The sequence below is a fragment of the Petaurus breviceps genome, unplaced genomic scaffold, assembly GCF_028583685.1.
Source record: "Petaurus breviceps papuanus isolate PSGF00001 unplaced genomic scaffold, PetGlider_PUasm1.0 551, whole genome shotgun sequence".
In the NCBI taxonomy this organism is placed as follows: domain Eukaryota; kingdom Metazoa; phylum Chordata; class Mammalia; order Diprotodontia; family Petauridae; genus Petaurus; species Petaurus breviceps.
In genome coordinates this window covers 3,027,176-3,088,375 of record NW_027186372.1, presented here as the reverse complement: position 1 = coordinate 3,088,375, position 61,200 = coordinate 3,027,176, and the positions used below count along the sequence as shown (strand labels likewise).

The 61,200-nt window shown below is 41.9% G+C and overlaps 2 protein-coding genes across 2 annotated transcripts; one reads left to right on the top strand and one right to left on the bottom strand.

Annotated features, from left to right (window-relative positions):
• Positions 1 to 27,660: 27,660 nt before the first annotated feature.
• Positions 27,661 to 42,797, top strand: IL17B (interleukin 17B). Its single transcript, XM_069102271.1, has 3 exons — positions 27,661 to 27,744; positions 39,705 to 40,033; positions 42,253 to 42,797. Exons 1-3 carry the CDS (start codon positions 27,724 to 27,726, stop codon positions 42,497 to 42,499), a joined length of 597 nt encoding a protein of 198 aa, XP_068958372.1. The 5' UTR covers positions 27,661 to 27,723; the 3' UTR covers positions 42,500 to 42,797.
• Positions 42,798 to 45,792: 2,995 nt separating this feature from the next.
• Positions 45,793 to 60,452, bottom strand: PCYOX1L (prenylcysteine oxidase 1 like). The gene is made up of 5 exons (XM_069102337.1): positions 59,493 to 60,452; positions 57,540 to 57,714; positions 52,583 to 52,794; positions 52,234 to 52,374; positions 45,793 to 50,996 (listed from the first exon to the last, which is right to left on the bottom strand). The coding sequence occupies exons 1-5, from the start codon at positions 59,515 to 59,517 to the stop codon at positions 50,335 to 50,337; spliced, it is 1,215 nt and encodes a 404-aa protein (XP_068958438.1). The 5' UTR covers positions 59,518 to 60,452; the 3' UTR covers positions 45,793 to 50,334.
• Positions 60,453 to 61,200: the final 748 nt, after the last annotated feature.

Below are 61,200 nucleotides of genomic sequence, written 5' to 3'. Positions count from 1 at the left end.
TACCATCTCTAAAGAATAACTACTGGTTACCTCAAAGACAATGGAGAGACACATGGTGAAAGTAAAAAGCCAAAGCATCTTACCATAAATGAATTTTACTCCTGAGATTAAAATTGTTATCCAAGAAATATGCAATCATAAAAAGAGGGTGAGCCAGTCATGCTTTGAAAATGAAGTATAAATTAGAAAGAAAACAGATAACTGGGGGAGCAAATTTTACAGTAAGTTTCTCTGATAAAGGTCTCATTTGTCAAATACATAGCCAAATTTGTAAAAATAAGAGCCATTCCCCAATTGATAAGTAGTCAAAGCATATGAATAGGCAATTTTCAGAAGAAGAAATCAAAGCTATCAATAGTCATATGAAAATAAACTTATGTCACTATTGATTATAAAAATGTAAATTAAAACAACTCTGAGATACCACCTCACACATATCAGGTTGGCTAACATGACAGAAAAGGAAAATTATAAATGTTGGAGAGGATGTGGAAAAATAGGGACACTAATACATACTTGGTGGAGTTGTGAACTGATCCAACCATTCTGGAAAACAATTTGGAACTATGACCAAAGGGCTATAAAACTGTGCAAAAACTTTGATCCAGCAATACTACTACTAGGTTGTATCCCAAAGAGATCACAAAAAAAGGGGAAAAGACCCACATGTACAAAAATATATATGGCAGCTCTTTTTGGAGTGGCAAAGAATTGGAAATTGAGGGGATGCCCATCAGCTGGGGAATGTCTGAATAAGTTGTGGTATATGAATGTAATAGAATACTATTGTTCTGTAAGAAATGATAAGCAGAAAGATTTCAGAAAAACCTGGAAAGATTTACATGAGCTGATGCTAAGTGAAGTGAACAGAACCGGAAGAACATTGTACATAGTAACAGCAACATTGTGTGATGACTAGCTTTGATAGACTTAGCTCTTCTCAGCAATACAATGATCTAAGACAATTCCAAAAACCTCATAAAGGAAAATGCTCACCATACTCAGAGACAGAGCTATGGAGTCTGAATACAGATCAAAACATACTATTTTCTCTTTTTATTTCCTTTCTCATGGTTTTTCTCTTCTGATTCTTCTTTCATGGTATGACTAATGTCAAAATATGCTTAATATTAATTAAGCACATATATAGCCTATATCAGATTGTGTGGTGTCTTGGGGAGGGGCAGGGAAGGGAGGGGAGAAATTTTGGAACTCAAAATCGTATAAAAGTCAATATTGAAAACTAAAAATAAACAAATAAATGTTTAAAATGTATCATTTGACCCAACAATACTAGTAGTAGGTCTGTACCCTAAAGAAATCAAAGAAAGAAGAAAAGGACTTATATGTACAAAAGTATTTATTGCAGCTCTTTTGTGGTAGCAAAGAATTGAAAACTAGTTCCCATTAATCAGGGAATAGCTAAACAAGTTGTATATGATTATGATGGCATACTATGGTACCATAAGAAATTAAGAAGGAAATTATTTCAGAAAAATCTGGAAAGACTTAGATGAATAGATGCAAAGTGAAGTGAACAGAACCAGGAGAATGCTGTGCACAGTAATAGCAATACTGTAGCACTGATCCACTGTGAAAGACAGCTACTTTTATCAATACAATACAATCAATATAATGTAATAATACAAAATAATTCAAAAGAATGATATCCACCTCCAGAGACAGAATTGATGAACTCTGAATGCAAATTGAAGCGTATTTTATTCACTTTATTTTTCTTGCTTTTTTTCCCCCACAACATGGCTAATGCAAAAATACATCTTGCATGACTTCATATATGTAATGGGTATTGTATTTCTTGCTTTCTAAATTAGTGGGGTAGGGGATAAAGGAACGGCGAGAATTTGGAACTAAAAATAAAAATAAAACAAAATAGTTAAATGAGGGGAAAAAGAAAGAATGAAGTAAGTTCTCAAATATCACACAAACAATGAGGATACATTTTAGGGGATTTCTCATGGCCCATTGCCCTCACTTAGGAAATCTGGGAATTTCATTACAAACACATAGGTCATAAGTTCAAGGAAGAAAAAGATTTCTCACAGTTCAACAAAGCACTTGGATTCAGGTAGACCCAAGTTCAAATTCTACCTTAGATGCTTCCTGGAGTGCCTGAAACTCAAAGAAAGGACATCATTTCTTTGAGTTTCAGGCACTCATTGGTAAAATGAAGGAGTTGGACCAGATGACCTCTAAAGTTCCTTCCACCTCAAAATCTATGATCCTGTGACCTATTATCTCAGAGATTATGGAAAATTTTTGCACCTGCCAGTAAACAACCTTTCCCTAGGGACCTGTAGAGCTCAGTTGCTTATAGATGTGTACCAAGTAGAATGCCTAACAAGCATCATATCTCAAAGTCTCTTAGCACCTGGAATGCTGCCATGGTACTGCAAGAGCTCCCTGCAAAGACTGACCTCTATCATTCTACCCCAAGTTTTCCTTAGCCCCCAAAAGATGGTATGAACAACTATTTTTTCCAAAGGAAAGGCTTCTCTGCTCCCAGGGCCCCACCTCCAACGTGAGGGGAAGCCTTTGTTTCCCTGTTATGGTGGGAGACTACAGCTCTGATGCCATGCCAGACCCTAGTGCCTCCACACTGAAGCCTTTCCCTACCCCTAGGGTTCATTTTAGTCTGGGAATAGTTCACCAAGAGGTCAGGAACTCACCTCCTCTGCCACTCACCTCTGATCTAGTCTCCCTGTCTTAGACTCTGATTCCAAACTATTTGAATTCATGTTCTGATAAGCTTTTATCTACAACTTTGGAGCTGGATATTTCTCACTTGTGGCAATATTTCCCATGTATCCATAGGTCTGAAAAAATATATTTTTTAATCCCCTCCCAGCAATTATCCTTCAAAGTCTTTTAGAGTTCAACCAGAAAATGTAATTCAGATTACTTAGGTCTACTGCCCAAAATATCTTAGGATATGCTTTGGGGAGTAGTATGGTTATTCTCACAACATTACTATGTGACAGATACTTATGTGTGTATATGTTTCTATACAAACATGCATGCATACATATATAGATATAGCTAGATAGATATGCACACATATATTTAAGTAATAATATATCATACTATATATTATAGTAATAATAATATATGATGCTTTTTATTATTATATAGTAGTAATGATAATATTATAGATAGATATAAATAGTAACCACCACAAAGGAATGGATACTGTTCACCAAAATATTCCTGATAGTTTTAGACAAAGAAATCAAAGCTATCTATAGTCATATGAAAAAATGCTCTAAATCACTATTGATCAGAGAAACACAAATTAAAACAACTCTGAGGTACCACCTCATACCTATCAGAGTGGTTAATATGACAAAAAAGGAAAATGTTGGATGTTGGAGGGGATGTGGGAAAACTGGGACACCAATGCATTGTTGGTAGACTTGTGAATTGATCCAACCACTCCGAAGAGCAATTTGGAACTATAAAACTATTTGTACAAAAAATATTTATAACAGCTTCTTTTGTGGTGGCTAAGAATTGGAAATCAAAGGGATGTCCATCAATTGGGGAATGGCTAAACAAGCTGTGGAATATGATTGTAATGGAATATTATTGTGCTATAAGAAAAGATAAGCAGGATGACTTCAGAAAAGCCTGGAAAGACTTACATGAATTGATGCAGAGTGAAGTGAACAGAACCAGAACTTTGCACGCAGTAACAGCAATATTATTCAATGGAGAATTGTGAATGTCCTAGCTCTTCTCAGCAATACAATGATGTAAGACAATCGCAAAGAACTAATGATGAATCTTACTCTCTGCCTCCAGAGGAAGAATTGATATTGATTGAATACAGACTGAAGCATGCTATTTTTCACCTTCTTTCACATTTTTCTTTTATTAGAGCCTTCTTGTACAAAATGTCTAATATGGAAATGTTTTATGTAATTGCACATGTATAACCTATATCTGCCTGTTTACTGGCTCAGAAAGGGAGGAAGGGAGGGAGGGAAGGAAGGATAGAATTTGGACCTCAAAATTTTAAATAAAATTTTTTTAATTGGAGGTAAAAACCAATACACAGACTGAGTGAAATACCAGAACCTACAGAATGCTAAAGCACCTTGAGGAAAGCCTCCAGTCCAAGAGGCAGATCCTCTATGGTGTATTTATGGAATGATGTAGACAAAAATAACACAGGATGACATGTCCTCAGTTTTCCCATCTGTAAAATAAGGAGTTGGACTAATTAAGTCTCTAACATTTCTTTCCCCTAAACCAAGCCATCCTCATTCATTCTCTTTGCTTAAAAAAAGAAAAATCTCGGACTGGCACTGGCTCCAGATATTTAGGTAAGCTATAATGAGCAGCAACGACAGGGGCGAAAATGAAACATTTCAGGACACCCATCCCTCCTTTCTTCACCTCCCTCTTCTGTCCTGGCTGAACAGGCTTCGCCAAGGCTTTCTTAGTTCTGAATTCTAGTTCACCGAGACCAATAATGTTCTGTGTGATCTTGGGCAAATTCCCCTCTCTGGGCCTCAGATTCCCCCTTTGTGGGGGAAATCTCTGCAAGGTTTTATGATCCTGATGGTCCTCATTGAATCCCCTCCTCTGAGCCTCTCCCACAGCATATACCAGGACAGGCAGCCCTCTTTGGGCTGTGTGAGCACCAGCTCCCCATGCTTGGGAGACCAGCCCTGCCCTTTAACAGGCCCTATAATTAGAAACTACGTTTCTAAATGAGTGAAAAATGTAATGTTAGCCTCTGTTTGTTCGCTGGATGCTAAACTCTTGTTCCATGACCCAGAGGGGCTGCGACCTCTGGTTTCCAAGAAGACTTAATAAGGTAATGTTTATGAGGTTACTATCTTTATAACTATGGTCTATTACAACTCTGTAAAAAAATATTTGGGACAAACCATAATTCCAAAGAGACTTTTTTTCGTGCTTAATCCTACTCTAATGCAGGCAAGGCAGTAGAGGGTGCAGAGAACTGTCCTCCTGGTCATCGGAGACCTGGGTTCTAATCCTGCTTGTATCACTAACTCAGTATGGTTGTTTGACAAGTTTCTGTCATCTGAGTCTCAGCTTGCTCTTCTTTAAAAGAAAGCGTTGGGCTAATAATCTCTAAAATCCCATAATTATATGATGATATGGTCTGATATTCCTAGGCATAGAAGAATGGAAAAAGTTTAAGAGGAAGGCAAGCAGGCAGGAAGGAAGGGAGGAAGGAAAGAAAGAAGGAAGGAAAGAAGGGAGGAAGGAAAGAAAGAAGGAAAGAAGGAAGGAAGGAAGGAAAGAAGGGAGGAAGGAGGGAGGGAAGAATGAAGAATAGAAGTGAGGGAGAGGAGGAAGGAGGGATGGAAGGAAGGAAGAAGAAAAGGAAGAAAAGATGAAGGGGAGAAGGAAGGTAGAAGGAAGAAGGAAAGGAGGGAGGGAAAGAAGAAAAAGATGAAAGGGAGGGAGGGAGAGAGAAGGAAAGAAGGAAGGGTAGAAGGTAGAAGGAAAAAGGAAAGGATAGAGGGAAAGGAGAAAAAAGATGGAAGGGAGGGAGGAGAGGGAGGAAAGGAGGGGCAGAAGGAAGGAAGAAGGAAGGGAGGGAAAGAAATTGGGAAATACTTAATAAAATACAGTTTAATATAGATAACACTGAATTAAAACTTCAGTCAGTATGCAACCTACACAGCCTTGTGCATGGAGCAGTGGCCCCCATTTCTATGAGTCTGACACCACTGCTCTAGATGACCTTAGGCAACTCTGTTCCTCTCTCTCTAGTTCAGTTCCTTCCTTTGTAAAAGGGGGAAGCTGAGCTAGGTAAGTCTCAGTGGTGCCTCTTAGCTCTGAAATTCTGTGACTTTTCGACTTGGTGTCACCATCTCTGCTCAACATCCTGGGTCACTCCCCTTTGCCCTTGGCTTGGCATCTCCCTATCTAGACATGGAGGATACTATACCAGCCCTGGGAATCTGAATTTATACCAGATGAAATCATCCCAGGCTTTTTTATGATTTTTGGTTTTGATACATCAGTCACTTTGTAATAAACACCACCAATCTCCACAGGACCCTCCTGTAGTCATTCAACAATTAATTATTAAATAATTGCTATATGTCAGGTCATGGAGACACAACCTCTCCACAACCTCTGCCCTCTAGGAGCTTATGTTCTGTTTCTGCCCCCATTTTAAAAACAAAACTTAAGGGGCGGCTAGGTGGCACAGGGTGCCTTGGAGTCAGGAGGACCTTAGTTCAAATCCCACCTCAGACACTTAGCACGTACTAGCCATATGACCTTGGGCAAGTCACTTAACCCCAATTACTCTCCTTTCTCCCCTCCAAAAAAAGCAAAAACTTAAGCAAAATCCCAGTAGAGTGATTGCTACTAACAGTTCTTTCTCTCTTCCTTAGTGCTAAAGCATGGAGTGGGAAAGGAAGGAGTCTAGACTTGGCAGGGCATCAAGGGTAGTTCTCCGGAGTATGACAAGCTATAGTCCTTCCTGGAGAGAGTGGGGCCTTTGCTGAGGTTAGAGGTCTTGGCAATGGGAGGGATTTTGCTGAGGAAGGGACCATTGCTGGGGTGGGGTCAGGTGAGGTGAGACCTTTGCTGAGGGGAATAAAGAGAAGAGACTTTAGCTAGGGAAGTGGGGGGAGGAGAGATCTTTGCTGAGGAGTGATGTGAAATGTTTGGCAGAAGAAGGCTTCCAAAAGAGAGTTTACAATCTGTCTTTAAGCTCCCTGCCTGACAACTTAATGGCTTGTAGTGAATGCCAGGTACAGACACAGCAGTAAATGTCCAGATGCGTGTCTTCTAGAGAAGGTCCTTCTGCAGTCAGACTTTGCTCTCAAGTCTGTGGCCCTCCTCCTCCAGCACCCTCTCAAGACTACTCCATTATCTATTAGGACATTACCGGGAAGCCAGACTTATGAAGGCATCCCAACCCACACCAGGGAAAACAGGATTCATTCCCCAATAGCACTAGGCTGAGCCCCAACATGTCAGCCCTTACATTCCAAGCCACGGAGAAGCCTCTTGACACAGCTTGGACCCTTGTCAGATGCCTCCTGGGCCTTCCTTGCAAGCTGGCATCCCAGTTACCCTCCCTCCATCCAGGGCCCTATACCTCATCTCTCAGTGCTTAACCCCTTTAACACAATCTCTTAGCCAGTGGATCCAGAGATTCACTTGGTAGGAATCACCTGGGCTCCAGGTAAGAGCAGAGGGATTGTGGGACTGACAGAGACAGCCAATAGGAAGGACTTGCTCTCCTCCTTGTCATTCTTACTGTTGTTCTCTGGGCATTCTTACAAAACAACATTGAGACTTCTAACTAGCAAATGGAACAGCTAGAGGCACCCTGAGAAGGTAACCATTTTTGGTCCAATGTCTCTGGCCTGTTCCTGGACTTGTGCTGTGGTAGGCTCTGAGCCAATGAGTTACCTATTTTTGATAGCATCTTAGCTGAAAGGGATCTTTAAGATAATTTAGTTTTTCCTTATTTTACAGATAAGGAAACTGAGGCTCAGAGAGATTAGGTGATTTACTACACTTCTATTTGCAGAGTGGGTATGTAAGTCAAGGATTCCAGAACCAGCGTTTCTTTGATAGCAGTAAATGGCCTCTCTTTCTCTTCCGTCTCCAGCTGAATCTCTTTCTACCTAAGCAGCTCAAATAAGCAGATAAGGCTTTTCTTGCCTTGAATGCTTCCACTGGATGCTTGGATTCCCAAAATAGGTACAACTAAGGCCAGGCCAAGACCAATGTGCAAAGAGATGACAGCTTTGGGGAGAAAGCTGTGAGTCTGGAACTCATAACCCCAGACATCCTGTAAACTGTGATGGAAGGATAAACATCCCAGGAGGCTGTAAGGCAGGATGTGCTGGGTGAGCCGGCGCCACTGGCCTGCTCTGGGGAGCAGACTGTTTATTCCCTGTCAGCCTTGGGGCTCCCTCTAACTCCCAGGAAACCAATCTGAATGGGAGTCAGAGCTCTGGGGAGGCCCAAGTCAGGGAGGAAGGGTTTCCCCAAGCCAATTGAACTCATTGCCATCCTTGGACAAGTTACTTCCCTTGGCTAACTTCTTATTCATACCTCTGTAAAATTAAGAGTCCTACTAAGTGATCTGTGAGGTCCCTTCCAACTTTAAAATCCTGATTCCAAAATCCCATCCAGTCACCCACCAGAAAGCATAGGCCTACCCCGAGTCATCTTGTCCTTTGCCCTGCTACCATACACATAATACCCACCCTCCCAGTTTCTCTCCCCCCACCCCCTACCAATTTCCACCACTTACCCTGGGAACAATAATCAAATAAATACTCCCATTGCTGCTGGACATTAGACAATCTTTTGGTTCTATTTGCAGTCCTTGGGATGGACCTAGAGTCTAGGTCCTAGCCCCAAACCATTTTTTCCTAGCCACTATTTTCCTTTATTTGCTGTTCTCATCCCTCCCCTACACCCAATTATAATGCAATCTTCTTAACGACAAGGATTCTTCTGAATTTGTATTCCCAGCATCTAGCACAGTACATGACTTAATAAATGTCTTAAGCTCAAGTGTCTAATACTTTTTTCTGTTCATAATAACAACAATGATAATAACTTACATTACTTTAGAATTTGACAATTTATGAAATACTTTTCTCAAAACAATTTCATGAGGTCAGAAGGACAAATATCATTCCCATATCATAGATTAGGAAGCTAATTCTTGGGTAGACTGACATGACTTCCTCAAGGTTCACAGTTAGTGAACATCAAGAGTTAGGATTTGAATTCACACATCTTGATGCTAACTCTTTTGTGCACCTCCATGTTTCTTCTCTTTGGGATGCTCTGAGATGATTTCTTCTGAGAGTGGAGAGCATTACCCAGGTGTTGCTTGGTGCTATGTACTGCCCCTTTTTCAATTGGAGAAATGAAATCACAAATCAAAATATGTCCTAATGAATCAGGGCAGTGGTGACACAGGAATATATCTATCCTTACTTATTCTCTAAAACAGATGCAGGGGACCTAGAAGAAATCTGGCTTTCCTACAGTCCAGATGAAAAATCAAGGGGGAGGGGGGAAGGGTCTTAGTCAACTAAGAATTTAGTACAGCCAACAGTGCAGTATGGCAGCTACAAGAACTAAAGCTGTCTTAGGCTAAAGTAATCGTTTTTGGTTCCATCATTCATTCAACAAGTGGTCATTAAGTTAAATTCATTTCAACAAATATTTATTAAATAACTACTAAGTGCAGAGCATTGTGCTAAGTGATACAAATTTCAAATAAGGTATAGCCCCAGAGCTTTTCCCAAGATCGAGAAAGTGTATTGTTCCCTGGGCATCAGAAAAGGCTTTCTGGAGGAGATGACATTTGACTTGGGTTTTTAAAAACAGGTAGGGGAGCAGCTAGGTGGTGCAGTGGATAGAGCACAGGCCCTGGAATCAGGTGGACCTGAGTTCAAATCTGGCCTCAGACACTTACTAGCTGTGTGACCTAGGCAAGTCCCTTAATCCCAATTGCCTCCCATAAAATAAACTAAAAAACAGGAATTCGGGGGGGGGGGGGATTTCCTTTTTTTTATTTGGGGGGAGGGGGGCATTTAGGGAAGAGATATTCCAAGCAATAAAAGTAAGAATGCATAGTTAAGGAGGGCATGTGGGGATGGGGAGGGTAACAAGCAGTGTAATTAAACTGAAAGGTAACATATTTACAGGGAAATAATGTGAAATAATCTATAGAGAGAAACTGGGTAACATAGTGGATACAGAAATGACCTCAGAATAAGGGATACTCTGGTTCAAGTCCAGACTTTGTCATGAGTGAGTCATTTAACCCTCATTGCCCCCAGGCAGGTGGATGTTTCTCAATGGGAAACTTCATACACTGATGAAACTCCATATCCAATCCAAAAAGAAATAAGGCTATAAAGATAGATTTGGAACTACCAATTTTTCAGGGTTGGGGAACCTGTGGCCTCAAGGCCCCATGTGGCCTTCTAGGTCCTTGGATGAGACCTTTTGACTGAGTCCACGTTTTACAGAACAAATCCTTTTATTAAGGGGATTTGTTATATAAAGTTTGGATTCAGTCAAAGGGCCACACTTGAGGACATAGAGGGTCACATGTAACCTTGAGGCCAAAGGTTCTCCACCCCTGTAACCAATGAATGGCCTTAAGTACCATGTAAGGGAAATAGAACTTTACTTAGAAGATAGTAGAAAGCCATCAAAGTTATCTCCACAGAGCAGTGACATGATGAGATCAATGCAAAAAGATCAATCTGGAAATGGTATGAAGGTTGGACTAAATAAGGGAGACCAAAGGTAGGAAGACTTTTTAGGAGGTAGCAGGTAATAATAGAGGTCTCGATGATGATAGTGATGATTTTAATAGAGAGTTAGGATCATAGTTTTAGATTTAGAGCTGGAAAGTACTTCAGAGATAATCTAAATCCTTTCATTTTATAGATGATGGAAATGAGGCCTAGATAAGTTAGTTGACTTGCCCAACCTCATATAGCTGGACCAGTATTCATACCCAAGTTCTGTAAAAGAAATGAAAGTAAGTAACTGATCAGTGAATAAAGAAGAGAGAAGAATCAAAGCTAACATGAAAGTTTCAAAATTGGAAGATTAAGTGAATGGTCCTCCCTTGGATAGAAATAGTGAAGTCAGGAAAAAGAAAATGTCTTGAAATTTTGAGTTTGCAGTGCTGATGAAAGAAAACTTGTAGACAACTAGAAATTCAGGTATAAAGATTAGAGAGACAATGGGCTGAAGATACAAGTTTGAGCGTCTTTTGTACGGAGTTCATAGTCAAAGCTTAGGAATGAAGGAAATTGTCAAGGGACAGAGTATAAAGATAGAAGTGAGGAAGACTGAGGACTGAATCTTGGGTTTAAGAACCTAGTCAGTCAACAATCATTTATTAAGCATTTACTATGTTCCCGGAATGCAGCTAAAGGCTGGAAATACAAAGGGAAGCGAAAGACCAGTCCCTGTCCTCAAGGAGATCACCTACTAATATACATGCAAGATAAATACAGGATAAATTTGATGTAATCTCAGAGAAGGCACAAGCGATATGAGGACCAGCAAAGACTTATTGCAAAAGGTTGGATTTTAATTGAGACTTGAATAAAATCAGGGAATCCAGGAGTCAGAGACAAGGAAAGAGAATTTCAGGGGTGGGGGCCAGTCAGCAAAAATACATTGAGTCATTCCCCAATTGATAAATGGTCAAAGCATATGAACAGGTAGTTTTCAGAGGAAGAAATCAAAGCTATCAATAGTCATAAAAATGCTCTAAATCACTAATAAATCAAGAAATTAAAATTAAAACAACTCTGACATACCACCTCACACTTACCAGATTAACTAACATGACAGAAATGGAAAATGACAAATGTTGGAGAGGCTATGGAAAAATAGGGGCATTATTGCATTGTTGATAGAGAGAGAATAATTTGGAATTATGCTCAAATAACTATAAAATTCTGCATAGTCTTTAACCAAGCCATACCACTACTAAGTTTGTATCCCAAACAAAACAAACAAAAAGGAAAAGGACCCATATGTACAAAAATATTTACAGCAGTTATTCTTGTAGTGGCAAAGAATCAGAAACTGGGGGAATACCTATCAATTGGGGAATGGTTAAACAAGTTATGCTATATGATTACGATGGAATACTACAATACTATTAAAAAATGAAGAAGGGTGTGGTTTCAGAAAACTGGGAAAACTTATATGAACTGATGCAAAGTGAAGTGAGCAGAACCAAGAGAACAATCTACATAGTAACAGCAATATTGTAAAGATAATCAACTGTGAAAGACCTACATACTCAGCTTAATATGATCAATGATCCAACACAACTCCAAAATACTCATCCCTTCAAAATCATTCTACATTCACTCCCTTTCTTTAGTCTCGTTACCAACATCATTTCAACTTGTCACTTTGATACCACAAGATTTTGCTTCTTTGATAAATCATTGGCCTCATTTCATCCAATGGTTCCTTCCCTGAAACCTGTAAGTATGACCAGAGTTCCCACTTCCCTTTACCTTGCCATTCCCTCAAGCTATTGTCTATATCTGCCCCCCCCTTCATAGCAAAATTCCTAGAAAAATATTTCTACACTTCTAACCTCCGTTTCCTCACTTGTCATTTTCTTTAACATTTCTTTAATTCTAAATCCTATTACCCTATTCATATTGGAGGAAGAGTTTGAAGATTTAGTGGAGTTAGCTGAAAATAGGTCTAGCTGGGCAAAGCCAAGATGGCAGAATAACTAAAGCATTGTAGCTCAGCTCTCCCGATATTCCCTTTCAAACAACTTTAAAATCAGACCTAAATTGAATTCTGGAGTGGCACCGCAAACAAAAGATTGGGGTGAGACATTTTTTTCCAGCCCAAGACAACTTACAAAGTCAGAAGAAGTGGTCTGTGACACTTACGGGACCTGGAAGTGGCAACAGCAACAGCTTCGGAAATTCTCAGCCCAAAGACGTTAAAGGGATTGAACAAATGATCAGAAAGACATCGTAGGGGACGCCTGTGCTAGCACAGGGTGACGGACCAGCAGCTGTTTGGCAATTCTGTTGCCTAAGTGTAGTTCCAGGTCACAGTTCCAGGGTAGAGAGGAGAGCTAGCATTTGCGGCTACAAGAGAGCAGCAGTCCTTCTTGGGTAAGGACCACAGCACAGACCAAGAGAGCAGTGACCATACTTCTCCCTAGATCACATGACCTTGGAAGTATTGGAAATGTGTTTTTCATGATTTCACATGTATAATTGATGATATCATCTTGCTTGCCTTTTCATTGGGTGAGAAAAAGAATTTGGAGCTCCTTTTAAAAAATTGAATGTTAAAATAAAGAAAATTATAAAAAGAAAAAAGTAGTAATCAAGAAATTAAGGCAATAAAAGAACTGGCTTGCTACAAAAAAAAAGAAAGGAAAGAAAAAAAAGAAAGAAAATAGGTCTAGTCACAGTGGAATAGGCTAAGAAAAGAGAAAAACCCATTCAGAATGCAGCTGAGGAAGAGTAGATTTGGTCTGAATAGGCCTAAGAATTGAAAAAGCAGTGGTAGGGATATGCAGTTCACATCTAAAACGATGAGAATAGATCAGGATGAGGAAATAGTATGATAGAAAATAATAATAGGAAATAGTATGATTTAAAAACAGTTCATGTTTCTGTAGTTCTTGCAAATTGACAATGTTTTTTCTGTGAGATAAGAGGTGCAATGATTATCTTAGCCATGGTTTCCACTCGGCTTTCTAAACAGGATTTTCTGAGACCAAGCCTGGAAAGAGCTGAGATACTCAGGTCCCCAGGACCATGTAACCTCTATCTTCTTCCAGCCATTTTCAGCATTCCTACCACCTGAGTGCTTCCACCCTTCTTTCTACCTCTTATTCTGAAAGCTATAAAAAGATCAACACCACCAAGGACTCTGAAAAGGGCACATCAGGGGATTGGCCTCATCATCTTTGTGATTTTCTGGGCCATTCCTCCCTTCTCTGAACATCACTCTCCTATATTTGTGGTCTCCCCATTAGAAAGTAACAATCCTGAAGAAAAATAACTATCTCTTGTACCCGTAGAGTTTAGCAAAATGTTTGGCCAGAGTAAGCACTTAAATGATTAAGCAATAAATGGTTTTCAGAGAAAGCAATAAATTATATTCATTATGAATGAGTTAACAGAATGAAGAGCTAGTAATTGGAAGAGTTGGAACCTGAATCAAGGTTCAAGTATCCTGATGCCAAGTCTGACTCACATGTAGTGGTATGCAGGCAGTTGAAACTTAAAGAATTGACAGGTCCTAAAGTCCTATAAGGAATGTTGGAATGTTGACATTTCAAAGTGTTTACATTCCCATCACTAAGCATCAGGATCACTTTGCCCAAAAGTAGATAATTCATAAATGATGAATAAATGAATGTAGAAATTCTGAAAATCAAAGGAGAATAGTTTTTGAAGAAATTTGTTTACTGGATTTTTCAATGGACTGATCATGTAGGAGAATTGTTAAGCAATTTGAAAAAATGGGGAGACAGAGCAACACAGAGAAAGAAAGGAAAACTGAATTATAACAAAATGAAAAATATTATTTCAAAATAAATGAAGAGAAAAAGTAAATTATTAGAAATAATTACATAAAATTATACACCACCAACTAAAAATGGAAATGGATTAATTTTTTGAAATATGTAAAATACTCAGATTGACAGATAAGCAAAAAATGTAAGCAAACCTAACCTGAAAAACACAAATTATTTAACAAACTATTAATGAATTCCAAAAGATTTTTGTTTAAAAAGACCCCACTGCAGGCCCCAGTGGATTTACAAGTGAATTCAAACATTCAAAGCATGATGGGGGCGGGGGTTGGGGACACTATAATCTATAAGCATAATAACAAAGCATAATAAACTTCCAAAAATACGTAATTTAAATATAAAATCCTCTATTTGGTATTCAAAGCCCACCTTACTCCCCAACATGAAGTCTTAAATCCAGCAATACTAACCTACTAGCTGTTCCATAAGCAAGTCACTCCATCTAGGCATTTCCTCTGACCGACCCCCATGCCCAGGATGTTCTCCCTCCCTCCTCATCTCTGCCTACTGGCTTCCCTGGCTTACTTTAAATCCCAACTAAAATCCCGCCTTCTACAGGAAGCCTTTACCAGCTCCTAATTCTATTGTCTCTCTCTCTTTGTTATTGTTCAGTTGTTTCAATCACATCTGGCTCTTTGTGACCCCATTGGGGATTTTCTTGACAAAGATACTAAAGTAGCTTGCATTTCCTTCTCTGAGTCATTTTATAGATGAGGAAACTGAGGCAAACAGGGTTAAGTGACTTACCTGGGGGTCACAGAGCTAGTGAGTGTCTGAGGCCATATTTGAACTCATGAAGATGAGTCTTCCTGTTTCCAGGCCTGGCATTCTATCTACCACACCACCAAACTGCCCAAAATGTTTATGTATTGACTGACTAAAGATTTCCTTTTTTTTTTAATTTAGAAGTGTATGGAAGCGGGTATCTTACACAAATGTGACTAGGGGAATAAGTCATAGCTAAACAAAGATGGAGAAATAGAAGGTAAAATGAGTAATTTGGATTTTATAAAATTGAAGCACTTTTGAATGGCCAAAATCAGCACTACTAGCATTAAAAGCTAGACAGTTAAAAAAAAAACTCTTTGTGGAAAATGTCTGTCATCAAATATTTGCCAGAAATGAATACAAACATATATAAGAACAAGGTAAGTGATCAAAGGTTACAAACAGGCAACTTTCAAAAGAGAAAATGTGAGCTCTGAATGATCATATGGTGAAAAGTCCTCCAGATTAAATATGAATTAAAACAACTCTGAGGTTTTACCTCTCACCTATCATACTGGCAAAAACGTAAAAAGACCAAAATGATCAAAGTTAGAATGGTTGTGGGAAAAATAGGTATGATTTCACTGTTGGTGAAACTATGAATTAGTCCAATCATTTTAAAAAACAATTTGAAATTATACTTTAAAAGTCATTAAACTGTATGTGTCCTTTTATCTATTGCTAAGGGATACATCCAAAATATGGGAAAAGGCTCCGTGTATACAAAAGCATTCATAACAGTATTTTTGTAATAATAAAGTACTGGAAGGGAAGTGGGTGCCCATAAATTCAGAAATAATTCGAGAAATTATGATTTCCTGAATGTCAGTGAATAAAATTGTACCATAAGAAATCATGTATAATTAAAAGAAGATTTGTTTGAACCAATAAAGAGCAAAATAAGCAGAACTAGGAGAACAATTTACCATATGATCAAAACAATATAAAGAAAACAACAATAAATAACTTCAATAATTTTGATCAATACAGTAATCACTGTTTATTGACTTCAGAGACCTTGATGTCCAGACATGTCTCCCATCTATCAGAAAAGAAATGGTGGTCAATAGATGTAAAACAAGATATGCCTTTTCAGACATGGCAACATGTTGATTTGGTTTGCTTGAATGTATTCATTTGTTACCAAGAAGATTTCTATTGGTGGGGTTGGGGTAGACATTGGGAAATGACAGTGATGATAGAAAAAAAGATTAGAACATCAATCAAAAATACTTGAGAATAGTGTTTGACACAGGGCAGAGAGATGGCAAGGTCTTGTATTTAGAGAAGAGAGATCTTCTGAAGAGAATGCTATTTCCCTAGAGGTATATGGCAATATATCCTAGGGGATGAGGCTAAAGAATTAATATAAAGAGGATGACAGGATTCAAAATTGGAAGAATTCCTATACATCATTTAGCCAAGACTCTTTATTTTGCGTGTGAAGTAGATTTGGGACCAGTTTGTGGATGCCTTGACTTCATAAAGGACAATGGACTTTATCCTCTAGAAAGTAGAGACCCAACCAAAGTTCGTTTTTGAGCACAGCAGTGACAACACCAGAATTGTATTTGATATGTGCAGGATATATTGGGAGGGAAGAGAAATAGAAGGCAATATTTCAAGGAAGAATTGATAAGGAAATGGACAAGAAAAGTCTGTAGTAGAGCATGTGAGAAAATTAACGTGACAAATATTTCCAAGGGAGACAGCTTGGTTCATAGGGTAGACAACAAGACTTGGAGTCAAATCTGGATTCAAATTCCAGTTCTATTACTTACAATTTGTGTGATGATGTACAAGTTCATATGAACTCTCCAAGCCTCAGTTTCCCTATTTACAAAATAAATAGGAAATAAGGTGACTTTTAAGGTCCTTTCCAGATCTGAGTCTGTGATCCTTTGAGATGATTTGGTGAAGGATGAAGGCAAAGACAACATAGGTTTTCACCCTGAGTGACAAGAATTGGACTGCTATTAACAGAAATAGGGAAATCAGGAGGAAAAGCTGGTTGGGAGGGTTCTGTTTGGGACAGAAATATAGTGCTCATGCTCTTTGACCCAGAAATACTAAAAAGAATATGCCCCAAGGAAGTCAAAGCAGAAAGGTCCCATATATTCCAAAATACCCATTGCAGGGCTTTTATGGTAGCTAAAAAGCAGAAACAACATGGGTGTCCATCAGTTAAGGCATGGCTAAATAAACTGCGCTATAAGAATGTGATGAAATATTACTGTTCTATAAGAAATAATGAATGTTATAAATTCAGAGAAACATGGGGATAATTTTATGATCTGATGCCAAGTGAAGTAATCAGAACCCCTACCAAAAAAATACACAAAACTACAATATAAGTGGAAGAGAATGATGTGTGTTTATAATGACCAAGCTTGGAGCTGTTGCTCATCAACCACTTACCAAAAACCCATGTAGGCATAGCACATTTTTAAAGTTTAATCTGTATTATTAACATTTTCTCCAACACTTTTTAAAATCTATACAATCAACCAAACAAGAAATCTAGCCCTGATTTGTGGTGTTTGCAGATTTCTGAGGTGTCAGTAGTCCCAATGAAAAAATTATCAGTCCTCACAAGCTGATTACAGGCACTCTTGCTTCCAGGTCAAAAACTAATTCCATGAATGGAGCCGTGGTGATCAAATATGGCATTTACCATCTCTGTGACCATGGACAAATCACCTAACTTCCCTGGGCCTCAGCTTCTTCATCTTAAAAATGAGTAGGGTTAGTGCCAATGGGCTTAAGTTGGGGACCTAGTCCCCAAACCACCTACCTACCCTTCTCCTGGTTGATTTCTCACCAACAGGTATGAATATGGAACTCTCAGAAGTGGCCGGTATGTGAGCTCCCAGGGCTGTGTGCCTAGGCAGAGTGGGCATGGAGCAGATGGGCAAGCCAGCCAGGCCTCCTTCCGTGTTTATATTACCCAGAGGCACTGGCCCGGAGGTTTTCCCTTTTTTGAGAATGGGGAGCTCACAGGCCTGTCTCACTCCCACCAAACAATGTTCCTTTCCAGGGAGCTTAAAATAGCTCCTTTTGGCCAGGACTCCAGAGAGAGCAGTGAGCAGGCATTTGTGCAAATATGGGCCTGGGCAAGGAGCCCCCAAGTGGAGCTGATCTACAGGGGGGCTGGTGGCAAGAATCCTTGGCCAGGAGCCTACCTCTGAACTCCTGCGTGCAGTGCTACCTTCTGACTCCCCAACCTGGTCACCTCTAGGCCTTCTGCCTGGGACTCAGATTTCTCCCCTCCCTCACCATTGTCCCCCTGCCCCTCATATTTAAAAAGCATTAGCTCTGCAGATACAAAGCCTGCCGCTAGCACTTATTTCTTGTGCGATGTTGGGCTAGTCACTAAACTTTTCCATGCTTTATTATCCTCATCTGGAAACAGAGAGTTGGACTAGATGGCCTCTGGACTCCCTTCCAGCTCCAAACTATGATCGCCCTGACATTGTTCTGTCCATCCGCACCCCCACTTTGTCCCCTCACTTCCTCACTCAGCTGGAACATGCCATCCTCTTTCCTTTCCCTTGCCTGTTCTCTGCTCCCACATCCACTCTGTCCCCCTCCTCCTCACCTTTGCTGTTTGCCCCATCCTCTCTGTGAATCAGTCTATCTATTTCCCACATTCTGGCCCTTTGCAGTCCCCTCTGACAATTTTTTCCCTCTTCTCCTTCCCCCTGTCACTTTCCATTCAGCACTGGCTATGGCCTTACCTTGGTCTCATGCCCCCAAAACTGCTGTCCCCACTTTCTCCCTCAGGCTTGTCTGTCCTCTTTCTCTCACCTTGCCCCTACCCTTCCTGCCCAATCCATCACGTCCTTGCTACCCTAGACTTTGTTTTTGTGCCTTCCTCTTAAATCATTCAGTCAGACTCTCCATATTCTGTTCCTTTGCCTCCTCACACAGCCACCTCTCTGACAAATTCTGTCCTTTCCCCCTCCACACAGAGGCTCCAAATCCCCTATCCCTGACTGCCCCACCCCCAAAACATGGCTGTTCCCCTCCTCCCTCCTGCTCATTCTACCCCCCCACATAGTTTTTAGGATGGTCTAAGGAGGTAGAAACTTCATTTCATCCCCCCACCAACCCACCTCCCCAGACCAAGGGTCTTAGTCCTTGTGATTTTCTCCTCCAAGACCTGCTCTGCCTTTTTCCAAGCACTAGGAGAGAGCTGAAGTCATCTGAGGATAACTTGTATGTGTGTACACAGGCATTGCAGCCAGGCTCACTCATTCCTGGGGTCACCGAGTTTAGAGTTGGAAGGAACCTTAGAGATAATCTAGCTTAATTTTACTTTACAAAAGAAGAAATTAAGGTCTGAGTAAAGGTAGCAACTTACCCAAGATAAGACACATAAAAAGCAGTAAAATTGCAGATCCATGTCCAAATACCTAATACAGGGCATTAAGGTCTGCAAAGCACTTTACAAATATTATTTCATTTGATCCTCGTAGCCACTATGAGAAGAAGGTGGTGTTATTATGCCCATTTAACAAATAAGAAACTGAGACAGGCAGAGCTTAAAGGTCACCCAGCAAGTAAGTGTCTGAGGCTTTCTGCAGACTCAGGCCTTCCTGACTCTAGGTCCAGCACTCCGTCCACTGTACCTCCAGCTGTCCCTTATAAAACAACTGCTTTGTTCAGAGTCCTAAGAAAGACACCGGGCCTCAAGCACAAATATACGGTGACTCTAGGACAGGACAGAGAATCAGCATTGAGTAGTCAAAAGCAATGGCCTGGCAGTGGGAAAACTTGAACTGAAATCCAAAGTCAGCTGTTTACCAGTTGTGCGGCCTCAGGAAGGTCATAGCTCTCAGGCTGAGTTTCTTTAGAGATGGCATTCATGTCACGCCTTAAGGGTTACAAAGCCCTTTTTACTAGTACTATCTCCGCAGACTATCCCAGTAACCTGGGAGGTAAGGCCTGAGGATACAAAATAAGACAAAAATACGACCGCTATCCCCAGGGAGCTTATACTCTAATGGGGAGGTAACATGCAAATGTGTATACCAGAACCATATCCTGTAGGTTCCCAGACTGGGTGATACTGCCCCTTAGGGGCTTCTGGAACAATGGGGGTGGTGGTAACCTTGGGTGCAATGGGGGGTATTGAATAAAAATAAGGGATGGAAGCATTAAAAAAAGAGAAGAAATATCTGAAGAACTGCTCCTTTGTGTTTCATCTGTTATGTAACAGAGTTAAAGCCATAGCGAACCTATTATTTTCCAAATAAACACACAAAATGCAACTTTTAACCAAGCAGTAGTCAAGTTCACAGACAGGTCTTAACAAGCAAGTGTCGGCAGGTGAGCGTGTCTACCCATTGTCGAGAAGTCCAACATGTTGGAGCGGCTAGGTGGCACAGTGAATAGAGCGCCAGCCCTGGAGTCAGGAGGACCTGAGTTCAAATCCGGCCTCAGACACTTAACACAAAAACTAGCCATGTGACCTTGGGCAAGTCACTTAACCCCAATTGCCCTCCAAAAAGCAAACAAATAAAAATTAAAAAAAAAGAAGTCCAACATGCACTGGCAGGAATATGTTCACGTAATGACTTGTTTACAATAAAATACTATATGGTTACATAATGCAATATTCTGTCATCAAAATTTCAATGCAGGAAAAAACCACAAATTTATAATAAATTATTAAATTAAAAATGTATCATTTTTAAAAAATATATATTTTATATTATTTTTTAAATGATTCAAATTTTAAAAAAATTAACAGGTTAAAGAAAGTAGATTTCCAGGGGGTTACTGAGTAATTTTTCTTTTTTTGAAAAGGGTAGGCCAAATAAGTTTGGTAGCCTCTGACATGGAAGATAATTTCAGAGGGAAGGAACTAGTAGCTGGGGAAGGAGGGCAATAGAAAAGCCCTCCTATAGAAATTGAAACTTGAGCTGAGTTTTAAAGGAAGTCAAGGAAGCTGAAGAAATCAGAAGTGATGAAGGAGAGCATTTCCAAGGCATGGGGGGAGAGCCAGCACAAAAGTACTGAGTCTGGAGATTGAAGATCCTGTGTGATCATCACAACAGATATGCCAGTAGGATTAAAGAGCAAATTGGAGTAAAGTATGAGATAACTGGGAAGGTACAATAAAAAGGGGGAAGAGGGGCAGGTTGTGAAGGGCTTTAAATGACAATTAGCGTGTATTAAGCACCTACTATGGGCTAGGTACTGTGCTAAGCACTTGGGATACAAAAAGAGGTGAAAGACAGTCTCTGTCCTCAAGGAGCTTACATTTATATCTGATGCTGGAGGCAAAAGGGAGCCATTAGAGGTTATTGGGGGAGGGAGGGGTGACATATTCAGATCTGCACTTTGGGGAGATCACTTTGTGCCGTAGATGATGGATTGGAGATTATAATACTTGGCTATTTATGCCATGGGAATATTGTGAGGTTTATTTGAAATAATGAATATAAAATATCATGTAAATATTTACCACTATTATTATTATTAAATATGCTAAGACAAACTATTCTACAATTTTGTTAAAAAAAGAAGAATCGATGCTGCCTATGAGGACCTCCATTGGAAGAGCCTTGCTTTTGAATTGAGGCCTTGAAGACTAGATAGACTCTCTAAAGGTGAACTGATGCAGCCTACGACAGCAGAAAACATCACAGTCTCTGGGATCGGAGGACCTCTCATTAAATTCTGCCTTTGAACTTACAACCCAGATGATCCTTGGCCAAATCCATGAACCTCCCTGGATCACATCCATAAAATGAGATTAGATTAGACAGTGTTGAAGGCCCCTTCCAGCTGCAGGCTCTGAACTTATGATTCTGAGTGTTGGGTTGGGAGGTGAGGGTGGGGGGCTGTGGAAGCAGACGTCCAGCAGCAGAAAATGAGGTCTGGAGTCAGGAATCTGACTTTATAGCATCGCCACCTGGTGGACAAATAAGGCCTCCCACCATCATCATCACCCTTCGGTCCCTGATTCTTCAACAGGCTGCTGATCTTATTCATTCAATCATTACTGATGGCTTCTGTGTTTGTTTAAGGACTTTGCAGAGAAGATAAAGCCGCATAAGACCTAGCTCCTGTTTGAGGGTGGTCCTTTAGTTTGTGGGTGTTGGTCAGTTGTGTCCAACTCTTTGTGACCCCATTTGGGGATTTCTTGGATATTGGAGTGATTTGACATTTCCTTCTCCAGCTCATTTTACAGATGAAGAAAGTGAGGCAAACAGGGTGAAGTGACTTCCCCAGGGTCACACAGCTAGGAAGTGTCTGAGGCCAGACTTGAACTCAGGAAGATAAGTCTTCCTTATTCCAAACCGAGTGTTCTCTCCACTTTGCCACCTAAATATCCCCCACCCCACCCCCACTGCTGTCCTTTAATAGAAGAGATAAGAAATAAACCCAGTCTCAGACTGAGAAGAGACATATCTGTAGTAATGGAAAAAATATCAAAACAGGGTCAGAAGATCAGGATTGGGGGCCAGGCTCTGTGATGAACTGGCCATGTAATCTGAGGCAAAGTCACATTGACTTTTCTAAAATGTGAATAGAGGTTTTGGGGGAGTAAAAGAGGAGTTAGATGACCTCTAGGCCTCCCCAGCTGGAACAAGATCGGGATAACAGGAAAGGTGACAACAAAGTGCCATTGGGCTCAAAGATGGGAGACGTCACTCCCAGAGATTCCTGGATGGGTAAACTTGAAGGCTGACTGACATCTCAGAGGATGCTGACTCTAGGACTGGACAGAACCCCAGGGGCTCTCTTGTCCTATCCACTCATTTTTCAGATGAGAAAACTAAGGCCCAAAGAGGGCCTTGGATTTATTTACTCAAGGTAACAGGCAGTAATAATAATCAGGAACAAAATTTGATTAATCCTCTAATTCCAGAGTCAATGCTTTTTCTCCTTTACCAGATGTAAGGAAAGGCATAGATGAAGAAAAGCACTTGGTATCCCTCTGATGCTTGCTACCTGTATAATCTTGGCATGGTCATTTAGATTCCTTGAGTCTCAGTTTCCTCATCCATAAAATGAGAAGATTGGAGAAGATGACCTCTCAAGTCCTTTCCAGCTCTATACCTGTGGTCCTGTGTTTCATGGATAAAGTGGGCTGTCCAGAAGCAAGGGTTTGTGTTGGAGAATAAAAGGGGAAAAATGCTAGAAATGGAGATGAGGACCAAGCTGAGAGGAAAGGATGTTATCTCAGAGGCAACAGACAGAAACCACTGAAAACTTCTGAGAAAAGGAGTGATGTGATCTGAGAAGCAATTCAGGTATGATTATCCAGGCAGAATGTGGATTGACCCAAGAAGAGACTAAAGGTAGGAAGATGATTTATAGGATATTACATTAGTTCAGATGAGAGGTGATGGGAGTCTGTATAGAGTGGTTGTAGTGAAAGTATAAGGGATAGAAAAATGTGAGACAGCTTGTTTGGAGGTAGACCTAAGTGGATTTGGCAATAGATTGCTATGTGACACACTTTGGGAAAGATATTGATTAACTGCAGAACCTCCAGAGTAGAGTGAGTAGAATGGGGAAGGGCCTCCAAATAAAACCATATGAGGATTAGTTGAAGAAATGATGATGTTTCACCTGTAGAGGAGAAGGCATTGTGGGAGGAAGAGGGGGAACATGGACTGTGTTTTTAAATACTTGAAAAATTATCATGTGGAAAAGGGTTTAGACTTGATCTTATTCAATTCAGTCATTTTTCAATCGTGTTTGACTCTTCATGATCCCTTTTGGGGTTTTCTTGGCAAAGATACTGGAATGGTTTGCCATTTCCTTCTCTAGCTCATTTTACAGATGAGGAGACTGGAGTAAACAGGGTGAAGTGACTTGCCCAGGGTCACACAGCTAGTAAATGTCTACAGTCAGATTTGAACTAAGGAAGAGGAATCTCCTTGACTCCAGACCTGGCCCTCTACCCAAACTCGTTCTGCGAATCCCCAAAGGGAAGACGTACACACAATGCTGAAAGGTCTAGAGGTAGATTTCAACTTGATTTGAGGAAAAACTTCCTAACATGTAAGAATGCTCTACTTTAGCCAATGGTGAATCTCCTATAACTAGAGGTCTGTGGAGGGAGATGGAGAGGAGATTCTCAGTATGTGTGGGAGCAGGTGGTCCCTGAGGTTCCTCTCTGACCTCTCTGATTCTACTGTGCAGCAACAGAAGGGTTGGAGCAAAGAAAGCTTACAAAGAGAAGCCAGAAGCACCTAAGCAAGCCTCATCTGTGTCAAACTTTCTGCAAGACCAGCCTCATCTTCGTGGTGTGGGAAGATAAGTAATCCCATAGAAAGAGCCCTGAGTGGGCTCCAGAGACAAAGTTCCACTTCCTGCTTCAGCTATCTTCCTTGCTCTACAGTCTTTTCTAGCTTTGGTATTCTATCTTTTGTCTTTTAAGGTCTCTTACAAATTTTATGTTCCGTGTACTAAATCCCCTTTCAGCTTTGACATTCCATGTTCTATGTTCTAAAGTCACCTTCAGTTCTGACACTCTGTTCTAAGGCTCCTTCCTGTTCTAAGGCATCTGACAGACTATATTCTAAGTTCTAAGGCCACTTCTATGTTCTAAAGCACCTTCCTGCTCTGAAATCCTTTCTTCTATGGTCTAAGGTCTGGGGAACATAGGATCCATCTGGTACATAATTCTGACATCCTATGTTCTAAGGCTCCTTCCTGCTTTGACCATCTGTTCTAAGGCATCTTCCAGCTCTGACTGTATGTTCTATGGTCCAGGACCCCTTCCACCTCTGACATTCCATGTCCAATGGTCCAGGTCAATTTCAGAGCTAATATTCTCTATTCTAAGACCTCTTCCAGATCCGGCAGTCTACATTCTAACTCCTAAGGCTATTCCGACTCCGATGGTCTATGCTTCATATCCCAAGTCTCCTTCGTGTTCTAAAGCCCCTTCTACTTTATGAACTTCATGAGGTTTTTGGTTGCTTGTTGCCCTTCGTTCTCAAAGACACCAAAATGACATCACTCTATTGGAGTTGTGTCGAACTGTAGATCTGACCAATCCCAGCCCAGAAGGTTCTACCACAATTCAGGCGCAAGTCCATATGAATATTTGGGATGGAGATGTCTCTAAATTTGTACACCTCACTTTTCTGTTGAGCTACTGCAATTCTACTCTGCTCATAGAGCACAGTGCTTTCTTTGATGTGGGCACACCATGCTGGGCAGTCCTGTGCCAGTGTCTCCCATGTCACACGATCCATCCCAAATTTGGAATTGGAATTGGAATGAGGTCTTTCATAGTGAGTAGAATAGAAAGTCACCTGTTTATCACTGTGAATGAGTTGATCATGAGGATCATACAGGATCAGACACCTAGAGGGAAAAGGTTCTCAGACTCCTTAGTGACAGGAGGGACCAGAGAGATCCCTGTGCTCCTGTTCAATAATAAAGAATGGAGAGAGGGATGAAAAGGCAGGAGGCTGAGGACAAAGTCCCACAGCTCTCTGGTCCTGCCAACCCCCGCCCAGGGTTATTTATAGGAAAGGGAAGAAGGCAGGAAAGTGAAGCTCATTTGTAGGATGAGAGCCACTTTGGAATGTCACAAGATGGATGGGTCCAGAGGAGGTTTGTACTACATGACTGAGGAGCTGGCAAGGGCAGGAGAATATGGGGAAATACCACCATATTTGGTCAAATACCAAGCAAGGCTCAGCTCTATCACTGGAAACTTTGTAAGGAAGATGCCTCTGGACACATGTGTTGAGGCACAACCTCCTTACCCCTCCCCTTGCTCTCCCACAGATTGTCACCCACTTGGGGGAGGGCATGAAAAGCTGCCCCCCCAGATCTATTTCCTGCCTTCCTTCTGCCAGACCCCCAGGCCGGGAGGCTGGTGCAGTAGGAAGAGACCTAGCCTAGCAGGCAGAAGATCTGGGTTCAGGGCTCTCCTCTGCCGGTGGTCAACGGATGGGGTCCAGAATGAGGCATTTTGCTTTTTCCTGACCTTCGGTTTCCCAGTATGTAAAATGGAGGCAATAAGATTTGCATCATCTTCCTCAGAAGAGTACAATAAGGAGAGTGTTTTGTAAATTCTTACCAAAATAAGAGGTAGATAAGTGGTGTAGTGAGTAGAGTGCTGGACTTGGTGTCAGAAGACCTGAGTTCAAATGTAGCATACAACACTTACTAGTTATGTGACTCTGGACAAATCACTCTCTCTGCCTCAGTTTCCTCCATCATAAATGGGGATAACATGGGGCGGCCAGGTGGCTCAGCGAGTAAGAGCACCTGCTCCAGTGTCGGGATAACCTGGATCAAATCCGGGCTCAGATACTCAGCACCACACCCAGAAATAACTGGCCGTGTGACCTTGAGCAAGTTACTTAACCCCGATTGCTTTAAAAAAAAATAAAATAAAATAATAAATGGGGATAACAATGGCACCAACCTTCAAACACTAAATCTGTGGCCTATGGAGTCAAATCAGTACCTGACCAAGAATCCTCTCTATAATGTCCCTGACACATGGTTTGCTTTGAAGATTTCCTTCCGGTGAGGGGAAAACTTACCTCCTGAAGTTACACATTCCACTTTTGGATGATTCTAATTATTAGGAATTTTTTTCTTACCTAAAGCTTAAATCTGCTTCTCTGTGACTTTTACCCCTTGTTACTAATTCTTTCTTCCAGGGCCTAAGAGAACAAGTTTAATACCTCTGCCATATGAATATGTTAAGGGAGCTATCCTCATCTCGTCTCCATTGCCACCCCACCCTGCCCCAGACTTTGTAGCCTGAAAGAGTTCCTTCAAGCAGTCATCACTGAGCTCCCCCTCACAGTGCTGGTGGCTCTCCTCTCGGCATGCTTCCATCTCACAGGTTAGGAATTTTCTTCTAAACAAAGTCTAGGACAATCGTGCTACTTCCATATCTCTCCAATTTTAAGAAATACCTCATATTTTCTCTGAATTAAAGGATACACTCAATCCCACCTAGAATGCCACAGCTGAGACAGGCCTTGAAACACAGAACACAGTATGTCAGGGCTGAGATGAGCCTTAGAATACAGAAAATAGAATGTCAGAGCTAATATTGACTTTAGAACACAGAATGCAGAATGTCAGAGTTGAAATAGATACACGAATGTGGAATGTAGAATGTCAGGGGTGAAGGCATCTTCAAACACAGAAGACCAGAGGTGAAGGCATTTTAGAACGTGGAGCATTGAGTGCTAGAGATATCAGGAACTGCCCCTTCCAGACCTTTCATTTTACATTCAGATAGATTAAGGTTAAGAAATGGGAAGTGACTTGCCCAAGGTCACAGAATAGGTTAGTGGCAGAGCAGGAATTAGAGCACAACCCCCCTGATTCTTGTTGAAAGCATGGCTTCTTTGCAGAGCTCAGGAGCTGTTTCCCTGTGAGATTAGGCTGGACTCCAGCTGCAGCCAAAGAAACTGCTGAGGACGTTTGCTCTTCTGACCGCACCTCCCCAACCTTCACCCTCCCCCCAAAGTCCATCCAGGGAACCTGATTGTCTCAGTGTGCACTGTGGGTGCTGGTGGTCAGGTGGCCACAAGCCAAGAGCAGAGACGCTGTCCAGCCAGGCTCCACCAGACACACAGGACATTGTCCTTTTGTCAACAGCCCGGGCAGGTTCCGAGGCTGCCCACGGCCCCCTCTGTTGCCAACATGAATCTAGGCCAGACATGGCCAGGGGCTGAGGCTCTGAACTATCCCACCCCCCAGTCCCCACAAACACACCCCTTTTTATCTATAATTGCCTTGTTCCATCCTCTCTCTGCCAGTCCAAGGGAGGCATCCCTGCTGTTGCTGTTGCTGCTGCTCCTGCTGTCATCGACTGGCTCCCTACAATGCCTTCAGCTCACACTCTGGTACGTGACTGTCCCTCACCCCTCCCTTTGCTTTCTCTCCCCTTCCCCCCATTTAGGGATCTTGGCGTTCAGTTATTTCTTTCTTATTGGCGCATGGCTGTGGCTGGAAGTCCAGTCCATCAGAGAAACGTTCTTTCACTAGTCCCCCGTCTTCTGCCTTCATGCCTGGGAGGTCCCTCAGGCCAAGGAAGGAACAGAGCCTAGTTTATAACATTTGCCAATAGCTGACTGTTAAGAGAATTGGATCACAGTCCTCAGGCTGCAGATTCGAAGCAACGAATATGGAGTGAGAGAATGTGCATTCAAATTCTGTCACTTATCACACCAGCTGTGTGGTCTTAGGTGAGTCACTTTCCCTTTCCTGGCCTCAGCTTCCTTCTCTGTAAAATGAAGTGGTCGGCCTTGATGATCTGTAAGGTGCCTTCCGTCTCTTGATCTGATAATAACAGTTGTGTTAGATGATCCATTGAGGTTTACAAAGTGCTTTCTTTAACAGTATTTACTATCCCTGTTTTACAGGTAAGGGGAATACAGTTCAGGAAACGTGCATGCTTGCCCAGGGTCACACAGCTATCGAGTTATCTGAGGCAGAATTAAACCCAGATCTCTCATGATTCAAGGCACAAAGCATTTTCTATTCTCCTACACTCTCTGTGTTGGAGTGGAGGTGAACTGGGTTGAAACTCCCCACTTTGAGGCCGTGTCTAAAGGCTACAACATCTGGGTGACACAATCATCTGATCCTTCCCCAAAAGCCACATATGAACCAAACACCTACGAGCTTGACTGACTGCTTCATGTTTCATTGTGGGTGGTTAGTGTTACACTGGCAAAGAAGGGAAGACAGTAAAGAAAACAGCATGGAGACCTGGGTGCTAGTCTAGATTCCTAGTGGCCCAGGGTAACCTAGAACAAGCCAGTTTCTTTCTATTCATTTTTAATGGACCCTATTATTTCTTCAAGGGCAGCAGGGTGGTGCAGTGGATAGAGGGCCAAGCCTAGAGTTAGGAAGACTCATCCTCATGAGTTAATATCTGGCCTTGGACACGTAATAGCTGTGTGACCCTGTGCAAGTCACTTAACCCTATTTGCTTCAGTTTCTTCATCTGTAAAATGAGTCAAAGAAGGACATGCCAAGCCATTCCAGTTTCTTCGCCAAGGGAACCCAAAGCAGGGTCACAAAGAGTCTGGACATAACTGAAACAACTCAACAACAGCAAAAACTCCACAGGTGGTAGTTGTTATTAGCCTGTCAGCAGAGTAACTGCCTTGGCCAGTTCGATAAAGATTTCTGTTCCAGAGTCCACTACGAGAAGGAAGGGACAAGTTAGCCATTGATCATAGGAGGAAAAAGGCACATTTATAGACATGTAGGTAAATAACACCGGACAATTCCAAATGAAAATGCTCTTTCCAGCCAGACTCTATCAGGAGGTGTTAGGACTTGACTATCTAGGACAGGGGTGGGGAACTTGTGATCTTGAGGCCCCTTGTGATGCTCTAGATCCTCAAGTGTGGCCCTTTGACTGAATCCAAACTTCACAGAACAAATCCCCTTAATACAAGGACTTGTTCTGTGAAAGTGGGACTGAGTCCAAAGGCCGCACTTGAGGACCTAGAAGGCCACGTGTGTCCTCAAGGCCGCAGCTTCACCCCCTCTGACCTAGGACGCTTCCCCTTCCCTTCCTCCCACTGCCATGCGGTGGTCTCCCTCAAGTCTCGATTTGCCTGGGTATTTTGTCAAGCTCACGGATCTTCAGCTAAGAGCTACAGGGAAAGGACTCGATACCCACAAACGGCCTGTCTTCCCCCCACAGACAGGACCTCATCTCCAGTAAGTGACGCCCACTCTCCTCCCCTTCCCCTCTTATTGAGCTGTATTGTCCCTCCCTTACTCCCTCTTCTAATGTCATTCGGCGATGATCCCGACGTCCCCTATCTGCTGCTGTTGGTCTCATTATAATATAATTAGCAAGTATTTACATAGTTTGGAACATGCTCAATTCAAGTTCTAGTACTGGAGGGTTGGGGTGCTCTGCTGCCCATAAGAGTCCTACTGGCACACTTAGAGCATGCCTCCTGTGGACCCATCTTAAGGGGCAGCTCGGTTGTACAATAGGTAGAGAGTGGACCTAGGGCCAGGAAGGCCTACATTCACAGTCCTGCCTCAGGCACTTACCATCTCTGTGACCTTGGGCAAGCCCCGTAACCTTCACCCCCCTTGGTCTCCTCATCTGTAAAATGAGCACCCGGCTCTCAGGATAGTTGTAAAGATAAAATGAGATAGTACTTATAAAGTGCTTTGCAAACCTTAAAGTGTTATATAAATGCTAGCTATTATTATTATTAATCCTATCTTAATACTAAAACACCCTATCTGCCCAAGGTTATCCTCAGCCCATCCTAACACTACCGTCATATTTTATTACATGAACTTATTTAAACAAGCCCTCACTTTGTCCTTGACTTCTGGATCCTGCCCTTCTCTTTTATTACTTAGCAGTCAACCTGTTACTCTTTAAATGACTCTGTCCCAACCTGATACCCCAGTTATCCCTCCTTCCATTAATAGCAAAAGTCATTATTACAGTTGCTCCAGCCGCCATGAGGTTTTGTGTGAACCAAGAACAAAAAGGGAAGCAATAATATGCCCCCCCCAGGCTCATAGTCCCAATAGCACATGACCCACTTCTCCCAGCACATCACAGCCCATTCATTCTTCATTTGCAACCCCTGTCTATGCATTTTGTTATCTGAGCTGCTGTTCCAGTATTGGAAAGAGAAGTTAGCCATCTGGTCATTTCACCAAGAGTAGAAGAAAGTCCATTTTTATTTTATGATTCACATATACCTGGGCAACAAGGTGGTACAGCAGATGCAGCATTAGGCCTGAAGTCAAGAAGATTCATCTTCCTGAGTTCAAATCTAGTCTCAGACACTCAGTAACGGCATGACCCTAGACAAGTCACTGAGTGCTATTTGCCTTAGTTTCCTCATCTATAAAATGAGTTGAAGAAGGAAATGGCAAACCCCTTCAGTATCTTTGCCAAGAAACCCCTACAAAAGACTACAAAAGCAAAAATGAAACAGTCCCTGTCTTCAAGAGCCTTATATTCTGCTGGGGAAAACAACAGATACACATATAAGCAAACACAAAACACATGTAAGGGCACCCGCGCAGGTGTACGCTCTGTCCTATTTGAACCCAATTCCCCCTGTGCCAGAAGCATCCAGAAGCTTACCCATCAGGATGTGGTTCCCAATTTGCCCAGATGACTTTGCATGGTAGAATGTTGCATTTAGTTTTCTAGGATCTCCAAAAGCTCCTCCATTTTCCTCATATGGAAAGCAAGGATGTGGGGAATGATCCACTAATAGAAGAGAATTATCAAATGTTGAGTTGCCACATCATCCTTCCCTATAGATGCTGCCTTGACCCCCCACCAAGAGAAACATTCATCCCTACCTAGGAGGTTAGGGATCAGGCCAATATCATCCACTCCTTTAATGTAATTAGGTGCAAGGTTATCCTTGCTACATCCTGTCCACAAGTCTGAAAGAATTTGGGGATTCTGGGACAACCCTCACCTCTGATACACTCCAGATAATGAAACAGCCAGCTTTCATGGTCTCTAAGAGTGGTCACTAAAACAGTTCATGTGCTGTACCAAGACATGCTTCTATATATTAAAGCCACGTAACCACTTATGGACTATATCCTTCCTCTCTTTGGGAAAGTAGAAAGGAACATCTGGCTCTATCCAATAACCATAGATCCACTGCTTTATTTTCTATAGTGTCTTCTTGGAAATAAGACATTGTGCTTCGTCAAAATCAGAATCCCTCTAGTGCAAGGGTGGGGAACCTGTGGCCCTCTAGGTCCTCAAGTGCAGCCTTTTGACTGACCCTTATAAAATTGTTTTAAAATATACCTTCTCAGTTTTGTAGAGCAGCTAGGTGGTGCAGTGGATAGAGCACCGAGCCTAGAGTCAGGAAGACTGAGTTCAAGTGTGACCTCAGATATTTACTAGTTCTGTGACCCTGGGCAAGTCACTTAACCCTGTTTGCCTCAGTTTCCTAATCTGTAAAAGGAGCTGGAGAAGGAAATGGCAAACTCTTCCAGTATCTCTGCTGAGAAAACCCCGAGTGGAGTCGCAGAGTCGGACACAATTGAAACAAACAAACAATGACAACTCAGGTTTGTTTTAAAAACTATTTTATCGGGTGCTTACAGAAGAGCTTATGCGCAAATATTATTGGAATCGCCAAATCCTTCATCAATAAAAATATGCAAAGCTCACACTGCGCTTTAGTATCCGCGGAGCACTTCACATACATGGCCTCTTATCAATATCCCTTTGAAATAGCAGCTTCAGGCAGTACTGGTCCCACTTCACCGTAGAGGAAGCAGAGGCCCTAAGAGGTTAGGTGAGAAACCCCAGGGTTGCCCACGTGTCAAAGATGGGATTCGAGCCCAGATTCAAATCCAAGTCCAGCTATCCTTCCTCTATGCCACACTGCCTCTGTCCAGATTGTTAATGCCTGGTTCCCCAATTAAACAGTCCGTGGGAGGCAGGGGATCCACAAAAGACCTGTGACATACCGCTTCCCATGGGGGGAACTCTTTTTTCCCATCAGCAACCTAACCTAAGTGCCACTGATGTCCATTTTAATCTAAATAAAGAGTTACAACATAATGCAGGGGTGGAAAGAGCTGGATTCGGAGTCAGAGACCTGAATTCAAAACATAGTTTGGCAGTTACCATCTATGTGACACAGGCTGCATCACCTGTCTGGGCCTCAGTTGCTCCATTTATAAAATGAGGGGGTTGGGCAAGATATTGATCTAAATCTATGAGCCTATTAATTATACCCAATTAGAATCATATGAAGTTCCAGTTTCTAGAAATAACATTAAAATTTCATCCTACCAAATCCACATTTAACAAAATTATACCTGTAAAGAATTCTAATTAGTAAGACCAAATAAATAAAATATAGAAAAAGTTTATTCACAGTTCATATACTGATGCACAAATTTATGTAGCATCATGAGCATTCATTAAGGGCTGAGATTTATTGTCCTAATTCGGGCCAAGTATGAGAAAGTGGTCATGTAAAAGTTAACTTGATAATGACCAAAACCCAAGGACCTCTGAATTTATTAATCATGTGATCATCGCTTTCCTCCCTTCACTACCATTTTTTTTTCACTGCAGCCCTGATGGAATTTCATAATTTTTTTTACCCTACTGTTATCTACTTCTGCCCTTGTACTCAGTCAGAAGCCAATATAATTTCCCACCATGACCCAAGGTCTTTCATATATTGCATCTTGTAAAAAAAAAAAAAGTACTTTTCCAAAATAGAGTATTTTCTAACATACCAGTGTCTGTATATTTAAATCATATTCATATAAACATGTATCTGAACATCCACAGATGCATTTAATACTGAATCAGTTTTCAAAGTCATCATTTCTTGAAGGAGGTTAAACCTTTGCAGACTTTTTCCTGGCTCAAGCAATGAAGTCAGTAAGACTTGGGTTTAAATCTGCTTCAGGCACTTACTAGCTTTGTGACCCTAGGTACTGGACTTGGGAGGTAAGGCAGCTAAAACCTTATAATCCAAGGGTTTATTAAATGCTGACTCTGGGCCTCAGTTTCCTCATCAGTATAAAAAAAAAGAGAGAGAGAAGGCGTCACCCTCAACGGCCTCTTGACTTTTCCTCCAGCTCTAAACCTATGACCATTCCATGAAATAGAACTTTATGCAGTTTAGGGAAGACTTCCTCCTTTTTTCAGGGTTGCTCACCACTTTGGAAAATGTCTCCTTTCTTCTACCCTTTGCAACCCTATTTGACTCCTGCCTACCTGCTACTCTCCTCAATCCCCTATGGGCTTTGACCAATGATACAGACTCTTCTCTGTGTCTTGTGGAGAAGGCACGAACACTCACACACACACACACACACACACACACACACACACACACACACACACATTTGTAATGGGCAGCATGCCAAACAAAATTCATGGCAGAGAAGCACTGGCTGGTCCACGTTCCTGCTCTCCTTTCTGTGCTTCTTCAGCCCCAGCAGGATTCCAAGGGCTTTACCCACCTTAGCTTCATTCAGGTTGACCTTGTCAAAACTTTCAGCTGTCCCTTAGCTTTATCCCTTTGCTCTGGGACCTCAGCCCTGCAGATTTTGTTTCCCTGAGATAGACATCAACTGTTTTCTCTCTTGTCTCCCTTTCTGCGATGATCATAGTGCCCCAAGAGCTCTCTTAGAGGAAAGAATTTATCCTCCTGTCTTCAGGGAGCCAAGTGAAACAGTCTCCCAAGGAACTCCTTCAGGCTTACCTTGTCCGGGTGTCCCAGACTTTCTTCCCCGCAGGGAAGTCAACAACACAATTCATTATTTATTCTGTAACGCTGCTCCATCACAAACACAAGTTCCTTTCTCCTCTTTCTCCTAGGCACCCTATAATTCTTGCTGTAGTTTAATATTCCCACGGTCACAGAAAATATGGCATTGAATGAAAGCCTGATGTCTTGCAGTCTGCCCCCAGCTCCGGATTTAACTGCCACAATTGTTTCTTTGTTAACTCTTGTGTTTCACCATTTTACTTTCAAGCTTCCTTTTCTTGCTTAAATGCTAACCCCCCTAGCTCTGGATCCCATTTCTCTTTTTTACATACATCTGTCCCTCATTTTCAGTGATCTGGGGCATCAAAACCTGCCAGAACATTACCCTTCCCCTCCCCTCGCAGATTCTTTTGCTCTTATTATCCAAGACTGCAATGAAGGGCTGTAACTAGGATGAAGCCACCAGGACTTTGTCCCCAGGAAACATACATTAAGCAGAATAGAAATAATGAATTCTTTTATCGAGTTAGCAAAAATCACTAGTTAGTTGACGAAGCATAGTTCTTCCTCCCAGTGGTCAAATCCTATTTAGGTAAGCTCCTCCCCATAGCGGGAAGGATTCTAGTGCCGGACCTTGGCCAAACTGAATGTGTCTTTAAAAAGCTGACTTGAGGGCTTGTTTTGTGCTGTTTGTCCCAGGCATTGATTTCCAATTACAGCTCTGCTCTAATGTTTATCGACTAAGCTTTCATGGAAGAACAATCTTCTTTCCCCAGGGACAAGTATCTTTCCTACTTGTTAACTGTTTTAAAATAACTTGTAAATCTCACTTTTCCTTATCTGTAATTTGGATTCTGAGTATATAAGTATTATTGCCCTTTCTTCTAAGAGCATCTTGAACCCACCATACCATCAGCTCCCAGAAGATGAGCGATCAGTCAGGTTCCTTATTGCCAACTGCACCAACTTCCCCTGTAGCTCCCAGACCCCACCGCTGAGCCCCATTGTAGCTAATAGGAGTTACAAGAGAAGTCTATAAAGGGAACCTGGATTCATCTACTTTCCTTGAACCTACAATGCTCTGGCTAAGGGCTATAAGAATGAAAGTGCCGTCTGAGCCCAAGTCTTTCTCCCAAAACAGGATGACAAATTCAGTAAGCCACATCCCACTCTCCTCCCACACCCAAGATACTTGCCAGAGTTACCCCACTCACACCCATTCTCAAATGTCACTCAAACATTAGTCCTGGATCTCTTGCCCCCATTGCTTGCAGAGCTCTACACATGCTCAATCCACTCTCCAGTAGGGGAGCGCCTCTGTTGTCCAGGCAACAGTTTTACTGCCCATGCGTGTTGATGAATCCATTCATCCTCTGGTCACCTTGACCTGGTCATTTATTCCTGTGCTCTGCTAAGTCTCCCTGTTGGACAGGCCCCCTTTGGCCTGTCTCCCCCGCAGTCCTTGAGCTTACAGACTTACTTACACCAGTGCATTCTCAAAGCCTCAGAGCTGAGCCCCACGCTCTAGACACTTGTCGGCTTCCAGCCAGCAGTCATTTTTATCCCCTTTCCCACAGTAACAGGGATGGCTTGTTTGCAGTACTGACAACGTGGTGTGCAACATGAAAACATAACTATTTCTTTGCTTCCTGCAAGACCCTTTCAGATGGTAGACAGGAAGGAGTCTATGTGGTCTTGCAGATTTATGCAATCTTAGAGCTAGAGTGCCATTAAAGACCATCTACTTTAATGTCCTCATTTGACAAATAAAGAAACTGAGGCTCAGGGTAGTTAAGTCACACACCAAAAGTCATAGGGGTTGGAAGGGTCAAAGTTTTTTTTTTTTTAAGCAATTGCGGTTACGTAACTTGCTTAAGGTTACGTGGCCAGGTGTTTCTGGATGGGTGCTAAGTGTCTGAGCCTGGATTCAATCCCAGATCATCCCAACTCTGGGGCCAGTGCTCTTACTCACTGTGCTAGTAAGCCTGGCTGCCCCAAGCATCAAAGACTTAAGAGTCATAAGCTTTAAGGGTCAAAGGCAGGACTCAAAGCCAAGCTCTGGTGACGTTTTCTGTTTTGCTTTGTTTTGATTTTTACTCTGAAACCAGGTTTCTTTAGCTACACCACTCTGACTCCCAAATATATAAAATTTGATAGCCAATGAACAAGCAGTCATTGAATGTACACTCTGTGTCAGGTGTTGTGCTAAACACTCCATTCCCACAAAGAAAGACCAATTCCTGCCTTCAAGGAGCTCACATTCTAATGGATGTTAAAGTAGTATAGAAATTGCTAGGATATATGTGTGCGTACACACACACACACAAACATAGATACATACACATATATGTATGTATGTATGTATATATGAAAAGTCTTCCCTAAGCAATGCTCATAATTGTACCTCTAATAATCATATTAGATATAGATATAAAATCCCATTTCTTTCCTAAGCAATGCTATAATAATAACTGTAATAATCTTATATAAAAAATCATATGCCTTCCTTAAGCAATGCTCATAGCTATTACTGTAATAATCATCTCTAGATATATAGTAATGATCGTAGAGAATAATAACTTCATATATCTAGAGATGACTGTTACAGTTACAGCCATGAGCATTGCTTAGGGAAGGAATCAGGTACAGACTGGAAACATAGGTAAGCATCAAAGCTTTAATTTCAATTCAATTTGTTAAGCAAAGGAAACACAAATGAAGAATGGCATAGTTCTGCCCCACATACTTATTCTCAACGTGATACTAGACAAGTAAGTTCACCTCTGTTTGTCTTAGTTGCCTCATCTATAAAAATGGGGATAATAATAGCACTTACTTTCTGGTGCTGATTTAAGGATCAAATGAGATAGTGTTTGCAGAGTGCTTTGCTAATTTTAAAGTGCAGGGATGGCTAGGTGACGTAGTGAGTAGAGCATTGGCCCTTGAGTCAGGAGAACCTGAGTTCAAATCTGGCCTCAGACACTTAACACAAAACTAGCCATATGACCTTGGGTAAGTCACTTAACACCTACCCCAACAAAAAAGCAAAAAATAAATACAAATAATTTTAAAGTACTATGAAATGTTAGCTAGTTTTATTTTTATTATCTCTGCCTTCAGGAACATTAATTAATTGGTCATTTAATTTAAAAGCATTTGTTAAGGGTTTACTATATTCCGGCATTATGATAAGCTCTGGGGGCATAAACAGAAAAGACTCTCTGTCCAAATGTGGGATTTACATTCTAATGGGGAGTGTGGTAACCAAAGACGGAAAGGCAAGGTTATTGGGATGATGAGTGGAGCCATAGAGCAATCTGCTGATGGGTCATTTCCAGAAACAATCATGGTATTGATTTGATTACTGTTCCCAGAACAAGTCAGAAGGGAGGAAGGGTTATACAGTGGCAAGGAATAGCAAGAAGGTGAATGCCACTGGATTTATAAAATACATGGAGAAAATTAATATGTAAAAATACTGGAGAGAAAGGAAACAAGTATGTTATGAAGGGCTTTAAAGGTCGAATAGTGAGTGGACTTCTTTGTATTTGACTCTAGAGGTAATAAGGAGCCACTGGAGTTTATGGAATGGTTGGGTTGCCGTGATCAAATTTGTGCTTTAGGAAGATCAGTTTGACAGCTGGCTAGAGGATAAAGTAGAATAAGGAGATACTTCTGCAATGGTTCAGGGCATGAGATGATAAGGGCTTGAACCAGGATGGCGGCATTGTCTGAAGAGAGAAGGCAGTGTATGCTAAAAAGCTGAAGTGACAGCTGATTGGAAATAGTGACCTCCCTCACCATCAGGTGTGATGCAGAGGGAATTCCCTGTTCAGGTATTCTTCAAGCTAGATTGTTCTTGAGTTCTTATCCATATGTGAGAAACTGATTCTGCAACACAAGTTATAATGTGATGGGGGCCGGGGACAGAGGGGGTTATGGACAAAATAGAGAGCCAGACAAAATACCTTAGGAAAATTCAAGGTAGAGATGACTTTCATCTGGAAGGAATTAGGAAAGGCTTCATGGAAGAATTGGCATTTAAACTGAGCCTTCAAGGAAGGGAAGGATTCTAATTGGTAGAAACAAGGAGGAAGTACATTTCAGGCATGAGAGAGAGCCAGCAAACGTACAGAGGCAACAGACAGCAGCAGAAGATTAGAGATTAGCTGCTAATGCAATCTGCTCAGAATCTAGAGTGTTTCCAGGGGAATAATGTAAAAGAGGGCTGGCCAGGTTACTTGGACCCAGATTATGGAGGACCCCAAAGGACAAGTTAGGGAGTTAGCATTTTATTTTCTAGGCAATAAGGGGCAATGGAAGGTTTCTGAATTGGGGAAAGATAAAGGTACTAGCTATGTGAAGGCTGGACTAGGAAGGAAAGACAATAGTGGAAGGGAGGTTAATGAGGAAACTTCTATAATTGTCCCAGTGACAGATAATGAGATACGGAAATAGGCGACATGATTGGAGAGGAGGGGATAGATGCAAGAGATATTTGGAGATGGAATCAATGGGATTAGGAAGCTCATTGGAAGCAATGATAAGGGAGAGGGAGAGTCGATGATTTCATCGAAGTTTTGAGTCTAGATGACTGGGAAGATAGGGCAGGTAGGCAGTAAAGTGGATAGACTGCTTTCCCCTGGAGTCAGGAAGACCCATTTTCTTGAGTTCCAAACTGGCTTCAGAAACTTACTAGCTGTGTGACTCTAGTTAAATCATTTAACCCTGTTTGCCTCAGTTTCCTTATCTGTAAAATGAGCTGGAGAAGGAAATAGCAAACTTCTCCAGTATCTCTGCCAAGAAAACCCCAACCAGGGTCATGAAGATTTGGACTAAACAACAGCAATGACAACGAATGGGAAGACGAAGTCACTAACAGAAGTATAGAATTAAGTAAAATTCTGACTTTATCACTTACTGTCTATGTGACTTTTGGCAAGACACTACTTCTCCTCTCTTGATCTCAGTTTCTTTATCTGTAAAATGAGGAGAATGGACTAGATAATCTCAACAGCTCCCTCTAACTCTGAAATCAAAAATCCCATGATTCTAGAGCAATTATTTTTAATATTTTAATAATTATCTCAAAATTGTTATATTGAGAGAGGGGGTATTTTTCAATGGCATCTTTGCCATCCTGTGTATCTTATGACAGGGGTGAGGGAGTGGGAGTAAATGTGAATGGATTGGTATGTATGAAATAGTACAGAAATGAAGAAATGTATAAATGAAGTAGGGTGGTTGACTGTTGATGGAAGGTAAGTATGAGTGGTTTTAGTGGAAGGAGGGAATGTGCACCATTATGTATAAGAACCTATGCGTGGGAGTGGGGATGGCTGAGTGGGCATGAACGGGCGGTGCTAGGTGTGTTTGCGGGCGGGTGGGGAAGGGCAAAGGGAAGCCTGGACATTGCAGCAGGCAGTTAGGGGAGAAGGTTCTGGAATACGGAATGCTTCTCTCCTTGGGCTGCCTCACACGGTCAGGGCCTCTCACTCTCTGACCTCACAAAGGTTCTGGAGTGAGGCCTGCCGCTTGTCTCTCTGCTGAGTCAAACTAGATTGTAACACTTCCATGGGCTCTTTCTTTAGCTTGGACTCCTTGCTGTGTCCATCTTTCTCTCCCTGACACTGGGTATCCCAGGGCAGCCAAAGGCCAAACTCCAGAATCCCAAAGGAAAGAGGAAAGGGTCAGCGAGGCCAAAAGGTCTTCCCTCAGTGGCTCAAGGACCCTTAGACTCGGTCCAAAGGGTGAAGCTGCCAGGGGAGAAGGTGTTCGCCTTAATGGAAGAATATGAGAGGAGCATTCAGGAGATGGTGACCCAGCTGAGGAACAGCTCAGAGTCATCCAAGGGCAAGTGTGAGGTCAACCTGCAGCTGTGGATGTCCAACAAGCGGAGCCTGTCCCCATGGGCGTACAGGTGAGTGCAGCATCTGGTCCCCACAATAAGGGATGAATGCCTAGAATGGCAAAGCCAGTAGACACCCTTCAGTTTTTCTAATTTTGACCCTTCATTTTACAGATGAGGAAACGGAAACCCAGGGAGGGGGGCGTGCTTTAGTCAAGACAAAGTGGCTGTCACCATGAAATCTAATATCTTGGGTCCAAGTCCAGCTCTCTCTCCACTATCCTGTGCTCCAGCTCATGTGCCTACAGTATATTAAGATTAACAAAGCACTTTCCTCACAACAACCCTATGGGATAGGTTGGGCGAATAATATTATCAAAAAAAAGGAAAGGTAGAGCATCACAGAAGTAAAGTCACTTGCTCAAGGACACAAAGGGGGTGTTGGCACTAGGCTAGAAACCCATACCCATCATAGGAGACTGGTAGAATCATAGGATACAGGGCAGGGAAGCAACAAAGTCCATCCTCCTTAGTTTGCTGCCATGGTTTCATCATTTTCAGTCATGTCTGACTCTTCATGACCTTTTGGGGGGTTTTCTTGGTAAAGATACTGGAATGGTTTTACCATTTCCTTCTCCAACTCATTTTATATATCAGGAAATTCAGGCAAATAGGGTTAAGTGACTTGCCCAGGGTCACACACAGCTAGTAAGTGTCTGAGGCTGGATTTGAACTCAGGTCTTCATAATTCCAGGCTTGGTGTTCTATCCGCTGAGCCACCTAACTGCCCCATTCCTTCATTCCCTGATATGGAAACTGAGGCCCAGATGAACTTACCCAAAGGCAATCAGGTAATAAGTAGAAAAGCCAAGATTTGAATCTGGGTTTTCTGATTTCAAATCTAGTGTTGTTTTCACCATACTATATTCACATGGAGAATATTACCAGGTTACTTGTAGGCTCCATTCTGACTCAAAGGTTGCTTTCCCACAGCAAAAACTAAATAAAGTTAAGGACGCTAACCATGTAGAAAGAGCCATTGACAATTGATCTGAGCCTGAATAAACTCTGAATAAAATCAAGTGAAGGTAATAATAGAAAGGGTACTTGTAATGTGGAAAGAATGCCAGCCTTGTATTTGAAAGACCTGGGTTCCAATTCAGGCTTTATCCCTTACTGTCTACACACCCCTGGACAAGAAACCACTTCTATGAGCCCCTTTCTTCCCATCCACAAAATGAAGATATAATTACTTGCTGTTTGACCATAGTGAGGTTCAAGACCCTTCTCTGACATATACCGGCTGTGTGACCCTGGAAAAGTCACTCAGCTTCTTAGTGCTCTAAGCCCAAGACCCCAACTAATTTGCTGATATGTTTTTCTCCTTACACCAATGAAATCACAAGGTTATTGTGAGAACCAAATGAAACAACATATGCAAAACACTTTAAATCCCTAACTAAATATAAAAAACAAAGACAATTAAACTTATAGGATGGAGATACCACCTTCATAATCCTGACTCTGGCAACAGGAAGCTATTATTGATGCAATTACCACCTGCTTGATCCTATGCAAATCACTTTACATTTGTCTGCCTCAGTTTCCTTATCTGTAAAATAGAGATGAAAATAATAGCACCTATTTAATAGAGTTGTTGTGAGGATCAAATGAGTTGTTTGAATGAAAATGCTTTTGCAAACCTTAAAGGACCATATTAGTGTTAGCTATTATTACTTTAGGTTGAAGACATTGGGATGTTTGGTTTGGAGAAGAGGAGAATTAGTGGGGGAACATGACCACTATCTTAAAGCAATTGAGGGGGGTGATGTGGAAGAGATAGAGAATTTATTCTGCTTGGCCCTAGAGCACAGCACAGGAACAGGGGGGCAAGTTGCGGAAAGGCAAATTTCAGTTCCATATAAGGATAAACTTGGTATTAGAAGAGTCTCTAAAGATCACGAGTTTCCATCACTAAGGGCCTTCTAGTCGAGGCAGGATGAACACTTACCAAGGGGATGTCTGGGGGAAGCCTGCTCAGAGCCTTAGCCGTCCTCCTCTGTCTCAGATTCCAAGATTCTGCAGAGCAGTGTTAATTATATTTTTGAACAGAAGATAGTACTTCAGAGAATTCTCCTATGTTTAGTCAAAGGCTTTGGGGTGCGGAGAGGTGACCAGAGGGCAGAGGCTTGGATCTTAATCTTAGCCCTCACCTCTGGGCCAAGGGGACGAGGGAGGACTTGGTGAATAGCTCCTTCCCAGTGAGCCTTCCTCCTGCATCTCTCCTGCAGCCTGAATCATGACCCAGCTCGAATCCCTGTGGACCTCCCCGAGGCCCGCTGTCTTTGTCTAGGCTGTATCAATCCCTTCACGATGCAGGAGGACCGAACCATGGTGAGCGTCCCTATTTACAGCCAGATCCCTGTACGTCGCCATCTCTGCTCCCTGTTTCCCCGGGTTGGCTGGAGGCAGCAGAAGGCCTGTGCCCCAAGGCCTGTCATGGAGACTATCGCTGTGGGCTGCACCTGTATTTTCTAAGCAGGGCCCAGAGAATGGCACTCTCTCCTCTCTGATGATGGACCTATGATGTTGAACCACAGCAGGACTGCCTTTAGCATTGTTGATCTAACAATTCAATTTGTTTCAACAAATATTTATTGAATGCTTATTGTATACGAAGCCTTATATTTGGATACAAAGAAGGACCCTGATACATGAAGTCTCATAGGTTTTTGGACATGACCAATGTGGGGATTTGATTTGCTGGACTGTGCACACTTGTTATGAGGAGCTTTTTAAATTGTTTGAATTTATTGGTGGTGGGGAAGAGAGACAATAAATGCATGTGAAAAATGTCTTTTTTTTTTTTTGCCTTTTTGTAGGGCAATTGGGGTTAAGTAATTTGCCCAAGGTTACACAGCTAGTTTTGTTGTGTGGGTGTTAAGTGTCTGAGGCCAGAACGGAACTCGGGTCCTCCTGACTCTGGGGCTGGTGCTTTACTCACTGTGCCACCTAGCCACCCCCAAAACAAGTCTTTTTTACAAAGGAAAACCAATGAGCTTTGATAAAGACTAGACTGAGGAAAAAGTGTGGAGGGAGGGAAATAAGAGAAAAGAAAATAATACAGTTTCTGTCCTCATGGCACTTAGACTCTTATGGGCGTTGGGGAGAGGGGAAATAGCAAATGCATAGTGTCGTACAAGGGAGAGTGTGGTGTGAGAAAATAAGAAATGCAAAATACTTCAAGCAAGTTTGAGGACCAAGAGAACAGTTTTAGGTGGGAATAAGACACAGTGACCTCATGGAAGGCTTCACAGAGGTGAAGTGAGCTGAGCTGAGCACAGATAAAACTATGAATAAAATCTAGTGAAGGTAAAGCATTCCCTTTATCCTGCTCCCCCAGGGCTTTGCCCTCCATGTCCAGCTCAACACTCCACTGAAGGAAAGAAAAGTCCATTGTGTGGGGGGAGGTGGAGGGAGGAAGAGGCAGTGGGGGAAAAAGGGGAAGGAGGAAAGGGGAAGTAGAGAGGAGGAAGAGGGAGCAGGGTAGGGAATTAGGCTTAAACTTCTTGATGGAAAGGACTATTTTTACATTTTTTTTCTTTGTAACCCCAGTCCTAGTGCCTAGCACACAGTAAGTGCTTAATAAAATGTTTGTAGATTAATTGAGTGGCTTAGCAGAACCTCTTGCAGAAAAGAAGGCCATACCCTGCCTAGTCTGTAGTTCTTTGTGGTCAGCCTTGTGCTTGGATTACAAATTGTTTGAGCTTGGACTGGGGAGTTCTTTGGAGCAGGTCTGACCTCCAGATTGTGTATAATTCAATAAAAATCTATTAATTATATACTATTTGAAAGGCCTCTGGAGACACACAGAGATACGACACAGATCTTGCTCTTATGAAGTTTATAATTCAATAAAGTGAAAGATAGAGATAGCGAAAGAGATAGAAATAGAGAGATATCTTTCTAGGTATATTCCCATATATGTATATGTCTATATACATATCTAGATAGCTATCATCTTTCTAAATACATGTGTGTATATATACATGTACATGCACATATTTATGTATGTTTATATAGATATCTAGATATTTGAATCTAATATTTTTCTATATATACACACATATACATATATAGATTCATATGTATATATGTGTATCTAACTATATTTATGAATTATGTATTTATAAATACATACATATATACATACAAAGATACATACCTACACACACATAACTCTAATCAGGACTATGTGCAATAAGTGCAGTAATCATAGATAATGGAATATAATGGTAATCACACTGGCATATCCAGGATGGCTGCTAGCACAGGTTCTTAGATCTGCTTTGCTAGGAATATAACTGTTTAAGAGGTCAACAGTCTTTTTTAATCACATTCACTAGTTCAGAGTCAAAGTCAGCACTCTGAACTTTAGAGATAATACAAGCAGAGAAATAAAGACCAACAGACAGGGATCTGACTGCCTGAATCAACTTACATCCCCGAATTGAGAGAGTTGTCTGAGCAGTTGGGAAGCTCTGAACATACAGTCACTCACAATCTTGAACAGGTAATCACAAGATCCTTCTCATTAGTCAGCCTCCAAAGCAAAATACCAACTCAGAGTATATATACACTTCTCAGAGCCAGAAAGCATCACAACCCTGGTGACTCAGAGCCTAATTAGAAATTAGCAAAAGGTGTGAAAGCCTTCCTATAAGCAAGCCTCCCCTAAGCAAGCTTCCCTTAATGGGCTCCAAGTGAGGCCTATTAATGGGTGGGGAAGATCTTAAATCCCATTAACATTACATGGAGGTTTAGCGCATGCCTAGACCATCTAAGAAAGGTCAGGAGGAGAGAGACCCCATAAAGAACTGGATATAATCTGGATGCCAAAGAATTGGGTGGGAGCCAGAGGAATCTTAGTTGTCATCCAAAGCTATGGAACCTCTGGCCCCATAGCACAGAATCATGAACAATGGGTAAAAGTCGAAAAGGGTAGATTTTGCCTCAATATAGGGAAGAACTTGATAATAATGAGAACTGCCCCAAAACAGTGATCTCCCTGTCATGACTGCACATCATAATCATAATCTCTAAAGTATTTTCCAAATCTGAGATTTCCTATACTGCCTAATCTTAATTATCCTTCAGGGCCCTGCCCCTGCTACACTCTCCAGAACAGCTGAATCTTGTGTGTAAGTGCAGACAAAATATGGTGACCAGCCACAGGAAACTCCAGTGCTTAAGCACATTCCAAGCATGTTGTTTCCAACCCTCCTCTTCTCTGTAAAACAATGCAATAAAATCCTGGTATTTGGGCCGCAAGTTGTTCCAAACAATAAGTAGATACCATGTGACCCGGAAAAAAGTGACAAACAGAACCGGGTGAGGATGACTTCTCTAGCTAATACCCCATTAGGAACCACCACATCCACTGTTTACACTACAGGTTCCAAAGTATAGTCCTCCTTCCCCACCCCTCAGTGGGCATTTAGTGGAGAAGTGTAGACAATGTGAGATCTGGAGTCAGGAAGATATGAGTTTGAATCCTGCATCAGAAACTTAAACATTTAGACACACACTTAGAATCAGACCCTGAGACATAATCAGAGATTAGTAACTTCTAGACCCTGGGCAAGTTACTAGACCTCTTGCAGCCTCAGTTTCCCAATCTGTCAAGTGGGAATAATGATAGTACCTACCTCCCAGGGTTGTTGTAAGGATCAGATTAGTTACCATATGTAATGTGCTTCACAAATTTTAAAGCGTTATATAACAGCTAGCTATTGTTATGATGAAAATAATGATAACATCGAAGATCATGATGAGAGCAATCAATCAGTGTTTATTAAGTACCTACTATGAGCCAGGAACTGGAGGAAAGGTCAACCATAACTATATCTTTGCACGCATACTTATACAAATTATATATATGGATATCATTCCTGTGATTTTTTTGGTGTAGGAAACTTCTGATGAGGAAACTCTTTATTTACTAAAGAAAATCATTGCTGACTCTGCAAGTTCATCCTCTAGAGTTGCCCGAGGGCACTGAGAAACCATGAGATCTGCTCAGTCACAGTCAGAATGTGTGAGAGGCAGGTCTCAAATGCAAGGCTTCCTAATTCAGAAGACAGCTCTCTCTACTATATGTGTGTGCAAGTATGTATGGGGCAGTGTAATGGGAATGCGAATTTGAAGATCTTCCCTCTCCCTTCATAGACCTGGGGGGAGTCTGAAGACCTCCCCTGCTTTGAAAGTAAACTCTGCCCCCTGATAGCCTGAATGTAATCACATGGAGCCTGTGGTAGAGGGAATTTGCTAAAGGGTAGACCAGAGCCCACAGGAAGGTGCTCAGAGCTAGCCAGATGGTAGGGGAGAGAGGAGGACCTCAGGCAAGGAGTCAGATAGACTCTTAAGTAACTATTGATCTTATATTGGTTTGTGGGAAGGCTGAAGGATGCTGTGTCTCTCAGCATTATTATGGCTTCTGAATATGTTTGGTACTATGATACAATCAGCTTACTAGTTTGGGGATTGGGTTTTTTGGTAGCTAAATAAATGCTTCAGTTCTATCCTCTGTCTGGAGAGTTTGGTATATTTTGTGATCAAATGTCATGTGATACTTATAGTCATGGTCTTTACCATGATCGTGGGTGCTATATATATTGTATTGGCGCTACAGGCAGCTAGGTGGTACAATGGACAAAGTGCTGAGCTAAGAGTCAGGAAGACCTGAATTCAAATCCGAACTCAGATATTTACTAGCTATGTGACCCTGGGTAAGTCACATAACTGTGTTTGTCTCAGTTTCCTCATCTGTAAAATGAGCCAGAGAAGGAAATGACAAACTATTCCAGTATCTTTGCCAAGAAAGACCCCCAAAAAAGGGTCACAAAGAGTTGTACATGACTGAAAAACAACAAAAATTTACATACATATATAAAATGCTAATGTGTAATGTGTATAGCCACTCAAAAGATTTTAATATTTCAGGGACCTATGATTATATGAGTAAAGGTACTTCCTCCATTGATGCAGATGGCATCCTTCCCGACAGTGTACTGGGAGTTACTGTGATGACAAAAAAAAAAAAAAAGGCAACCCCTGGGGACTGACTCTTTGATTATTACATTAGGCTTTTTGTACTTTACTAGGGCAGGCCTTCAATGACAGGCCTGGCCCATACCTGAAACCTTGCTAGCTTGCCAGAACTTTGCAGGAACCTTTGTTCTCCTGGCAGAGTTTTCAAAACCCCAGGGTCACTTCCATGCCATGTTAAGGCATGTATTATGAGAGAAATATCTCTTTTTGTGAGCTCATGTGGTAGGTAATTACTCCCAAAATAGATCTACCATAACAGATATTATAGAGGTTAAAAAAGCTATTTTTAATTTCATTTATTATTATGTGTTTTGTTTTATTATGCTTAAGCACAGGCACAGGAGGCAGAAATGTCATCTTGAGCAATGACTAGGATCCTAACAAGGCTTCTTATAGACCAGACAATGTCAGTGACAGAGAAATCATTCTTTACATATTGTAATTTCATACATTCTTTTTCTGTAAAATCATTTTAAAAAGACAGATTCACAATCCTATGCTTCCTTCAAAGTCATCAAAATTGAATAAACTTAGTTAAATAGAATCATAATCTAATACATTACCTAAGGAAATAAACCTAGTTAAACTCAGTTTACTGATTTAAATTACAGATTAAACTACACTTAGAGGGTTCAAAATGGGCTGATTGAGGGGGAAGATTTACACATCACCAGGCACCAAGATTACCAATTAGTTGGGGACAGTTCACATTCTTTTTCTGACTTCTTATCTGAGGAATGTTTGAAGTCAAATACATTTTCACATCCCATGAGACAGGTGTCAGCCGACTTAACCTCCAAACTAGGAGAAAGAGTCCTGATTCTCTCCCATTGCCATAGAATCAACATTAATAAAAGGAAATCCAAAATTCCCAAACACATGGGAGGGGGACTTAAGTGAAGATAATTAAAACCTCATTGCCCCAAAGCACCCTATTAAAAAAGCTTGCTGCAAAACGTTTTGGGTTTGTTTTTTTTTTTGAGCGTGGTCCCCGTGGCTTTTCTTTCAATGCAAATGCAGGTGATTTGATCTTGTCCACGTTTATTGCCGGTTTACCAAGAGTTCAAGTACTGACCATTCTAGGGTTGTACAGTAAGATTCAGGAGAAGCGTCGCCTATTTTGTGACCAACATGTTCATGTTGAAATAGCTGATCTCTTTTTCAGACAGAACTTGTTCTACCTTGCTATAGTCCATGTTAGTCCCAATTTGGAGTATGCCTCTAGCTACAGAGAAAATGTGTGAGCCTCCATTTACCCCCATGTTATTCATTCTGCCCATGCCTGCTTTCCTTCCACTCGACAAACAAAAAAACTCACATACCTGTTTCTCACCAATGTCTATCCTATGTCTCTATCCTTGCTGCCAAAGTGGGGTATGGCTTCATTCTCTCAGGAGAGCCAAGAACTCGCCAGTTTGAAGTCTTTTTTTTTGGAGGGCAATTGGGGTTAAGTGACTTGCCCAAGGTCACACGGCTTGTTGGAGTCTTACAGGGACCATAGCCTACTTCCCCAGAGACAGGAAGAAGAGATAGGCCTCTCTTCAATTTCTACCCATTGTTCATAGCTCATTTCCTTCCCAGCTTGTTTTTGGCTTCTGGGTTTCAAAATTATGCCTCTGCTGCTGTCTCATTCTTTGAGAATGAACTTTCTTCAGGAACTTTCTTGGGGCTTCCTTATCCTGGAATATCCGACTGCCCTGGAACATTCCTGGTCCCTTCCTCCCATTGTCAAGTTCTTTCTGGGGGCCTCTGTTTTGTGAAGAGGTCTAGGCTGTCCTTCATTCCCCTCCCATGCACCTAGGCACTTTCACACTTCCCTCTCCCACAGCTCCCTTTTGTGTATTATTCTTCCTTATTAGAATATAAATTCCTTGAGGACGAGGAAAAGTTTAGCACAGTGCCTGACCCATGGTAAGTAGTAAATAAATGCTTATTTCCTTCCTTCCTCCCTTGTTCCTTCTTTCCTTCCTCCCTCTTCCTGTTTTCCAAACACTGGCATATTTGACTTTACCAGAAGCCATAATGCCGTTTTCACACTTGTCTTCTGGCTTCTTCAATGAGAATGTCCATGTTTATGGGCACAGTTGTTTCAGTTTCACATCAATCCAACAGCTGAACAAAGATCTCACATTTAGAGCATCGAGTTAAACGTCCAGTCTAAAAAGCGTGTGATTTCAGCATCCCTTGCCCCCTTTTCCCACCACTCTGCAAAAGCAGAAGGACAAGACTGAGGGTCATTTTGTGCTTTTGTTTCATGGTGCCAACCAGCTGGACACAGACGCTAATGAACTTAGCTATTCTTGTCCTTGATTACTGGACACTATGTTTCTTTTTTGAATAATATTTTCCCTCAATTACATGTTAAAACAATTTTTCAAACTTTTTAAAAAAAGTTTGGAGCTCTAAATTCTATCCCTCCTTCCCTCCGTGATAATACCATTTGCTTCTAACACCACAGTCAGAGCCTTCCCAACTTGGTAGAAACTGCCAGAGCTCAGGATCAACCAGCAAGCTGAGTCTTGGCTTTCTCATCTGAAAATTACGTGGTCAGAATAGATACAGGGCTAGCCAAGAGTCTATGAACTTATATTTTTAGAAAATATTTTATAACTATTTCAATATAGTCCATTTCCTTTGTAATCCGACGTGTTTTGTTTTATGCATTTAAAAATATGATTCTGAGAAGGGGTCTATGGGCTTCACCAGACTACCAATGGGTCCATGAGACAAAAAAGGTCAAGGAATATTGAAGCAGATGTTCTGTAAGGCTAAATCGATGCCACTACACTCTTCCCAGCACTATCTCCAGCCCTACCCCCAACTCTGATTCACCTTTCAATCAGGAAGCCAGGAGTTAAGTCAATGGCAGACTTAGAAGACTGATTTTTATTTAAAATTAAATAAAAGTGGTGTGATTTCGCCTCCATTTCCCCTTCCCCTGAAGGCAATCACCCCCCCCAAATCCATGAAAGGCAAGCAGAAAGGTCTGACAGAGGAGAGAGAAAGGGTCACACAAGACATATCAAGTGCATGGGACACAGATTTCCCATTGCTTTAGAAGCTATCATTGATTTAGGATCAAAATCCATCATTACAGGGTACTTTAAGCTCGATGAGAACAGAAGCCCTGTTTTATCCACATCAGTGTCACATTGAGCCTCTAGCATACAGGACTCCAAATGAAGCAAGCACTTAATCAATGTCTGTTAAATGAATTAATGAAGTTCCAGACTCCTACCCATCTCCTTTTCTTCTAGGAGTTCTCACAATTCAGTCTTAATTTTGTGTATTAAGTCCTTCTGATCAATCTTATCCAGGTCTTGGTACCAGCGATTGTAGGCCAAGAGGGCCACATTTTTAGCTGCCACAGCACTTATTTCCACAGAACTGGCTACCCACTCCAGGGCATTGAGGTAGAAGAGCTGGTCATGGAGGGCAAACAGTGGTGTAGCCATACGAGAACCATACTGTGGATACGCCTGCCATTGGGCTGTCTGGACTGAGTAATAGGAACGGAAAAGACTCTTCAGCTGGGGACGTTCCAGGGGTTGGGGGGACAGGACTCGCCAAATGGCCGCCTCCTGCGGCTGTTTCCTTCGGAAGGTAGCTGAGATGTTGACAGGGCACACGTTGTCCAGGGCGGAGAAGAAGAGATTGGGGGCATCTGTAGAAAGAATGCTGGCAAAAGGGAAGAGTTTGGGGTCGGGAAAGCCAAAGTAAGAGGAGTTGAGGTAGCCGTGGACCAGTGAGGTGACGGTGGATTGGAAGGAACCAACAAACTCTTCAAAGGGAGGCTGAAAGCCATCAAAGGTGATGTTGCTGTGACTGCCCACATAGAGGGGGGTAGCGATGACTACTATGTCATAGAAGTCCGAATGCGTTTTATCCTCCTTCTCATACCACACCTGATAAAGGGCTCTCCCTTCTGAGGAAAGAGATAAGAGAGAGCAGAGATCGATTTATGTCTTACTTACTCTCTACCCACCACCTTCCATGTCAACTGGAGCATATAATAAAATAAAATGCCAGATACTTGACTTGGAATCAGGAGATCTGGGTTCACATGCTGTCTGAAACATTTGCTATAACTTTGGACAAGTCACTTACCCTTTTTGAAACTGTTCTCTCATCAGTAAAATGGAAATAATAACACCTCTATTCAGAGCCCCTGTTTCACCAGGGAGTTGTGAAGTTCAAGAGAAATAATGTATTAAGATTCTTTGTCAAATGTAATATACTACATAAATATCAGTTATTATCCCAGTTTTTTCACTAACTTGCTGTGTGGCTGAACAAATAAATTACTTCACCTCCCAGTATTTTCTCAGCGAAGGTACTATCTCCTTTCTACCTCACAGCGTGTACAGGGTCAGATCATATGGTACATATGAAAACATCCTGAAAAGCACAGATTACACACTGCCCACGTGGACAGCGTTGGCATCGCTTCACTACAGTGACCACTAACCATTAAAACTGACATGATCAGGTTATGGACCTGTTCATTCCAGCAACACTCGTTTTCATGAGTGACCCCGAAGAACTCCCCTATCGAAATGTTCATCTTTACAGGGTGTAACTCCTCCCAAACCACCCTACCCCCATTTTTCAATCACCCTCACCTTCTCACACTCCAACAGTAACTCCCCCTGATTTCCCAAGGAGCACAATAGTATTCCCTCTTTCTTGGGAATCTGGGCAAGTCCAATGAGACTCCAGAGAAGATGAGGCCAGTGAACGATTTCCCAAGAAATGCAGCAGAGAAAAAGGTGCAGTGGCAAGAGGCATGCACTAGGGGCCAAGACCTCACAATCTTAGTTCTGACACGGCCACCAACAGGCTATAGGACCCTAGGTAAGTCATTTCCCTTTTTAGGGCCTGTGAAATGAAGGGCTTGCTCTAAGATTTCAAAGGTCCCTTCTTACTCTAACAATGTATGATCCTGTGGCTAGAATCGACTCCATAAAGTCAGTGCCCTCTGGCGTTGGAAATCATTAATGCAGCTGCCTTCTTCTGCTCTGTTTCCTACTCCCAAAACAGGGTTTAGGGATGCAAGAGGCCAAAGTGTCAAAGCCTCTGAGATACCACCACGACCCTTCCATCTGCCCGGGCCAAAGAGGTGGCTCTGTCTGCCTCCTCCCTTCGGCTTCTCGGTCACTTACCCGTGTTGTGCAGGGTCACAGAAGTCACCCTTGCATGTATCACGTTGGCCTTAGTCAGCTTCAGCAAGCCTGAACACACTAGTTTATTGCCCCCTTCCACAGCCCACAGGTTCCCCTGTATTCCGGCAAGTGACATCGCTCCTGGAGGAAAATGAGAGAAAGATGTGGTCATTTTGCTCTGAAGGCCAACAGGGTGGAGAGACTAAATTTCTTAATAAATGTTCAATTCATCAAACACTGTCTTCTATGGTTCCTGAAAAGTGAGCAAGTCAAGGAAGTCAAGGAAGGCCTTCCATTTGACAGATACTGGCACAGGCAAAGAGAGACAAGTCGAAGGCCTGAGGCTCACCTGCAAAGGCTGCCATTGTTGCAGACTGCCCATAACTGGCACGCAGCAGAGCTGTGATCACCTCATCGATGAAGCGCTGGGTAACTCCCACTTCGAGCAGACATTCCGCCACAGAGCGCTGGGTCATGTTGATAAAGGTATATTCACCCACTGAGTACAGCAGCTCCTCCACTCCTGTAAAGGCATAGCCATGGGCCTGATACTTATATATTCTGAAAGAAAAGAAGAGACCCCCAACTAGGGCTCAGGCTTGTGAGTACATCCCAAACAGAAGCACTGCTGAGCCACTCTGCCATGCTGGGGGTATACCAGGAGGAGGGGGAGACATATGGACCCCCCATAACTCCTAGATGCAGAGGATTTAGGAAGAAAGCTGGTGTGATGCAGTGTAATAGAACACTGGATTTGGAAACCAGAGACCTGGGTTTGAATCTCAGCTCCACAACTTACTAGCTATGTAATGCTGGACAAGGCATTTCCCCTCTTTCAGTCTCAGTTTCCTCATGTTTAAAATGGAGAGAACAGTACTTGTATTACTTACTTCATAGGGCTGTAATGAAGATCAAATGAGAAAATGTACAGTGCTTTTCAAACTTTAAAATGCTACGTAAATATCAGCTATTACAACCTTATTATGATTCTCCTTATTTTCTGCATACCAAACGTGTAACTATCACCATAGTTCAAATACTTCATCATCATCTGTTTAACAAAAACTTAGATCACTCAATCAACCAATCAACAAGTATTTTTGAAGTACCTATGTGCCAAGAACTGAAGAAGCAAAGGCAAAAGTGAGACCATCCCTGCCTTCAAGGATGTCATTGTAACAGGGGAGACACAGCATGTGTATACACACATACACACGTACACACATACACTTATATACACACATATACACATACACAAATACACAAAATGTATACAAGATGGTCTGGAGAAGAAGGGCACTAATAACCGGGACTGGGCGGAGATTGGAGAATCATCTTCACGTAGAAAATGAAGACTGAGACAAAGACGGAATTTCCCACTTGACTGCTTCCCCTCTTATTCTGGGGGTATTCATTGTGTCTGTACAAAAGCTTTCAGTTTCATGTACTCTAAGTGACATATTTAATCTTTTGGAATTGCTTCTATCCCTCGTTTGATTAAGAATTCATCTCCTCCCAGTGCTGAGAGGTATAGAATCTGCTTCTCTCCTAAATTTTTAATAGTATGATCTTTAATATTAATGTCAAATATCCATTTAGAATGTATTGTGGAAGATGGTGTAAGGTATTAGTCTAAGCCTCATTTCTGGCAGATTGCTTTCTATAGTTTTCCCAGTTTTTCTGTCTACAAACACTAGAATATTGAATTCCACTGTTTCTGAATCTCCCTTGTATGTTTTGTTTCATTGTTTTATAATACAGTTTGAGGCCTAGAAATGCTATACCCCTTCATTTATATTTCTTTTCCCAGATGAATTTTATTATTTAAAAAGTTCTATAAAGTATCTCTTTGGTATTCTGTTGGTATAGTATTAAAAGTATAAATTAATTTTGTTAGCACAGTCATTTTTATTATGTTGGCAAAGACTAGCCACGAGCAATTACTATTTCCCCAGGCATTTAAGGTGTTCTTGATTTTATTTTTTTTTAAGCAATTGGGGTTAAGTAACTTGCTCAAGGTTACACGGCCAGGTGTTTCTGGGTGGGTGCTAAGTGTCTGAGCCCGGGATTCGATCTCCAGGTCTTCTCAACACTGAAGCCGGTGCTCTTACTCGCTGTGCTACCTGGCCGCCCCTGTTCTTTATTTATTAAGGGAGGACTTTGTCATTGAATCCATATGAGATTTTTGTGTGGTCTAGTAATCTAATCCCTAGATACTTTTTGCATTTTGTAGTCATTTGGAATGATTTTCCTTTCTATTATTTATTCTTGGATTCTGTTATCTGTATAAAGAAATGCAGTTGATTTTTAAAGATTTATTTTGTAGCTTGCAACTTTGTTGAAGCTATTAATTATCTCAATTAGTATCTTTGCAGATTTCCTAGGAATTTTCAAGTACACCACCATATTATCAACAAATAGGAATAGTCTTATCTACTATTTATCTAGCTGTATACATTTAATTTCTTTCTCTTGTCTCACTGATATTGCTAGCATTTCCAGAACTATATCAAATAACAGTGGGAAAGTGGGAATCCTTGCTTTGTTCCCATATTTATTGGAAAAGATTCTAGTGTATCCTTGTTATGTGTGATCCTTGCTTTTGGCTTTAGATAGATACATTTTATGTTATTAAAAATAGAGTTTCTCTGTACTTGCACTTTGCAGAGCTTTTAGCATAAATGAGTCTTGTACATTATTAAAGGGTTTTTTCTGCAAGAAGATGAAATTTGAGCCTAGTCTCTAAGGTAACTAGTGATCACAGCAAGCAACTAACTGCAAACATTTCCTCCCTGGTTGCTCTCCTGGACTTGTCATTGAGTCCAGAAACTCATTTTCCTTTAAGATGGAATCAATTCTTAAACTCACACCTGCTCAGTACTCCTTCCCCCTGCAGCCCCTCCTTCTCTCTGACTAAAGCAGGTGGAAAGTGGCTAGAGGAGACCTCCCCCCAGATCTTCCACTTAAGGAGGGCACGCAGGACATGACCTGGCTAGAAGATTTCAACATGTCCCTGGGCCTTCTCCCCCAGCCTTTTCAGCTTTGTCTTATGTGTGGCCTTCCCCAATTAGACCGTGACCTCCCTGAGCACAGATGCTGTCTTTTGTCTTCCTTTGTATCCCTGCTGCTTCCCACAGTGCCTGGCTCAGAACAGGTATTTAATAAATATTTAGTGACTAACATGTAAATTGGCTCCTTGCCTCCAGTTTCTCCTCTCTAATAATTTTTCTCATCTATAAAATGAAGGGACTAGATTACATGATCTCAAGGGCTCTTTAATTTGAACCTGCTCTCTCCCAAACACATCTCATACTTTCTTGAGTCTACTATTCTGTTGCTTATATTATTTCCTTCATGTGGAATGAACCTGTTTCTCCACTCTACTCCCCTTTCCAGCCGTCTCTATCAAAACCTTAGCCATCCTTCAAAATGTTCTAATTCCTAAACACACTTGCAGACTAGTCTTCCCAATACAGATCTCTTACACAATGTTATTCACTCAAAAATCTTAAATGATCCCTTTTCTCTCCCCTCTCCCCTCTCCCCCTGCCAATAAAGAATAAAATTAAGCTCCTCATCTTGGCATTCAAGATCTTCAACAATCTAGCCCTATTTCAACTTTACTTTTCCCTGAGATAGCCTACACTCCCAGCCAAATGAAACTTGCTGGTTGCCAATCACGCCTGCTACTTTCTTAAATCTGTTCTGCTGTTCATTTCATTCCCAGAACCTGCAACGCACCACATTCCCTCCCCTAACTTCAGGTGCATGTCTCTCAAAGTAATAGATATACTTCCAAATCCAATTCAAGCGCTCCCTTCTCCTCCCCTAACTACCCCCACTAGATAGAACATCCTCCTTCACTCTTCTAACAACAGGTCACACTGCTCTGCTTCTTTGTGATTTAGAAAGCCCTTTTTTTTTTTTTTTCAAAAAAGTAGGTAGTACAACTATTACTGTATTATCCCCGTTTTACACATGAGAAGACTGAGGTTTTGAAATTCCGTGATCTTCAGTCACTTAGCCACTCTGGGGTTCAGTTTCCTCATCCATGAAGGTTAGACTAAATGAGGCTTCCAAAGTCCCTTCCGGTTATGGCTGTACAGTCTAATCTGAACGAGTGCTCAACAAATGAAATACTGAGCATAAACCTGAAAGTAAGGGCTAGTTGAAAGGAGAAATATACAAAAGTACATTAATTCTAGATATACTTAAATATGTATTAGTCTCCCTAGTTCCAACCTAAGTTCCTTAAAAAGTAAGGATTATTTCATTCTTGTCTTCATATTTCTACCACCTAGCATAGTACACAGCACCTGGTACATAGTAGGCACTTATTAAATGTTTTGAAATGGAAACGGAAAGAACAATCAAGAAAAAAATCAAAAATGAATGCTGAAAATTACAAATAAAAGGCTTGGCCCCAAACAAGAGATATGAAAAGACATCTCCCCCTAATTCTTTGCAGAGGTATACAAAGGGAAATGTAGTCTATAAAAACAAAAGATATCAATGAAAGTGTATTTTTTTTAAATGCTTGTTGATTGAGTTATTATAGGCCATACTTAAGTTTTTAACAAGCTAGATATACAAAAAGAAAAGAAAAAAGTATGGTCTATAGTCAAACCAATATAGTAAACTGTAAGCTGTGTGAGGACAGCAAACCCTCCTGATCTTCTAGCTCTACCACCTTGCTGTGTGATTCATAGGAAGCCACTGACACTCTCTGTGCCATAGTTTACCCATTTGTAAGATGACAATAAACCTACTTGTACTAACTCAAAGGATTGTTGTGAGGAAAGGGATGTGTAAATGGCAAAACAGCATAGAAATAGGACATATAATGATTATTATCATAATTAAACTTCTTCTACCCAGTATGCCCATCCTAGTCCTGGGTACAGAGCCTAGGCTAAATACACCAAATAGAAGCTAATATGTTTTGAAGCTGTCAGGGACCTCAGAGGTGATCCAGTACAATCTCATTTTACAGATGGAGAAACTGAGGCCCAGAGAAGCTAAGTGACTTTCCCTGTCAATCGGGTAGTAAGCAGCAGAGCCAGGATTTGAACCAAAGTCCTACTACCCCAATGGTGCTTTGATTTTTTTCCCATTGTATCAAGACTATCACCTCACCAAATTAGCAATGATCACTCTAGGCCTCCTTTCTGATATCTGTGCTAACGTAGTTAACTCCACATCCCTTTTGCTCAAAGGTGAAAAGCTGAACTGGTTCTCACTCAACCCCTCTCTGGCAAATCTACTGAAAATGGAATGTTCTCACCGAGTTCTCCACAGGGCCACACCTCATAAACTTTTCCATGACTTCCTCTACCCACATCTGCAGCCGCAGGAAGCTGATGCCATAGTGCCACCAGACTCGGAAAAGGTTTAGCAGGTACCAATCTGTCTCTTCCAGAATAAGCTGTTCGCCACCAAATATGGCACTCTTTCCTGCTACCTCCCGCCGCTGTTTCAGACCTGAGAAAACAAAGAAGCTGCTCAATTCCTATTTAGAGAGGGTCCAAAGTTGGGAAGAATCCAAGCTGACGATGAGGACTTTCGATGCAGACATAGAAGCAAAATTCTTTGAAGAGTCTGAGGCGTGTTTAAAAGAATGAAAGACTCTTAAGGCCTGAAGAGAGTTCAGAGAGTATCTCATTCAACTGCCACCTAAACAATAATCTTCTCTTTTGGCATGTGGACATCTAGTCTCTGCTTGAAAACCTTCCCCAAACTGTTCACTCCACTTTAAGACAGCTTACCTTCATATTAAAGCCAAAATCTGTCTCTTTATAACTTATAACAATAGCTAGCATTCAACCAGCACTTCAAGGTTTTCAAAGTGCTTTATATATATGTTATCTCATTTGATCCTTCAAACAACCCTGTGAAGAAAATGATATTAATATTATCCCCATTTTATAGATGAGAAAACAGAGGCAAAGAGAGATTAAGTGATCTGCCCAGGGACACACAGCTAGTAAGTATCTGAGGCCAAATTCAAACTCGGGTCTTCATGATGATACCAAGTTTATACTTTAACCACTGTGCCACTTAACTTCTGGACTCTGGATTCCGGCAGAATAATCACTTTAAAATACTTGAAGGTAGAGATCACATCCTTTGGCTTATGTCACTTCTCCAGACTAAACACTCCTCCCTTTCTTTCCACCAATTCTCACATATTCAAGTGAGTCCAAAATCTGTTTATGTTATCTAGAGCAGTAGAAAAAGAACCACGCTCGGAATAAGGAAACCTGAGTTCAAAATTGGACTCTAGGACTTACTATGTGATCATGGACAAAACCCTTCACCACTCTTGTTTCCTGGATTCCTCTTATAATTATGTGCAATACTCACAGAACAGTTGCTGTGAAATGAGAGAATCATAAACTTTAAAGATCTATTATTATTTCAGTCGCTGATTATGATCCGATAAGCTTTTTGGGAAAAGGAGAGAAGGAGTGGGGGAGAAGCCAAAGAAAGAGTCTGTGGTTTTATTCAGTGGAATCACTTCGCTGAAGATTACATAATAGAGTCAGTGACATCATCACAGCACCCAGGAACTAAGTCTCAAGGACAGTATTACATGAATATGCTTGCCTTTGAAAATTCATGCCTGTACCGCCATCCTTAGCTAGGGAGATTCAGGGTCTATTCGCCAAGGTTTCAGGATCAACTTGAGAATTTAGGTATACCCATTCTGGCCCTAAGACCCAATAATAAGTTGGAACCTCAAGCTCTTCTGAGACCAGGTCTAAGACTTGGATCAGCTATCATCTAGGGACAGGGACAAAGGCTGGTGTAGGGAACTGCCAGATGAGGAAACCCCCTTCTTCCAGTGTTGATCAGCACCTTCTCTGTAAGCCTTAGGGGGCTACTTAGCACACTAACAGGTTAAGACCAGGGATAATGCAAGAGTCAGGGCAGATTTCCCATGGACTCAATGATTAAAACAAACACTATCCTTAATAATTAAACCAAGCAGCCTTTTCCATTACATAACCTGGAGAAAGGAGTGTTTCTCATCATGTAAGATGACTACATGATAGCCTATTAATTTAGAGAATTATAGGGTCTTCAGAGTCAGGAGAAATATCAGACGTTCAGCTCAAAGTACATCAGATTTAGAGGGAGAAAATCTGGGTTTGAATACTGTCTAGAGACTAAAGGATTTCTAAGTTCCCTTACGGTTCTTGAACCTATGCTTCCCCTTCCCTCGGCAACCCTAGCCAGCTGCTGTAGGGTTCACTTACCGAGGAGTTTGACAAAGTCCTGCATGTGCAAGCTGAAGGAATTGAATGACGCACCACCACTTTCATATTGCTGCTTGTTGACAGTGATAGTAGCCAGGCGGCCTCCAACAGTGCCCTTCTCATACACATCAATCTGTACCCGTGGCCCAAACAGCTGCTGAAGGAAATGGGCTGCTGCTGAGCCCCCAATTCCAGCTCCCACAACCGCTGTTAGAAAGCAGAGAGATGAGGACACAAAGGAACACAGGGCAACAATGAAAGGAAAAGTCCAAACTTTTTCTTTAAATCACTTATTCATTCAATAACCATTTATTGAATCTTGACTATGTACAAAGCCTTGTGCTAGGCTAAACTGGAGGAGATAGAGAGCTAAGACAGCATGAATTCTAAATTCAGAAAACTTATTTACCACAGCATACTGGAAGGCATCAGATTTGCAATTAAAGGACCTAGACTCGAATTTCCAAGTTATATAAACCTCAGTTTCCTTTTCTGTTTAAAAAAAAATGAAGTTTTAGCCCAGATGATCTCTAAGATCTTTACTAATCCCACATCCTGGATACCTACAGTCTAGCAGGAAGGACACAGATAACTCCTACCACAACTCCAGAGAAGAGGACCGAAAAGGACTAGGCTCTCTGAGAGATTGCTTTCAGCTGATGGGCTTGGAATAGAAATCATATAGGAGGGAGGACCCGCCCCAGCGGGGCTTTGAAAAACAGGAAGAATTATAACGACAGGTGGTATCACATAATCTTAAAGGTAAAAAGGAAAAAAAAGGGGGATAGGCCGACAGAAGAGGATGGCAAGGAGTTCAGCGGGGCAAGAATTATAGAGTGTTGGGGCGGCCAGGTGGCTCAGCGAGTAAGCACCGGCTCCAGTGTCGGGATGAGCTGGATCAAATCCAAGCTCAGACGCTCAGCACCACACCCAGAAATAACTGGCCGTGTGACCTTGAGCAAGTCACTTAACCCCGATTGCTTAGGGGTGGCCAGGTGGCTCAGCGAGTAAGCACCGGCTCCAGTGTCGGGATGAGCTGGATCAAATCCAAGCTCAGAAATAACTGGCCGTGTGACCTTGAGCAAGTCACTTAACCCCGATTGCTTAAAAAAAAAGAATTATGGAGTGTGAAAAGCAACAGCGCAAGATGAGGCTGAAAAGGTAGGTTAGCGATGGATCGGGAGGAGTTGGGGGCAATCAGGAGCGTAGACTTAATTCAGGAAGCCGTGAAAAGCCACTCGAGAGGTTGTAGAGCCACCTTACGTAAATGATGGTGCTTTAGCTCATAACTTTAATCTGGTAGCTTGTACAGGATGGAGTGGAAGGAAGAAAGGCTAGCGGCAGACAGACAACTCAGCAAGGAAGCCGTCTGAGCAGTGCGGCCAAGCGCGGTCCTCCGGTATCTGAAAGGCTGCTGGGGAGCAGAGGCACTGCAGCTCGGCAAGGGGGCTGGGCTGGGAGGAGCGACGGAAGGACAGCGCACACTGAGCCTCTGACCGGCCTGGACTCATCTGCGGGGCTCTCCCCAGCGCCCAGGCCTTCTGCGTGGATGTCAGCCCCGCCCGCACTGCACCGCCTGCCTGGGTCCGCGGCCACCGCGCGGCTCCCGCAGCGTCTGTCCCGTTATCTCGGGGCCCCGCAGGCATCCCTCAGCCCCGCCCCCACCGCCTTCATCCAGGCCTGTATCCTCCCCATCCTCCTCCTCATC

Coding starts and splice junctions, on each gene's coding strand:
- IL17B (XM_069102271.1), top strand. CDS start 27,724: ATGCCTTCAGCTCACACTCTG. Junction 27,745..39,704: donor TGCCTTCAGCTCACACTCTG/GTACGTGACTGT, acceptor CTCTTTCTTTAG/CTTGGACTCCTTGCTGTGTC. Junction 40,034..42,252: donor CTGTCCCCATGGGCGTACAG/GTGAGTGCAGCA, acceptor TCTCTCCTGCAG/CCTGAATCATGACCCAGCTC.
- PCYOX1L (XM_069102337.1), bottom strand. CDS start 59,517: ATGCAGGACTTTGTCAAACTCCTCG. Junction 52,375..52,582: donor AACAATGGCAGCCTTTGCAG/GTGAGCCTCAGG, acceptor ATTTTCCTCCAG/GAGCGATGTCACTTGCCGGA. Junction 50,997..52,233: donor TGTGACCCTGCACAACACGG/GTAAGTGACCGA, acceptor CTCTTTCCTCAG/AAGGGAGAGCCCTTTATCAG.